Below are 72,089 nucleotides of genomic sequence, written 5' to 3'. Positions count from 1 at the left end.
ACACGGGGTAAAAGGCCCCACGGCCCACAAATACTTCAGCTAAAATAATGCGTTTTAAAATAATGTCTAAGTTAATACTCGTTCAAAACAATCATTTTAGCAAAGTTTGTACTATTTCCTGCTTATTTTGAAAAATAAAATATATATATATTTTTTTCCAATAAATATACTGTCATTAAAATGTTAATATATATAAAAAAAGTATTTTAAAATACAGAAACAAAATCACTTTAATAAGATTATGAAAGTATTGAAGGAGATCCAATAATAATTGAATATATATTTACAGTAGTAACAACAAATTATATTTTATTATATGAAATGATTAATATCATGTTTTTAAATGTGATGGTTTCATTCTAAACATGGTGATTATCTCTAATATGGACACCCAACATAATATATGATATTTACCATCCGAATCTAACCATGTCATGTCAACAAATGGAAAAGTCAGCTATCTATTAATTATCATTTTAATTACTGTGCGCCTTTAGCCCCAACAGCAGAGGCCCTTTTTACCCCAAATACCATACTTTTACATATTCTTCCATTATTTAAAAACTGTTGCTATCTTAAACAAAACTGAAAATCATAAAGAAGACCTTTGTCTCAAAATATATGCATTAATTTGAGCGATTCTCATTTGCTACTTAAATCTACAACATTTTTAAAAACATAAAATATTAGATCAAGTAAGCACAGAATCAACTTCGCGCTGCTGCGCGCGATCGCGTCAAAGATCAGACAAATATACAAGTGCATCTTGAAAAGCGAATGTTTTGGAAAGTGCTAAGCCACGTTTTTGTGCCATCTAGTGGTTTAGATGAAAATAATATCACAGGCGCCTTTTACCCCCGGCGCCTTTAGCCCCGTTGTACCCTATTCCTATAATAGGGTAATAACTAACGAATAGTCTTTAGTCATTAGGCTACTTACTGACCTATATCTGTTCAATTAGTCATCAGTACCTATGCGTTATATAGCCTACTAGTAATAGCATCAATAGTATCCCAACAAGTAACTATCCCATTGTTAGGTTAGCCTACTATTGGCAATGTAGGCTATTTCTGACTTGTGTGTATTTTCATTTGTCGCTGGTAGCTATTCAAGTTTTACCAGTGACTTTTCTTGAGGTAGGCTATTAGTACTTAGTTACTAGTCCATTTCCAGGAGATTTTCCAAATCTAGTTCCAAGTAGTAATCGAATCCTAAATAGTACATTGTTTCTACTAAAATGTAACTGGTAAGGTAGCTACACTCTTTAAAATAAAGGTTCCGAAAGTGTGTTTTTGCAGTGATGCCATAGATAGAAGAACAATTTTTGGTTCTTAAAAGAACCTTTCAGTGAATCGTTCCTAAAAGAACCATTTTGAAGAACATTTTAAAAATCCAAAGAACCTTTTTTGACTATAAAGAATCTTTTCTGCATTTGAAAGGTTTCATGTTCAAGGTTCTTCATAGAACCATTGATGCCAACAAAGAACCATGATTTTTAAAAGTTTAGTAACTAGTGAGATATGAAATGTTACTGCTGTGTCTGTGTCTCATAAATAGGTTCTTGTGTCTAGTAAATATGTATGCGTATTGAAATAAATACTAGTATATTTTGGAATAGTTACTAGAAACTTCAAATACCTTAATCGTAAAATTGGAATAGGAACAATTGGAATACATGGGTTGCTAGATGGAAGTGAATAGTTGATATTTGAACCATAGATCCCCAACTTGAAATGAAATGTACAGTTAATAGTGAAATTTTAAAATATACTTGTCGCTATTGGCGCACTGGATAAGTACCAACAAATAAAGTAGTAACAAATATATATATATAGTGTGTTTTAAGGAAATAAGTAATGTGTCCTGACTTAAGCTAAATCATATTTGAGATGTTTTATAGATTTATTGGTTTCATTTGTATGATTCACATGATGATGAAGCATGTGGCCTAAACAAGTTTGATTGTATAAGTTTATAAGGGCCTGTCATTGTGACATATTTTGAAGTTAAATGTCAGTCATGTGGTTGTGTACTTTCCACTGAGCATAAGATCATCTTTTAAAATAATTAACATTTAACTCTGACCTGACTCTTTTAAAAGCTACCATAAAGTTGTGGGAATATGGAAGAAGAAACGATTTAATAAAGTTAAGTACAAATATTAAGAATTAAGTTCAGCATATTTCGTTTGCTGAAGAAGATATTTCTTCAGAAACCGCTGAGGCCTAGTCCCTGGGGCTATTGGTATTTTGGTGGAGTGCTGTTGTTTATTTGTGAAATAGCTCTGAGCTCTTATTTGGAAATCACCCTGGTTAAACATTGATCTTTAGTCATACAAAATGATATGAAACAGAAACATTCATTTGAACTTTAAATGGAAAGACTAAATACATAAATAGATACTGCAAAAGGATAATTAACTTGATCTAATTTAATGATGGAATTTTTGTTAGCATAATACATTAATAACTATTAAAAAGAAAAGATATTCTCATAAAGACCAATTTCACCTAAAAACACAAAACAGAGGTCTCTAGCCATTGGTTAAATCAGGTAGTACGTATAGAAATGTCTCTAACCTTTTGTACAATATGATGTGTGAATGAGTTTCAGTAAAAAGAGTGAAGTAATAATCAGTCAGGAAATCACCCTCATGTATCCTTGGGTTTTGTCTGTCTTGTCAATCAAACTGCCAGAGGCGTCAAGTCATACCGCTTTGTTCCCGGGTTTACACACACAATGTGACCTCCTTAACAGTGGTAAGTAAGTTATAATGCCACACTTTAGGTACAAAGCATTTCAGCTGCCTTTACTCTATATCTCTCAATTAATACAAAAGCTGTAATAAACATTAATGAAAAGTGTCAACTCAAGAGCTACTACATTTCATTGTAACTTATAATTTAGTTATGTTTCCTCACAAATGCCTTGTAAATCTGTCGAACACATCCCGGACACAATGAGATAATTATACTCGACAGATCATTACAATCTTTGGACCTGATTTTAATGGGCCATTTCTGTTTGTAACAGCAAAATTAATATAGTATAATATATAGCTGGTTAATTTTATTGTAAATACACAAACATTTTACTTGTGTGTTCTGGTCGTCACACTGTCGTCACATCTCTTTGCACCATAAGTACACCCGTAAGACTTATTTGTTGGTGGGTTGTGGTGAAACTTATTCAAATGCACTTGACAAACTGAGTTAATGATGTTCCGGCAGGTGCTGCTCTTGTTTTGCACTGCTGTCGATTTACTTTTATACAGCAACTCAGACTGTTTTTATTTTTCTTAATAAACTGTGCTAATTTGTGATTTTTCAATTCATCTCCAAACACAACTTTTGTAATATTCTTGCCATAGTGTATTAGAGGACCAGACATTATATGCACATTTATGTCAATGTTATTTTATACTCTTCACATTCTAGGTACACTTATTACACTTATACTGTCCCGTAGTCTTTAGTTGGATGATATTTAGGTGTGCCTTAAAAAGTTCAGAGCAGATCGCCGACTAGAGTTTTGTTTTAGTTTCAGGAAATCAGGTGTCAGTGTTAGCATTAGACTATGTCTACAGGACGTTGTATTTAGATATTATCCAGGTCGATCCTGACGCTCATACATGTCTTTTAATGTCATGTGTGCATCTGAAGCAGATGGTGCCTCCTCTTGAGGAACTGATAGAAACATGCATGTCTGAAAATGTTAAAAATAGCATTTCCTTGTACTGTAACATGTGAAAGAAGCTTTAAAATTGTATTAGTTCCTTGTCGGAAGAACAGTTTACGATAAATAAAACAAGTAATTTTCAAATATTTTCAGCTTTAGCAAAAGAACAGAATCTGTGTGATCAAAAGTGATTCAACCTGTGACACTCCTGTTCAGCTGTTATATGTGTTTTCTCTTTAATGCAAATTGCTTCCTTCTTATTTACATAGCTTTGTGTGCAGTCAGTGAGGATGAAGAAGGGATTGAGGCCTAACCTTAATCTAAAACAAGCTTTGAATTGACCCAATAAATTTAAACTTGTTTTTCAACATCATTATGAGTTTTATGCTGACCTAGTTTGCATTTTATTTTTTAAAATGCTGTGGTGTGTGGTTTATATATAACACGTATGTGTCCTTTAACCCAGATTGACTGCTTTGTTTCGTAAATAGCTTGTGACATGTTGAGTTTGGACTTTTTCATTGCTAATGTGTCTGCTGGAGTGTTATCTGCTCTGTGTTCTGAATGTGATTTCACTCAAACTGAGACAAACTACACTAATAAAAAGAGCCATCAAAAATGCCCAATGTGGCTCATATTCGCCTCAAAACAGATGTAACGATAAGCTAAGTGAATTTGCTAAGCTTTAACCACGGTTTGGTTTCACTTGGTTTTCAGCTGGTTGCGGTGGTCATGGACCTGTTGACGGACCTGCTGATCCTGCAAGATCTGTTGGATGCTGCGAGTAAGAGAGGGGTGGCTGTGTACTTGCTGCTGGAGGAGCACGGCTTGCCGCACTTCCTGGACATGAGCAGCAGGCTGCAGATTTCTGCGCAGCACCTGAGGGTGAGTGAAAACCATTGATTGATACACAAGATATTGTGTTTTGCATAAAACAAAAATGAAGCCAATTTTAGGGCAATTATTTTTGATATTTAAGCACATTTCCCTGAAATTATTATTAAATGAATGCAAAAAAGATCTATTCTCATTACCAAAATAAAAGATAAATCTCATTACCATAATGAAATAAATGTAAAAAATGATTAAATGTTTATGTATCATGTAGTATTTGTGATACAGGTTTTATTTTATGATTTTAATAAAAAAAAAATAAATAAAAAAAAATGTCTGGTTCTTAGCAAAAAGGATCATCAATGAAAATAATGGGAATAGTAAAGGATGCATTGTGACAATGCAAATTGGAGATCAATATTTGCCCTTAATGTCACATTGCAAAATATTTTGGTAACAGACTTCATTTTCAACTTGATTAATTGAAATTGAAATTAATGATAATATATCACTCAATCTGACAATAATGTCAGAGTCATATTTCACACCAAATTACAAAACAATTAAATAAATTGTGTATATATAAAAAGTATATATTATTTTATTTAATAATAAAATTAATTGTACTGTATTATTTCTTAAAAAATTACAAGGAAATTCTGGTAAACGTGACCGTTGAGTCCATGGAGTTTAAAGACAAACAATTGTAATCTTAAAGGGATACTCCACCCCAAAATTAAAATTTTGTCATTAATCACTTACCCCCATGTCGATCCAAACCTGTAAAAGCTTCGTTCGTCCTCAGAACACAATTTAAGATATTTTGGATGAAAACCGAGATGTTTGTGACTGTCCCATTGACTGCCAAGTAAATTACACTGTCAAGGCACAGAAAAGTATAAAAAACATCGCCAAAATAGTCCATCTGCCATCAGTGGTTCAATCTGAATTTTATGAAGCGACGAGAATACTTTTTGTATGCAAATAAAATAAAAATAACAACATTTATTCAACAATTCGTCTCTTCTCTGTCTCTCTGTGTCAGCGTAGCGCCATTTTGTATGCTATTTTCGGTCATCAGTAACGCATGGACACGTATTGTATGTTTATTTATTTGAACGGAAACAGTGTATCCATGCGCTACTGATGACAGAGAATAGCGTACGCACTTTGCGTCCATCGGATGCTCTCCAAAATGGCGCAACGCTGACACAGAGAGACAGAGAGGAGACGAATCGTTGAATAAATGTAGTTATTTTTTATTTTCTTTGTGTACAAAAAGTATTCTCGTCGCTTCATAAAATTCAGATTGAACCACTGATGGCAGATGGACTATTTTGCCGATTGTTTTTTATACTTTTCTGTACCTTGACAGTGTAATTTACTTGGCAGTCAATGGGACAGTCACAAGCCTCCCGGTTTTCATCCAAAATATCTTAATAAATGTTCCGAGGACGAACAAAACTTTTACAGGTTTGGAACGACATGGGGGTAAGTGATTTAATGACAAAATTTTCATTTTGGGGTGGAGTATCCCTTTAACAACACTTATGTAAACTTTTAACTACTTCCATGTTGGTTCTTCAACCCTATTCGATTTTTATTCCTGAACACTAACCATTAGTAAACCAACATGTTGCCCTTTTATTCTTAACTCTCTGTGTGTGATCACACAATGCTAGTTAAAGTGAAGACGCATGTTATCATAATGTGTGTATGTTAGCAATAGTCAGACGTGCCTTATCAGGCTTTGCTGGAAAAGAAGTCAAAAAGAACACGTGACCTACCATATCACTCACAAATGCACATGTTAACATACTGTCAGCTGACCTTTAAGGTATCTGTGTGAACTTGAAACTCTGGCTGATTCTGGAGCTGTTGCCACAGGGTTCAGCTGACTTCCTGGTCTGCTGTGCACACACACAACCACGCTGTAGAATGAAACCCAGTGCTTTCCACAAGACTGCCCCAAATACTGCCGATCTCCCTAAGATTCACTGCCAATGAGCCTTATCTGTGTGGATTGTTTTTTATAGGACACTAGGGCTTTTCATCCGACACTTTACACTGAGCAATAGAGTTGGATAATTCAGCATTGTTATTTCCTGAAAGAGGATCTGCAGATTTCAACAGAACTAAGAAAAAAGGCAACTTGATCTTGTTTAGGAGAGTTGTGGAGTGCTCTCATCTCTCACGCTTCTGCTTTTTCCTCATCCATGCCAGCCTTGTACTCAAAGTCCTTTTGTCGCTACAGTATTCCTTTCTTTTGAGTTCTCGTTGTGCAAATGAAATAGCCACGCCTCTGTATGCAAGGAGTTTTTTCATTAACCTCTCACTACGGACGTCACCTTGGCTTTTTACCCATGTCAGTGTGTTGCTCTGACACCTCATGCCTTTTGTAAAATCCAGATTTCCCACTTTATACTGTTCATGCCAAGAACAATAACTATTAAGATAACAGTAGCTATATCATCCACACCAACAGGCACTAATATTAGATTTATTATAATAAGCATGACAGTTTTGTTGTCTGCTGCTTTTAATGTGCAAGCTCTCTTAATGTGTCAATGTTTTATTGTTCATTAACTGGACCAAAAAATAATTAGGATATACCAATTAAATCGTTCTACTGTGTTATTATCATTACAGCTTATAGTTTTATGGAAACTATTTTCATAGAACTAGAACAATTATTAAAACCTTTAGTTAAAGATATTGTCATGTTTAATGTAAATGGGCCTGAACTACGCTTTAATTACCTTTTTTTGTGGTACAAGCCAGATCTTGGTTAAAAGTTATAGCAGACTGTGCATCAGACAGTATGATATAGATCTTAGCTAAGACTTCGGTCATGAATGACTGGGTGTTTTAACCAGACCGTGTCTGTTTCGACATTCTCATTTACACGCATAATTGAAATGATACCGCGGGAAGCAAGCCCTTGAGCTAATGTTGGCAATTTTGTTCCATTAACAAAATCTTGTCTGGAGTCTGGAGTCAGTTGTGTCTGGATAAAGAGATCTTTCTTTATTCTTCAGAGCAGACCTGTGGTAATTTTGTTCATAACTTAAATGCAATGCTAAATTATAAGATTTTTTTCCTCTCACATGCCCCAGTGTCATCAGCTGCTGACCTCTTGGTTCCTCATACTGTAATTATTTTACTAGATGGACCCAAAATTTTCAGTTCCTGTGAAACTGTCACAAAGCATCATTGATAAAAAAGTTACTGCAACTAGGGAAGCCTGTAACTTTTTTTGCTACATAATACATTGCTTGCACCTCTGAGTGCACAGACGAAATGTTATCTTGCATTCGGATGCCTGATGTTATTGAACAAAATTGTGTGAGACCGTTCATTAGTAGTTATACAAAATCATTTTTGTACATTTTATTGTTGGTGTTTTTCGACTTTTTATTAGTATAGGACAGTGTAGAAGTGACAGGAAGCGAAGTGAGAGAGAGAGAGAAAGGGGGTGGGTTTGGGAAAGGTCCTCAAGCCGGGATTCGAACTCGGGACGCTCATAACGCAATGCTATCGGTGCCGACGTTATAAAAAATCATTTTGATGACAAGCTCAGGCATTTCAGAATGACTAAACCAGTATTTTACATGGTGTGCAATAGATTTACACTCCCAAAAATGTCTTGGACAGCAAAAAATGATGCAGTGTACACAGTTTTAAACATTGTTTTCTCTCTTTCTGCTCTTTCAGAACCTGCGTGTGCGAACTGTGAGAGGCTCCGGCATGCCACTGTCCTTTGGTCGTCTGCCAGGATCGCTGTGCTCCAAGTACATGTTGGTAGATGGAGAGAAAGTGATGTTTGGATCATACAGGTTTGTATACAGACCAAACATTACATCTTGCAGTTTTGTCCACCTTTGTGGTATGTTGATTCAATCTTTAATCATTACATTTACTGTACACTTCCCATCTTTATAGTTTTACATGGAGTTCCTCTAGGATGAACCGCAACACAATCACTGTGATGTCAGGACAAATTGTTGACTTCTTCGACAATGACTTTAGAGAGCTGTATGCAGTGTCTGATAAAGTGGACCTGTATCGTGAGTTTCACATCAGTAAGCCGGCTCTGCCAGTTCCTGTGCTGAAAACGCCAGTGGAACCCAACAAACTCACAGTTCCTGTATCCACGTCACGCTTCCAGATCTCTGTAGGGGACACCAAACAGGCCGACCTAAAGGTGCCTGCACATAAATACCATAATCCTAAGTACTCTTTAGTCGTTGGCAACAGTCTAGGTGTGACTGGCTCCCTGCAGGATCTTTCTCAGCTGAGAGACTATGTTGACCACGCCTTTGTGAATAACAAGGAAAAATTAATCTACACCAATGGGGACAGTGTACGTCCACAGTCCCCTACATCCCCAGATGGGACAGAGGATGGTAAGGGCGATGGGAAGAAGCCTTCACTGTTTGGTTCTAAAAAGCAGCGCTCTTCTTTCCGGCATTTCTTGAAAGGCAGAGCAAACAACCAGAGTCCAGACACTCTCTCTAAAACAACCCATCAAAGCACAGATGTGAAACAGATCAGTCACAAAGACACTAAGATTACCAGCAACTCCAAGGAAGCATCTTGGTTGGCCAATCATATTAATGAGCAAGAAGACGCATCCAAACACATTACTCCTGCTCCTCGCAAGATCTCAGAGACTGACAGCACTGGTGAAGTTGAAGACACGTTTGAGATAATAGAGAGTCCACCACAGGTGAAGTTTAAACTCAAGAAGAACAAAATGGGTCCAAGGAGTGTTTCTCTTCAGACTATTGCCACTGATGGTGAGGATGGTACGTATGCTGACTATTTTTTATTTATTTATTTATTTATTTTCTCGAGTAGTGCAATGTTTTCATGCACAGTTTGGGGGAAAATTTTGTTTTAATTTTCATGTAAAAATTGTGATGCAATTTAAAATGTGATATAAAAAAATTCTAGGTTTGCTTGTTTATAGGGCTACACAATTTGGCCCAAATTTTCAACATTGCTATTTTATTTTACATTACTCTAAATAAACTATATAATTATAAACTTTTGTTTATTTTCAGGCCTGAGAGGGCGGAGGCGTAACCAGAAGAAGGCCTGTATTCAGTCCTGAGGTATCTCTGCAAAAGGAATCAACAAGAATGTGTGCTTATAGATCAGGATTTTGGATATTAGGACATATTTCAAAGAGCTTATTAACAATTTATTCTGTAAAAAGAGGAGGTTTTTCTTTATTATGTTCAGTTTGGACAAGATGTGGATAGTGATTGTCCTTACAATAATATTGATTCAGCTGTCAGCTGAAAAACTAAGTATTGGTGCTGTGTTTTTAAAGGGAAGTGAGGTTGTTTGAACAACCTCTAAAATGCTGCTGACACTGCGAAGAGCTGGTGTCAGAAAAAAAAAAACGACTGAACTGTAGTGCGCTTTCTGTGATCATGTGACCTCCTGCCAGTTACAGAGCTCATGGGTGGACTGCAGAGCTTTGAATGTAAGAGTGAAGATGTAGCATGTTACACATATTTCCTGTTCAACAGATCTTTGCCCTGCATATTTACCCAGGCTTAATCAGTTGCACCTACCCAATCCTCAAGCCTGTGGCTCCCTCAGAGTCATAAAGGAAGGAGGGAAAAGCTCTATAGCAAAGCTGACAGATGACAGATGAAAACATGCCTGATCAGTTACCATTGAAGGTGCAGTCACATTTACTATTGCTCAGCAAAATTTCGCAGGCGAAATCCAATCATTTCAATTTTTGCTTGAGGCTGAAAAGGTTCCCCATGTAGATTTAATTTGGTCACATGAAATCGCTGCATTGGTTTGAAAGTGACTTTTAAATAATTTTGTTCAAAAAAAAAATAAAAAGCAGTCCAGCAATGTAAAATTAACGGCTTTATGTGTAAATGGAATGATTTGTACACTTTTATACTTTCTAAATATACGTTTCTGTGCTGTTTCTTTAAGAATTCCCACAAAATACATTCTTGATTTAAAGATGCATAACAAAACAGCAGAATGTATAAGAACGTCTTGAGGGGGGTTTATAAGGAAAAGCAGACACCTGTTTTGCATGTTTACATAAAAAAAAACAATTACAATGCAGCACAGTGAAAGGCAAAAACGTGTTCTGTGTGAACTAATGGCGCTTGGAAATAATAGATGTTATGCAACTGATTTTTAGATCAAGAGTGCCAATAAATAAAGTGCTGTGGCCATAAATATATTGTTGCTTCTTATTTATTTATTAATTTATTTTTTTTCATTTAACTCCAGAAGATGTGATCTTGCACTGCATGAAACTGCCTTGACGAAAAGACAAAAAGTCTAATTGTGAAGTGGCTAAAAGTTACTTTTACACAATTTATCAGGTTTATTATTACTATAAATGTCATTATGGGTTTTCGTATGCTTAGAAAATGACAACTATAGGAAAAACTAGTATCATACTGAATTCTTTGATGAATGCAGCAACTTCTTGGAAAAGAAAATATATAGAAAAACTAAAGTGCTTGATAATGTACTGAACATTAAGTCTTAAGTCGCTGGGGTATATTTGTAGCAATAGCCAACAATACATAGTATGGGTCAAAATTATAGATTTTTCTTTTATGGCAAAAATCATTAGGATATTAAGTAAAGATCATGTTCAATGAAGATATTTTGTAAATTTCCTATCGTAGATATATCAAAACTTAATATGCATTGCTAAGGACTTCATTTGGACAACTGTAAAGGCGATTTTCTCAATATTTAGATTTTTTTGCACCCTCAGATTCCAGATTTTCAAATAGTCGTATCTCGGCCAAATATTATCCGATCCTAACAAACCATACATCAATGGAAAGCTTATTCATTCAGCTTTCAAAAACATTGACCCTTATGACTGGTATATTTCTGCCAAACACAAAGGTTTGGGTTAAAGTCCTTTAAAAAATTATGAACTGTTTATTTTTAAAAAATGTATGGTAACTATAGGCCACATTTTGACAGTCATCTAAGTGTTGCCCAAGTAACCTAAATTCTACCTTAAGTGGCCCAGGTGACCTAAATCCACCCTACTGTTTGAGGATTATTATTTTTTTCTCCATTTAGTTCAAAAGACTGCTGAAAGCACTACCTGCATTATCTGAACACCTCTCAGGTGATTCGTGGACAGGCTGAATGGTCAGTATTGAGTTGATGGTTAATGCAAAATCGTATTGAATTGGAGCTATATAAGACAACATAAAACTGAGCTGTGCTTAAGGTGACATCCACAGTACCTGACCATGCTGACATCATCAGAGATATGTCAACAGATCTGTTAGGCTAACATGGGTGTGACATTTGCCTTCCCTTGTTTGTTAAGAGTAATACGATGTGTGTTGCTAAAACATGCACGTTAAACCAGTGACCTACATGACCTTGAGCCAGACTCTTCAGTCAACATTGACCACCAAATAGTGCACAAATTCTGAGTAAAGTGACGTACTTATGACCAGCTAGAAGAGTGTATTTTTAGTCTTGCAAGGGAAATGACAGAAATGGTTGAAGATATGGCGAACGAATTGGCAGAGATGAAGGAAATGATACACCGGAAGAGGGGAGTGTGCTTTTGTAGCCCACAAGTGCAGTAGATGTAGCAAAGGAAACAAATGTGCAACTTTTTTTCATTTCAAATGTTTCTCATGTTCCAGGCTCGAAAAGCTCATTTAAATATAGCTTAATTAATTCCGGTATAATTTCTGCCATTGAAAATTGAAATGACTGGGGGATATAACATATCCTAATTTATTTTATGTAATTAATATCATAGTCCATCTTCATAATCCCTGCAGCGTATGTATGTTTATACATACTGTATATAGGCTACATACACTGCAGGGATTATGAAGCTTGACCAACGGTGCCCTCTGCTGGACAAATGTGTGCATTACTTGGTGAAAACGAGGCTTGTTTGGCGAAGACCTTTAATTAGAGAATCCTAGTGCACAATCATTATATTTTAATAACGTGGTCTTAATGTATTCAAAAGTTTTAGGATTTATTTGAAATGACAAAAGCTTATAATCAAATAATGGTACATTCATTAAATAAGTCATTTATTATGTACAGAATATGGACAATTTCAACCTGATAAATTTTAATGCTAACTGACAACACACATATTTAGTTGATTATTTTTTAAAAATGCTATAATTATAAAACGATAAATGTGCGTTAGTCAAATGGAGTGATACAAAGAAAAAAAATCCAAATTGTGCGTCAAAACACAAATACCTTATTAAATGCTTTGAAATGTAGCTTAATTTAAATGTTTTTCATTGAAAATAAAGCAAAACTCTCACTTAAACAGGAGCAGAAAAATCCTACAGTTACCAGGAACACTATACAAACTGTTTAATGTTTAGATATGGATATTTCACAATATTTTACAAATAAAATCTTTCCAAGACATTTCTCGTAACCGTTAAATAAATAGGAAAATATTTTTTCACAGAAAGCCTGACCACAACACCACCACCGTGTAAGCGAACCCTGTGGCTACACACACAGCAGCAGTGACCTCTAAGTGCTGAGAGAGAGAGAGAGAGACAGACAGAGAATTAGCACCCTGAGAACCTCATTCATCATTTCAAGCTAATTCAGTCCTCTGTAACCATTAATGTCCTTTTCAGTCTGTGTGCAACTGTTTAAAACGATCAGATCCCCTCAGTTCTTCTGGCTGCTTCAGTCGTGTTGTTCAGTGTGGCCGATGATCTTCTTCTTGCGTGCAGATACCAGGTCATAGAAAGGGTCTTTTGTGATGCAAGCTCTAAGAACAAAAGAGGAAACAGTTAAACCTGGATGCAGTTTTTTTTTTTTTTACTCTCAGTTCCTCTGTCAATACTAACATATATATTTTAATTTGATTGTTAATGTACGACTAAGTGTGTGCACATTTCTAAACATACTTGACTTCCTCTTTCCCATGACCTACAAAAACACTTTGCTGAACTCAAGAAAAGTCACTTGTTATCTTGCCATCAATATCTTAGTGTCTGCATCATATCTATCTCTCATGTTTTCTTGAATTTTTATATTACTTTACATTTGATTTCTTTCTTGTTTTTAATCCTCATGTTGTATTCTGGTCGTTTTGACCCAATGAGGATTCTTGTTACTAAAACAATACAAGATATATTTGACTAAATTAGACTAAAACTTACTGACTTTGCTTACACAGGACATAACAACTTCCCAAATAATATTTTTTAGAGAATTTTTCAGATCAGTGAGGCATGCAGTCTACTGTATCACTTCCTAAAAGACATAAATAACCTGTGCCAACTGAAAGAAAACAAGTTTTCAAAAAGATTGGATTCAAGATTCAATGATAATATACAATTTTTAAAAGGCCAGTCATTTTTAACACCAAAATTAGGTTAAAGCACAGAGGAAGGTTTAAATCATTTGCGTTTAAAACAATTTACCATTATGTATGAAATGTTCTATATAAATAAACTTTTAATAACACGATTGCTATTGTAATAATGTAAGCATTAGCATAATGGAAAAACAGGGCAGAAAACTGGAAATTTTTCCTCTCCTCTTTTTAGTGAGGTTTAAAACAGATGACTAGTTCACTTATTCACTCTTCACTACAAAGTGAATGTAACAGTATGTTATATGAGGTCCCAAAAGACAAGAAAAATCATCACTTCAAATCATGGATTCCAAAAATATCTGGATTTCAAACCTCATTTTGATGTGGTTTGAATTTCATTTGTAAACACTGGATGAAACATTTTGTTTTCTGGTGTTCAAACTAGGGTTGTGTGCCATTCAGAAATTGCGAAAAATGTCAAAATCAAGCCTGTTTATTTTTAATTGCTCAACTGAATGAATCACGTATACTGTGCTGTCTGGTACCTGATGGCCTGGATCCAGTCAGCACACTCCTCATCAGAAGCAGCACTGAGTCTGTAGGAGTGATGTTTGCCCATCACAACTCTGCCATCTGTCTCTGTTTTACATGCCTTTATCGTCTCTCCTTTACGATAAGGGCTGAACAACTCCAAACAGAACTGAACGCGCATGTTTTAAAAGAGAAAATGCATATGCTGTCATTTACAAAAGGTTACATTCCACAGTTACAATGCCATGTTATATCACACACATTTAAATGTCACTCTGTATTACGAGATGCTGACTCAGAAAGAAAAAACAGAAATCAGGATCTGAGCATAGTTTCATCAAAGCAAATCTAGACGTTGCTGACAGAGGTACTGTTATCACTCAGCACTGACTAAAACAACCATAAAGAAGCAGGTGTACTAGAGTCTAGAGAAACACACTATCTTTTTGGATCAGTGATAATAAATGAAGTGGAATGGAAAAAACATGGGAAAAGTACCTGTTTGTGTGCATCCTCCACTTTTCTAACACTCAAGTTCTCTAGCGGAATGATTCCTTTTGGTTCTTGGTCCTAGAGAGGGGAAAGATTGACTTTGAATGCTTTCACTTTCAATATTCTTATTTAAATTAGAAAAACAATTGTTTTAAACTGATTTTAATGTGTTTTGTGTAAAGGTAGAATACTAACAGTGGTATATTGGAAATAGTAGAGACAGCCATCAGTCAAAATGAACCACCTCCGCTTCCAGGTTTTTATTCGGCCACCTATGGATTAACCAGAATTGTTAGTAACATTTAGATAAAAAAAAAAAAAAAAGATAACAGAAAAGAACAGATAAATAACAGTCAGTTCCGGTCCTCTATCCCGATTGGCTGAGCTGCACTGGGCTATTTCACTGTTTGGACCAATCAAATTGATTATAACAGGGATGAAGCTTCCAAGCTAACCGGGAACATTCTCAGAACTTTTGGTTAATGTTCTCACAAGTTCAGTCCAAGTTAAGAACTAACGTTTTTCTAGCAATGTTAATTGAACGTTCATTTAAAGTTGTCTGGTCTTTAATAATGTTCTTAAAACGTTAGCACAAAAACATTATTTGTGCATCTGACATGGGATTTTTCTGAAACATTTTTTAAATGATACTACTTGTTTAAGAATGTTCAGAAAAATTCAAAAGATTAATGTATGTAAAATTATGAAATGGAAAGTTTCCTTAGCGATCGCATAACCATGTAAAACAATATTTTAAAACTTTTCAAAAAGGATGTTTTGAAAAGGTGCCATAGAATGCATTGATACAATATTTTTAATTGTTCTCTGATATCTACATAGAAGATATGTGGCTTAGGTAAGGGCAAAAAATCTCCAGGAACGGTTTTACATGTGCATTTGCAACCCTAGGATTTCTCCCTAGAATGAAATGGTCTGTTATTGGCTTATTTGGAAGGGTCATGAATAATAATGTTGAGCTCTGCTCTGATTGGCTGTTTCTCAGTGCGGCTCATTTCAGTAGCTCACACAGCAGGAAGGAAACACAGGGAGGAAAATATATATTTCAATACTTTCTCTCTCAGTTATATTGTTGGGTAATTATTAGTGGTGGGCATAGATTAATTTTTTTAATCTAGATTAATCTCACTGTAATCTTGGAATTAATCTAGATTAAAATAGCTCATTTGAATTCTGCCAAGTAGATCAGAATAAGTTCACTACTAGTAGTAAACAACTAGCAGTCATCAAGAATTTAATATTGATAATAACATTGAAGACATTGTATGATTATTCCTTAAAGATAAGGTTTTAATAGTTTTAGTAGTAGTAGCCTATTACGTTCTGCCCAATGTCTTCAAGTGAAACCGAACTTTTATTTTGACAGGTTGCCGTGAGGATAGTTTTTCTCAAATGAAACGCTCGACTGCTCATGAAGTGACTCTCAGAGCAGCTCTGGAGATGTTGTTCATGTATTTATGTCCTCATTTAGTGAGACGACAGACGTTAATATCGCTGCAAGCTTCACGCAGTCTTCAGTATGAGTAGTGAACAAACCCGTGCGTCTGCGCCATACATTAACACAGAGACACACAGAAGTCATATTTAAATAGACGTTTTGCGGCTTAATATTTACAAATAGGAGTGGGAGTGTGTTCACTTGTGTGTGCGCTTACGTGTGTTTGTGTGTGTGTGTGTGTGTGTGTGTGCGCGAACCGGGGCGGAACTCCGCTGTGCGCGCGATACAGAGAGCGCGACCATGTAAGGTAGAGACAGAAATGACTTGCCAATTTCCATTGGGAAGCTTCTTAAAAATAAATTTTCCCTGAAGCAAACCCGGCGGCTTCATAGCTGCATCCATGTTAGCACGCATACACACAGGTTCGAAGACTCGTTCTCGCCCCCTACAGTGCAATTCGGCTAGGTATACATCCGCGCTAAAATATCAAGGTGAAAGTCATCATAGCTTGCGTAGTATAGACCCAGCTCCCAACCCAACTTTGAGAATAGATTAACGGCGATATTTTTTTTATCGCCCGATAAGAGTCTCGCGTTAACGCAGCACGTTAACGCTGATAACGGCCCACCACTAGTAATTATACTGTATATAAAATGCGGGCATCAGGGAGCCACTATTAATATGCGGGGCACTGAAACTGCTTTCAAATGCACGATCGCTTTTTACTTTCGCTTTCGAGATTCGCGATCGCACGAAATCTGTTTATATTATGGAGCGGCAGTACTTACAGGGCGTAACTATTAGTGATCCCGACTATTACGTCACAGTCAGTGTTATGTTCTGATTCGCCTATTTTTCATTGGTCTTTTTTATTCACGATATTTACATAAGAAGGAGGAAACAATGGTGTTTGAGGCTCACGGTATGTCATTTCCATGCACAGAACTCTTATTATTCAACTATTCCAAGATAAATACAGTTTTCCATTCTATGGCACCTTTAATAGGAACACATGAAAAATGTTGTGTACTGGTTCTTATGTTATCATTAATATGCACAACACTTAGTGAGTGTTAACAATACACAAGAGTAACAAACCTTCTTTTAGAAGCCAGCCCTCTCTGTCAGGATTAAAGAAGGTGTGAGTGAGATCATTGCCGTCATCTTCTGGGATCTTAAAGGGTTCGTTCTTAATGCTCTCATAAAGTTTCTACAGGATGTGTCAATAAAGAGATATTATTAACAGATGATCATTGTATAAGACAAAATCATGACTCCAGCAATGGATTATCAAGCCTTCAAATATTCAAATGTTCAATGAATGAAAAAAAAAAAAAAAGTAAAAAATAGCTATAAAATAATAGCTAAAAATAATAATATATTTATGTCTTCCATGAAAATGTGTGTGTGATGGCAAAGCTGGATTTTCAGCAGCCATTACTCCAGTCTTCAGTGTCATATGAAACTTCAGAAATCATTTTAATATGCTGATTTTATGCTTAAGAAACATTTCTTATTATTAACAATGTCAAAAACAAATGTGATGCCTTATATGTTTATGTAAACCATGATAGAACACTCAAAAGAACAGCATTTTAATAGAGAATGTAAAAAAATAATTTTTCTAGATGTGAGTATTTGGTTTAGTAAACTTGGAAAATGTGACCCTATGACCTCTCTCACCTCGAGTAGTTCATTGGGAAGATTTTCTCCATGGTTGATTCCTCTGTTCATGCTAATGAAACGTTCTAGTGTGGTCTTGTCTTTCACATTGGGGTTGTGCAAACTTGTGTTGAGCATGATGATAGCAAAGGAAAGGATGTAGCAGGTGTCTGCAACACACATAAATACACACGTTTTCAAATGTCTACATGTAAGTAGTCTACAGCAGTGGTTCTCAGCTACTTTTACTTCAGGACCTAGATATTAATGCCTTTAAAGTCAGACACTGAGATATATAGGCCAAACAACATTTTAACCCCAACGATTATTAACAAGACACAGGCTGGATAAGGAAAAACCACCATTTTGGTTTCTAATTGTCTGTTGAATTTGGATGTTTTCTTTCTTTTGGCAGTCAAACACAAAATCTATCCTCCAAATGCAAAGGTAATCTACCTGTGGACTGAAAAACCCCAGCGTTACAGGTGCAGTACCGCAGAGCAAAGGCCTCCATCATGCGGTCGATCTTCTGAGCCTCACCAGGTAGACGGAAACTCCACAAGAACTGCCTATGTCCACAATCAAACAATCACAGATTCACCCAAAATTGAAAAATAAATATGATCTGAATATGTTAGAATGACATATGAAACAGGTGAGATGAGGATCTCCACTCACCTCAAAGCCTGAACCAGATTAAGATTTGAGAACTCATGAAGGTCAACAAAGGCCTGCAGGATCTGAAGGTGGATCTCCTCCCTGTGGATACAGAAAGGAATCAACTCTTTTTCTATATCAAAGCAAGAAGGAGTATGAGCCACAAAAACATCCTCCTCCTCCTCCTCCTCATCATCATACCTTTCTCCTAAAAAGTTGCCAATAGCTGTTTTATTGAGGCCTTCTTCTTTATAGAGGAACTCTGCCACAGCCTCTGGTTTCCACACCAAAAGTTCATTGTCCACTAGGTACTGGATACCCTGGAAATAAACACACACAATTAACCTCAATGAAATTACCACATACCATTGGCACTACTGTTACCAAACATTCATTAACAAACAGGATTTAAGATAGAGATCATGATGTATGATTTGCTGTTGGTCTAATAACTACATCAACTGTAATTTTTATCAGTGAAATGCACATGCACTCTCTTTTATATGCAGGTTTCATATTGTCTGGGGGTGGGTTTACTGTTTTACTGTTTTTACTGACCATGTATACCAAGCTACTCGGAAAATGCAGTGCAGCTTCAGCTCACTTGTTCTACAGAAACACAGGATGTGGTTCTATCACTCTTTCACGGTCTCCTTCCACCCCCTCTTCCTTTAACCTAGTTTAGCTAAATCTCCTCGTAGTTGTGAAGCTGTTGCATTACGTTGTTTTATGCTGCATGCAGCTCAAATGATTCATAGTTCATACCTTTTCTGGGTCCATGTTAAACTTCTTTTTTCCACACTGGACTCTCTTGTTCTTCATAACATTTTTACTAGAGGAGAATTTAAAATATGACATTATTGTGACAAAAATGAAAACACTTCCAGCATGTTATGACAATATAGTGTTGATTCAGGTAAATCATAAAGTGAATGTGTAGTGGCTGATGCAAATAAACTAATCTCATCTTTTTTCTACCATGTCCATACATAAAATTAGCAACGTCACATCTAGAGCTAAAGCTCTTCTCGTAAAATTGATATCAAGAAACAGGAAATAGATACAAGCCCACGCTCAACGATGGTGTTTCATGATGTGAAAAAAAACCTGAACTTGCAAATGTTAACTGTGCATTCATGGCAGAATTCAATTCAAGGAAGATGCTGCAGCTTCTAATGCACATGCAAGCATGTACACATAGGCATGTATTGTTATGTAAAATATTAAAATACTCAAAGCACCTTTTACTGACCAGTGACTATAGAATGCACATTAAGTTTGAGACCATTAACTACTGTTAAATGCTTGGCTCTAAGAATTCACATTTTTTGTGTTCAGTTTTGGGAGACATGGATAGAGATTGCTATAAGTAAAGAAGCTATTTTATTAGACATTCTAACCTTAATCTAAACAACAAATGCTATAAACCCAAGTGAACATAATGAAAGTGGATATGAAAATGACCACAATGATTAAACCCTGTCATAAAGAACAGTGCAACACAGAAAGAAACTACACACAGCAAAAATATAATCTTATAGGAAATGTCCAAATGCTGGGTTTATCGATTCTTTTTGTAGTTGCTATGGTAACTCGGGGGTGAGTGATAGCGGTGAATACTCACTTCTCATCATCGGCCTCCATCGTTTGAATTTCTGTCATCATGTTTTCGATCTCCAGCCTGAGTTTCTGCAAGAGTGGAAAAACTGATTAGCCAAAGCTTTGTCTACATTTGATGACATATAGTTTACAAATACTGCATCATTTGCTTCACAAAGTTTTGCAAGACATTTTTTCTGGTATTTATTTGCTTAAAAGCCTTTATCGTTATGTATGATGCAATATGCAGAATGACACTATAAAGCCACATACCTGAATATCATCTAGAAGCACATGCTTATGGACATCAGTCTGCCTCTTGTCATTTAAATTGAAAGCTGAAGGTGCTGGAGATGACATATATATCAACAGTTAGCAACAGACTCACATCAGATGCCTGATCTCACTCTCATGCAGAAAAAGAATTGCAAAAAAGAGAAGGAGAACAACCTAAAGTGCAAACACAGCTCAAATTTCTCAGCTAAATATATCTCTGCTACCTTAGTTTCAGAGAACTTCCCCACATAAGATGTATTTTAGCATATTAGTGGTTGCATTTACACAACACTGAAATTTCTGTGGATGCAGTCACTCAAAATATTTATAACAGATATTTTCCACAGTGACAAGTGTGGAACAGCATATGATTTCATCGTAAAGTGTCATTAAGTCTCTGTTTGCATTTACAATTTAAAAGCTGTCCAAATTTGAAATAATATCTTAATTTCTGTTTCTTTAATATTGCACATATACTGTAGGCCTTTACAAAAAGTCCAATGTAGAAGTTTGGATGAAGGTGCTATCACAGGTGTCCCAGATGCAATGGTATATTTTGCCTATAAAGTCCATTATTCACAGTTCAGCTCAGAGACAGAACTTGCAGCAGTCTCAGACCTTAAGAAAATGGTTAAGGAGGAACATACCTTTCCCCCAGAGGAAGCTGTCCTTTCTTTGGGTTCCCATGCTGGCTGTGCTGCAGGGAGACTGCAGTAAAACAGGAAGATCAGACTCGGAGTCAGTGCACAGACACACATTAGTGCACACCAAGACAAATGTTAAATCTGGAAGTAGCCTACTAGGCTATATTAGATAACAGACTGTATTAAAATGACTAAAACCTTGTCTTCACTATGCCAGTTTTTCAGCATACAGATAAATAGGCTAATATTCTTAAAACAAATTTAACATGATAAAATATAACCCCAGCAACAACATAACAGACGCAAAACAAGATAAAAGTAACATAATAAACCTCCTAAAAGCGATTCCTACGACTGGTGAGAGGTTATAGATGTACAAGGGTGTAAAACTTCTCTCTTACACTAAGGAAATAAATTATAAAGTAATGGTACAAAGGCAATGCAAAGTTGTTGTTGTTTTTTTCAAAAGCCAGGTAAAGTGGTGAAAACGCATACCTTCATAAGTGTAACTCAGTGAGCAGGTACTCGGCGTCGTACAGTACGAATGTAAACGTGAACTGCGCTTTAATTGATGAAGAAACGCCGAGTTCTTGCGCGAGCCAGGGTGACGTCACGGCCATGAATGACAGCTGAGCTCCGAGAAATTACTTCCTCAGCGTTTCCTCAACATTTCACAGTTTTTTCTTTCTTTCACAAATGTCAATTAGATTTGATCAAATTTCAATTCAGAGAATCCACTGACTAATAAATGAGAATCCTCCTCCCCACTGTTAAAAATAGTCAATAAAAATAGTCCTAATAAATATTCAATTTGAACAAATTCTAAATGGTCAATTAACTCTTTCTTTCTTTCTTCATCCATCGTTTAGTAGTCATCCTGTACTTACCAGTGGACACAGAATCACACAAAAGCAAAGGTTTCAGTTACCAATGCCATTGCAGAAATGAAAAACAATATGAATTATAAGCTGGAAACTGGAATATATGACTGGAAACTTTATTAAATGTCAGTACCCATTATTTTGACTATATGTTTCAAGTAGGGTACAACGGGGGCTAAAGGCGCCTTTGATATTATTTTCATTTAAACCACTAGATGGCACAAAAACATTCGCTTTTCAGCATGCACGTGCAGATTTATCTGATCTTTGACGCGATTGCGCGCAGCAGCGCGAAGTTGATTCTGGGCTTACTTCTAATATTTTATGTTTTTTTTTAAGTGTTGTAGATTTAAGTAGCAAATGAGAATCGCTAAAATTAATGCATACATTTTGAGACAAAGGTCTTCTTTGTGAATTAATGCAACAGTTTTTAAATAACGTAAGAATATGTAAAAGTATGGTATTTGGGGTAAAAAGAGCACCTGCTGTTGGGGCTAAAGGCGCACAGTAATTAAAATGATAATTAATAGATCGCTGACGTTTCCATTTGTTGACATGACATGGTTAGATTCAGATGGTAAATATCATATATTATGTTTGGTGTTCATATTAGAGATAATCACCATGTTTAGAATGAAACCATCACATTTAAAAACATGATATTAATCATATCATATAATAAAATATCATTTGTTGTTACTACTGTAAATATATTTTCAGTTATTATTGGATCTCCTTCAATGCTTTCAGAATCTTTACTTATTAAAATGATTTTGTTTCAGTGTTTTAAAATATATTTTTTTTATATTAACATATTTTAATGACAGTATATTTATTAACAAAAATATTTTTATATATTTTTCAAATTAAGCAGAAAACAGTACAAACTTTGCTAAAGTGATTGTTTTGAACAAGTATTAACTTAGACATTATTAAACAAAACATTATTTTAGCTGAAATATTTGTATCAATACCCCCGTGTGTGGGGTAAAAGGCCCCCTTTGCCACCTCATAAATTTATAAGATTTTTAAACAAAATAAACAACTTGAATGATTTATTTTCGCACAAATTCTGTTGCTCCATTAATGTTCAATACAACGCATATATTGTTTCTGCAATTATACATTTTAGGCGCAGTGAATAGCACATTTTTTCTTAAGGTGGGCCTTTAGCCCCGTTGTACTCTATTACTAAGATCACTTTAGTTTTTTTAATTTTTAATTAAATTTTTTATTTTTTTTAGGTAAACATTACTAGTGCACTTTCAATTATGATTCGACATTGCCCCCTTGTGGGCTATAATGCATATAACGCACTGATATAAAGCGCGTTCATGTCTTCCACTTAAAAGTTAAATACTTCCTCATTTAGTTCGACGTCCAAAACTGTCACAACCACATGAGCGAGTGCGCAGATTAGAGAGAGAGAGAGAGAGAGAGAGAGAGACTCTGACACACTGAAGTAGCAAATCTGTTTCCTGTATTGCAACTTAGTTCCTTAACAGTTGTTTTACAGCGGCAGCCGGCAAAAGTTTGCCAAAAGTATCGGAAAATGCAAGCAATAAAGTGTGTGGTGGTCGGAGATGGGTGAGTGAAAAGTTTAATTTTTAAACTGATTTATTTGTTAATATCTGTTTTTCATCGTTTATATTTAAAAGTTGTTTGTAAACATTATAATGGTTTATATTTTCTTGTATTTTTAAGTATTTATTCATTTGAAATTTGACCGTTTTACCGTTTTCATGGGCACTGCAAATATCTTAAAAGCGCTTATTTTATCTACTTCGTCTGTTCTCTAGTTTTAATTTCCTCATTTGTCACGTGAGATACCTTGTATTTTAGTTTATATAGCCTCAGGGTAAGGTTGGTTGCTAAATACGGTCACGCCTGAATACACTTAATATATCTGAGATATCTTTCTCTTTTGGGTTGTAAGGGCATAAAATAACCTATCTACAGGTTCCGTGATTTAACTTCTACTACAGTTGTGTTTGGCTAAAAGAGATGTGCATTGTGCAGTACTGGGCTGACAGATTGGGGGTCACAGAGATATTTAAGGGCTTGACATTCACGGGCAAGTTAATACACCTTCTGGCTTTTGCCATTCCTCTGAGAGTGTGCAGGAAGTAATGCCACACATAATGCATGTCAACTGATTTTCATCAAAAAAGGAAACAGCAGTCGCAGATGGGTCACATTCTTTATAAGGTTTTATTCTGTGAGTGACAAGATCATGATGAGAATGTTATGAAATCATACCGCCTATACCAGTGTTTAAGACATAATTAAAAAGGTTCCAGGGAAGGATTTAGTTTTTGCCTTATTAATAGATTAAAATAATTACCTTGGCTTTTTAAAACCTCTTTGTTTAAGGAAAGAAATGTGTAATGTGTGCAAGTTTATAAGCTTGTGTGGGTGTCACTTGTTGCAGGATATAAGTCCTAACTTGTGTATCTTTTTTCCTAAGTTTTTCTTTTTTTTTTAAGTGACATTAAAAATAATAATTTTGTATAATAGGAGTTTGTATGAACCCATTTCTACGTCTGATGTTGATGAAGCCGCATTAAAATCTTACTGATGGGCCTGTTGTGGTACGAAATTCAAAAACATGTTTGGAAACATTGGCATAGGCAATTGGGCACTTCATCAGGGTGTAAACATTTGGGCTGTTACTGGTGAACCAAGCATGTTTCCATGAATGATGCAACGTAGCCGTGCAAGGAATACAACGAGTATCTTTCATTGTGAGAGTGCAGCCATACAAAGTCAAGTTAAGCAGTCAAAATGTCTTTTTTAAGATGACTGACAATGACAGAGAAGCAGATTCTCCTTTATTCCTTTAGACCCAAATATATCAAGCCTGTGTATTGCTTTCTGTTAAGATTCATAACCATAAACACAGACAAATGTGTTAGGTGTTTCTAGAGCATATGCTGACCTGCAGACAGTGATGATTCAAGGTGGAGGATGAGATTGCTCTGAAACATGTGAGTCTGAATCTGCTTTTGGAAAGGGGGAGGGAGAATTTGCGTAGGAACATATATAAGGTGATTTGCGACATCACTTTATCTCATCTGCTTTATATAACGCAGTGAGACAGAACTGGAGAATAAAGTGATGCTGATGAACTACAGATCTGGAAGCAGAGCGGGATGCTGATGCAGCGATTATTAGGGACTGAGGCTGACGGTTTAAAGTGTTGACATTGTAATTCATTGACACGACAAAATGCACCATTTATGGATTTTGGCCAAGTTAAGTGCATCATCTAACATGGCGAATGGTAGCAGGGGAGAGAGGTGCTTTCGCTTTGAGGATATCCTGTTTAAACCCTGTGCACAGTTCTCCATTTTGAAGCTGCTAACTTCCTCTTGCATTCGATGCCGTGACCCAGCTTCTTAAGTTCCTTATATTGCTCAAAGATTAACAGGGTGACATTCCTCCTTTTACACACTGACAGAGAAAAAAAAATGCCCCAAAAAGAAAATTATGTTATTATTATGCACTCATTAATGAATAAAAAAAAAACCTTCATATAGATATTTTATACAGTGATAGTTCAACGTGACCGCAACCTATCCAGCTGCAACACGGGCTAAAAAAAAAGCATCATTTAAAACCACAATGAATTAGTTCAAATTAATTGTGCGCTAGGTTTTCTCTCATTATGTTTAGCTATCACTGGAGAGCTAATGAAATAATGTTATTGATGACTGTATTATATTTTATATTTGATTTGAGATCTGCAGCAGAGAAAACAACTTCAGTCTGACAACACACGGTCACTGTGAGCTGTTATTGTATGGAAAATGTTTATGTGAAGATTCTTAAATTATTTTGTGTGTTCCACTTCTAGTCATGCTCAACTACTCTTAAATATTAAAACCTCTAGAACTCAGACTTACTAAATGGTTATGTATATCATGAATGGTCACACTTATACTTTTTATTCCATTGACTTCCATTCATGCATGCAAATGCGGTAATTAGTAATGCAACTGCTGCGGTCCAAATTGTTCCACTACCTAAACGTAAAACCTGCAGGTTCGCAGTGTTGCAGTAAAGTGGAGTAGATGGTATTTTTTTTAAACATTTTGTATTTAATATTATGTTGAATGCATGTCTTTAAGAAGGATGCCATGGAGTGTGACGTTATATCACAACCTTTGCAGTGTCCAAAGAAATTCCAGTGTGTCTACAGAATCAGTCCTGTTATATAAACGTTGTATAGCTGAGTGAACAAAGATAAACAAATCACATTACGTCAGGGCAATAATTCAACAATTTCTTTTCTAATTCAGTGATTTTATTTATTTATTTTTTCATATTGAAGGTACATACTTTAACTCTTGCATGTGTCCACACAAACCCTGTAGTGCTTTGATTCTTTTTTTCCCTCTTTTGTTTTGTTTTTAACCCTGATGCTATCACATGGTGAGTTCTCTGAATTGTCATGAATTCCAGGTGGACATTTTCTTCTGTTTCTGTCACATCTGATTATCACCTAAGTATCAGTTTCTGTATCAATTCTCTCTTGCTTTCTGCGGAAGCCAGCTCTGCTAAAACACGAGGCCTTGCCTCTATATCTTTATACGATCAGCTTAAGATCTGTAACCCACAAGAACAAGACATTTACACACGCATAGCTATCACACTGTTTTACATTTGTAGGAGTTACAGAAAATGCTCATGTTTAATCAAAGAGAGAGAAAGAGCATGAAGATGTTGAAGCAACTAAGGGCACATTTTCAAAGACACACTTCAAAAAGAGGCTCGCTGTCTCTCTTCCTGGCTGACACCGCCCAACTTCCTGTCATCCTGTCACGACGATGCCAGACCCCATACTGAGCTTTCTCTTGCTCTTTTTCTCTCTGAATCTATCTCTCTCCCTGTATCTCTCTATATCTGATTCACAACTTCAAAGAGCTTCAGAAAGCACCTCTTAACCGTTATCTCCCACTGTTTTCTAATTATGTTTTCAGCACACTGCCTCCAGTGTGTATTGAAATTTTTTTGTATTAAAATGTATTCAACTATGCTCAGTGGTGAAGGCATGTTTGATCTCCACAGTGGCGACACTCACAGACACAGTTCTGTTAATATTACTTTTTTCGTTGTTGTTGCTACTTGTCAAAATGGATTACGGAAATTTTATGTGGACGTTTTCTGTTTTTGCTGTTGAATCATGGCTTATAGTGCACAATACATCAGAGCCCAGCCCTACATTCAAGTGCACACAAGTCTGGATAACTACATGTGGTTATTATCATGTGTGTGTATGTATGTGTTGTTTGAATGCCAATGCAAGAGCGAGAGAGAAATCAAGCAGTGAGTGTAATAAAGATAGCAAATAGTTCTGATGTGACTGAACGTGTGTAGCCTGAGGTGTGTGGTTTTGGCCTTGCCCTTGAGTAGCTCCAGTGTTTCTTGATGTGAGGGAGATGTAGCCACAGGCTCCTGAATCCCAGCATTCCTCACTCTCGCTGCCTGCATGCATCAACATGCGCTCCACTGGAATTTGTACACTCGTAAGCTCTTCTTTCAGCCCATCTATGTATTTGCTGCTTCAGGTGACCTGTTTTCATACTGAATGTCATCTTCTCTTTTTGAGTTTATGTAAGCATGCCCAATTGTTTTGAGGTATTTTGTGTTGCTCTCCAGTCTGCTGTCACAGCACTGCATGTGGCGTCACTATCACTGAATCTTGAGTGTGACATCTGTTTTTTTTTTTCTTCTAGTTAAATGAAAGTATTTCTGAGTATGTGGAATTAAAAAAAAAAAACTGCTGTTGGTTATACAGTAATACCCGTAAAAGGGGATGCACAAAAAAAAAGAAAAGAAAAAAGGAACATATTTGTATTTCTACTCAAAAGAATATTAAGTTAATTACAGGAGTGAAATACACATGGGGCCATTTAAGGATTTTATGACACTCAGTAAAGATAAAACTGCATAAATTAAATAATTATCATCCTGTTAACAGCTAATTCCACCAATATGTTACTTCAGATTGCTGTTCTTTTCACAGCAATCGTGACTGTCGTCGCAGAAGTCAGTTCCAGTCAAAACATATTTCACACTTATACCGCAGCTTTAGATATTTAACCAGTTGTGGCACCCAGACACTGAAACATGGGTGCACAACTCGGACGGCATTTGCACGACACCATTTTCAACTAAAAACATTTTGAATTTTTTGGTCTATTAATTTTACATGACACTGACATGTGCCTAAAAATGCTAACTTTTGAAAACAGGTTTCAAAGCACAAGTTTTCAAAATGATACTGTGTTAATATACCTGTGTAAACTATGAAAATGTGAATTTGTGAAAACTGTGACATCACCAACTACTGGCCTGGCATGCATAATACAGCATTTTAAGTGTTTTTGCGGATCCATGTGAATAGGGATTGTTTAGGCAACGTTGTCATCTGTTTGCCAAAAAAAAAACACACAAAGAAAAATCTTTTGCGTTTTTAGTACATTGTTGTTGTGTAAACGTACACCCAGTTCTTGGAGGGCCACAGCCCTGCAGAGTTTAGGTTCAACCCTAATTCACGAGTTCTCCTGCCCATCCAGTCTTAATAGTTAATGATAAACGAACTTGGCTTGCTGTTGTCAACAGAGAGAAAGAATAACAGAAATAGAGGAGGAGATGGGCAGGTGGAGGGATGCCAGAAGTATTGTCACTGCAACAGTGTAATGACTGTTACTTAGACTCGTAATGCTGATGGACAGGACTGAATGATTAGGCTCATCCTGAACCTATGTTTGGAACTTCATTTAAACCAACCTGATCCAGCTCATAAAGTCCAGACTACATGGTATCTGTGTTGGACCAGGGTTGGAACTGATCTGCCTGGCTGTGGCCCTTTAGGAAGTGAATTTTGCACCCCTGCACTACACGATTTTTGCCCTTATTTTAATAGGCATTGTGACAAAATCAAAATCAGAATTACATCGACTGTATACATGAGTGAAGATCGCTATTTTTGAATTATCAATGAGGAGATCCGATGCTTGCCCCGTCCTCGCCTTTTTATGATTGGTCCAGTGTTTTGAAAATGACTGCCGGTGTTCGGCTAGTTACTCAAAAAATTTAATATATTACTCATTACTTGTTACTCCTTTAAAAAGTAGTATTATTACTTATTACCTTCTGGCAACAGTAATTAGTTACACTACTAGTTACATTACTTTTCTTTCATGCCACTCGTAAGTTGCATATCTTCCCCATACAATTCTTTTAAAATGTAACAATATATTTCTGCTTCATCATTTGACCACAATCCACATTGGATCGCAGTCAGAAATTATTACAAACACTCAGTGATGAATAATAGTAACATTTAAGTAAAAGTGTTGTAATGTGTTAATCTCATTAATTGTCAGATGTAGCTTGAAGCTAATTGTAGCTATAAGTTCTCTGTTTTACTTGTATATGATTATATTCCATGATGTATTTTATCAAAAGAAATCATATAAGTTCATAAGAAAATGTTTCATTCTCTAAAAAGATTTGGGTGGGCAAGTCATGTAATGCCACAACTTCCATAATCCCACAAATTTACATATCAGTATTCAGATCATCCTTTCTCCTGACAAAATCCATGTAATGGCAATATTTCCATCCGCTGAATGTCCTGCTGCACTGGTGACTTCATGTGCCTGTGCAAGTTGTGAAACTTATGAAAATAAATCTAGGAATTATTGGATTGTTGGACTTTAAATCACTAGGGGTTGAGGCATTGAAAGTAACTTAGTAACTAGCTGTTTTATGGATGGTAAATGTAATATTATTACTGAAATCTTATTAGTAATTAGTTACACGACTAGTTACTGCAAAAAGCAATATTATTACTGTAACTAGTCACTAGTGACTAGTGACTAGTAACTGGCCGACACTGCTGACAGCAGAGCTGGTGTCAAAAGTTTAAATTCTTCAACACCACTGTGCTTAACAAGCAAATGCCGCACATACTGTATGTAAAGAAGTTCCGCATGTTTATGTACAATTAAAAAGCCGTACAGTGGCATGCAAAAACTCGTTCTGTGTGAACCGGTCCTGAGGTAGTTTAGCTTTGAGCAATGAAAAACAATAGTACAGACGAAGTGAATACAGAATCCCTCCTTTCATGTATGGTATTGCTGTATGCGGTTAGGATTTAAATATTCTTGAAATTTGACCACATGCAATGTTCTTTGTATTTGAGGACAAATGTGTGAATTCACTATGGAAGTACAGTAGCCTACACCTGCTCTTCTTATTGGAAGATGGTTACAGATACCTAGCATTCTTTGAAGTAATTTTAGCAGCATGTGTTTTACTTGAAAGTACATTTATGTTGTTTGTTTTCCATCATTCTGACAGATAACTAAATGCCTGTTTTCTTCTTTGTTGTTTGTATTTTTCAGAGCTGTGGGAAAGACCTGTCTTCTCATCAGCTACACTACCAATGCTTTCCCTGGGGAGTACATTCCCACAGTGTGAGTACCACAACAATTTGAAATGTTTATAGTTTTATTTGAGAAATTTACTCGAAATATTGAGAGATTGTGTGGGTTGTGCGTTTTCACTCAGGTTTGATAACTACTCAGCAAATGTTATGGTGGATAGCAAACCAGTCAACCTGGGCCTATGGGATACAGCAGGACAGGAAGACTACGACAGACTGCGGCCACTGTCCTACCCTCAGACGGTACAATCCACCATAAACATTTAGTGGGACACGTCCCCTTAAAAATTTAAAACAGTGATCAATCTATGTTTTTGACAGATTTTAAACTTTGCAGTTGGTCAATTTTTAAAGAAGTCTCTTATGCTCACCAAGGTTAAATTTTTTAAAATCAAAAATAAAGTGAAATATTAATATTGTAAAGTATTAATACAATTTAAAATACCTGTTTTCTATTTTAATATAAATATAATGTAATTTATTCCTGTGATGATAAAGCTGAATTTTCAGCACCAATTACTCCAGTCCTCAAGAAACATTTCTGGTTGTGCATTTTCAAGTTTGCTGCTTAATATTTTTATTGAAATGCATTTATTTGAAATATATATTTTTGTAGCATTATACATTTCTTTACTGTCACATGTTATCTTACTGACCACAAACTTTTGAACAGTAACATTTATTAAGTTTATTTGTGAAAATGAATGTCCTCTGATGGTATTTTGCAGGATGTGTTTCTCATCTGTTTCTCTCTGGTGAGCCCAGCATCGTTTGAAAACGTCAGAGCCAAGGTGAGTCCTTATGGGTGGTTTAGTGTTGTTCTTAATAGAATACAAGCAGCATAAGCCTACAGACAAAATCCAGTAGCAATTCACATGCACAATAACCCGCTGCCATTCTGTGCATGCTTATAACATTCCCACATGTACACATACCTTCATGCATGCCCTTAAACAATTGCTTTGCATTGGACTGGACACTAGATGCCACTGTGCATTAATCCATGATGCATTTGCTGACCATAATTACAAACGTTCATATTCATATTGAGATAAATTGGGCATGATGTCAGCATCAGCCTCTATTAAAAAGAATTCAGTTCAGACATTCACAAATGAAGGCTGAGTTCCATCAGTGGTATTCAGCTGTTTTGAAAAGCAAAGTGGTTTGTGCTTAGGACGCATTTATCACACATAGCGTCAACTTTACCTGTATGTTTTCCAGCCTGCCAAAAGATACATTCAGTAGAGACTCTATTTAGTAAGTTATTTATCTACCTCACACTTACAACCCCCCCTAAGGGAGTATAATAACAGTGCTAGCAGCTCGGCTGACCTTGACGTGTTCTCCATTAATGCAACTGTACACACCCTGACAGAGAGCATTTTCAAGATTGATCCCAAAAGGGAAAATGACGGTTCTTTGCAGAGTGTCCTAGGGGCAAAAAGAGTGCCGTACAGTCCTCAAGGGTTCAGGTGATGTGGATAGGTTCAGGAAGGCTGGTTAGGTCACCTTTGACTCTGGATTGTGTTTCTGGGATGATATCTTGTATTACTAGGATACTTACTCTTTGCTCCCTTAAGCCATTAGGATTCTAACAAAGGAATGTAGTGTATCCTGCTGAAACAGACAGCTTAGACCAGCAGTCCTGGTTTAGCTAGTTAAGAAGCCTGGCATGCTATGGATCAGCATGTCTTTGAAGAGAAAATGTCCCTGACATTAAAATTCAACTACTTTGCGAGGGATATGTTCCCTTTAGAAAGCTAAAAGTTACCCCCCCCAGAACATCCTGTTCTCTCTATTCAAATCAATAGAGTATTGTTGAGATAAACATAGACATCTTTTCTTGTCGGAAAAGATTATTGATTCCAGGATCTGTGTTTACATCAAAATGCAGTTTGACTGGAGAAAATCAGCAATTATCTTAAACTTAAAGGCATAGATGAAAATTATGTTATGATTTTCACACCAGCATGACGTTCCAAATGCGTATGACTTTCTTCTGTGGAACATAAAAGAATATTTTGGAAAAAAAATGTCTTTTTATTTTTTCACTAAAATGAAAGTCAGTGGGGTCCTGTGTTGTTTGGACCCCAACAGCCTTCAAAAAATGTCCTTTTGTGTTTTGCAGGGGGAAAAAAGTTACTTATTTAAATGCATACTTATTAAAAATATAAAACTTTACAATAAGATTCAATTTAACATTAGTTAATGCATTATATAAACAATTTTGCTGCATTTTTAATTTATATTAATGTTAATTTATAAATACATTATTGTTCATTGTTAAATTATGTTTGTTTATGATACACAATAGATTAACTAATATGAATTTATACAACAAATTTATAAATGTAAAAATATATTAGTATATAGAAACTTACATGTAAGTGCGTTGTTTATTGTTGTTCATTTCTTTTGCATAAACTGACTGGTCTTTACAACAGTTTTAACAACCATTTTGCAAAGTGTTACCTGTACAGAGTGATAGCAAAACGTTGTATTGTGAATATTGGCTGAATTAAGCTTGGTAATATAAAGTTGCATTAGTGAGAGCGCAAGAACCTAACTGCAGCAGCGAACGTACAAAGAGAATTGACAAAAAACAAAAAGAGATTCACTTTGATGAAAGGAATCATGATGATCCAACACAAACAGAAAGATAGCTTTGTAATACTGTACCGTCCTAGATTTCTTTTCATTAATAAAGATGAAATGAACGAGCAACGAGAACGAGAGATTCTTTTCTGCTGAGTTGTTGTTATTATGCCAGACCTTATCAAGGCCTCCGCAGCATGTTTAAGGTGCCTGAGATGGAACGGAAAGCAAATTGTTTGTGATATCAATAATTCCAGAACCACTCGAGGCTTAATCCGGTCCAATTTACATTGCTTAAACCAGCACTTGCATAAACAAGTACGCAAACAGCCCTTTGAATTCTTATTAAGTTCAAACAATGGCAATCTCATCTCGCCGGTTCCTTAATGCTTTTTGCTTTCACTCCCAATCAAAGACCTTCAGAAGCTTCTTCCACTCTTTGCTTTTTCTACCCTCCCGGTCGTTCCCTTTATTATTTCTACAGTATATTCCTGAGAAGTAACCATGGTAACACTGGCCATATGCTAATGTAGTCTTGATAGATTGCGCAAGGTTGAGGAGACAAATTAAAATCTATTTAAAGTGGGGAGGAAAGCGCATACATGCACTGGGGGTTGTAAGACGTCTCATGGCCTGTGTTTACGCATCCATTCGGTAGCAATCACCTGCCATGGAGATGTTAAGTGCGAAGAGATAATTTCTCATTACTGGGCTGGTAGTACCTGAAAATGGGGTGCTGCAGTAATGCTTTGCTTTGACTAGATTAGTAAGCGAGGCTTAGGAAACTGAGTAGTGACCCCCCGCCCCGCCAATCATAAATGCCACTACAGATGCGCTGATTTATAACGAAGGCCACCGTTTTGTGTTTCTAAACCCTTTTGAAGTCTCTTATTAATAAGCTTGAAGAGAAAAAACAAAGACACCTTTAAGTTGCATGCAAATGCCTTAATAGATGAGCATCTGTAGATCAAATGCAGGACTGAAAGGGAATTGATGTAGGCTAGTGCCAGATTTAGACCCTGAGTCATAGAGGATATGTTTGTTTACTGCTTTCTTTAAAGCGATATTGTATGCAGTTTAGCTCATAGTGCAGTGTCTGTGTTTTGTTTGTCTGCAGATCTGTGCACGTCCTGATTTTGCTGAGTTAGATGTTTTCCTAGGTCAAGATATTTTGTTGACCCTGAAACAACATTTTAATCCAAAAATTTAGTCTTGACCATATCCCTACACCTAAACCTAAACTTAACCATGAGTAATCCCTAAAATCAGATGAAATGATAGATGAATGACACTGGTGTACAAGCACTAAACACTGATTGTAAGCCTAAACTTCACAAAAACTATAAACTGGTTCTTCAAATCTGATTGGTTAATCACAATGTTGTTCCAGGGTCAACAAAGATGTTGATCCAGGAACATGTCGCACTTGGTAAAATCAGGTTCTGCGCAGATCTGTAAATCTACAGTATAAGTGTAGTGCTAAATTGTTCTTTAGAGATCAAAACATCATTGACAGTTTTAACTTATAAATGGATATCTGTGTTGTTGTTTTAGACAGTGTTTGCTGATATAAAACTTGTGCATCTGTTGGGAGGGCAAGGACACTGTAGGCTTACTATATCAATGCTCTTTTGCCCATGCATTGTCCACTCAAGGTCTGCTCAACGTGACAGCATGGGTAGCTTTGTGCAAGAAAACAATGGTGTTTGTGATTGAGGCATTCTGAGGCCAGGCCTTGAGAAGCGCAGCAGTCCTTGTGCACCATACGTTTTCATAAAGCTTTTTTCATCTACTCTGCAGTGACTAAGTTAGAAACAGTTTTTGCTGCATTTTTCACATAGTCTGCACACTTTCTGAGATACCGCTGACATTGTTTTTGTGCTGAGCTTTAACCAATGATTCCGTCAGTGCTTTTCTGAGGAAAATCTTTTCAATAAAAAGGCCTTGGCACATTTAAAAATGACAGGCGTAAAGTGGAACAAACTGAACATGTCCATTAGTGTGAATTTGAAAAGAATGACAGACTTGCATAGACATTGGTTGTGGAAAGGAGCAAGCAGTAAGAGATCAACTGCATGAAGAAAAAAAGCTTTGAACAGCTTTGTAGCCTGTGTATTTGACAACAGACAGGCAAAGAAAAATACCACAGAGTCTAAAGATGGACTGATAAACAGATGTGAATGAACTGTTTTGATCTGCTCCTTTTCTCCCTCTAGTGGTACCCAGAGGTGAGGCACCACTGCCCTTCCACTCCAATTATTCTGGTCGGCACCAAGCTCGATTTGAGAGATGAGAAGGAGACCATTGAGAAGCTGAAGGAGAAAAAACTGGCACCAATCACTTACCCACAGGGTCTTGCATTGGCCAAAGAAATAGGTAAGGCAGCAGCTTTGGATTTGTTGTTTTTTACATCACTGGATGACAGTTTGGCGTCAAGATGTTTTTTTTTTTTTTTTGTCAGAAATTATTACTTTCATTCAGCAAGGGTGCATTTTTGATCAAAAGTGACAGTAAACACATTTGTAACATTATAAAATACTTCTCTTTCAAATAAATCCTGTCCTTTCGAACTTTATATTCATCATTTGCAATAAGAAATATTTCTTGAGCACCAAATCAATTAAAATTAAAATAATTTAATTATTTGCTGAAGGATGATGTGACACTGAAGACTGGACTAATGGCTGCTGAAAATTCAGTTTTAATTTTTTTTTACATTTTAAAATGTAAAATATATACTACACTTTAGTATAGGGACCAGTTCTCACTATTAACTAGTTGCTTATTATCATGCATATCACTAGCACATTGACTGTTTATTAGTACTTAAAAAGCACATATTCTGCATGACCATATTCTACATCCCTAATCTTACACAATACCTAAAATAGCAACTAGCTTACTAAATATTAATCAGCAGTAATTAGGAGTTTACTGAGGCAAAAGTCATAGTTAATGGTTTGATAATAGGAAGAAAGACCTTAAAATTAAGTGTGATATATATATATATATAAATACAGATAACAGTTATTTCACATTGCAATTATATTTAAGTGTTGTTGTTTTTACTGTATTTTTGATCAAATAAATACAGCCTTGGTGAGCATAAGAGACTTTGAAAAACATTCAACAATTCTTACTAACCTTTAAAATTTGAACAGTTCTCCATTTGAGTTATATATTTCTGAAATAAGGCATCAAAAACAAAAAAACTAAATATTTGTTTTCCACTTTTTTAACTCCAGACTGCAAAAGTTCTATTGGAAATCTGTTCATAGAAAAAAAGAGAGAGAAAAAATAAGGCTTAAGATACAAGACAAATGCAAACACTGTTTATTGTCTGGTTTCTTTGTAACATATAATTACCACATAGTCTCTAAATACACAAAATTACAAAGCGCTACATATCAGGCCACAGATTTGGATGCTAAATGCAATTTGTTCTCAGTGTGATTTGATCTAGCATTTGGGAGAACACATGGGCTAGTCCTCCTACACGCTCAGATATGACAGATTTGTGCACACCTAATACACCCAGACATCTGGTGCTAAATATCCCACTCAGAGTGGATCAGAGATGCTTCTGTATGCATACAAACTATGCTTATAATATATATAGATTGAAAAGAGGTGTTGTTAACAAACCTGATCTGTGTTTGTGTGCGAACAGATGCAGTAAAATACCTGGAGTGCTCTGCTCTCACTCAGAGAGGTCTGAAGACAGTGTTTGATGAGGCCATTCGTGCTGTGCTCTGCCCACAGCCCACCAAGGTCAAGAAGAAGGGCTGTGTGCTACTCTAAGGATGCACGGTACATTTTATGTGTGTGTGTGTGTTTTCTGTTGAAACAGAAGTCAGAGAGGGAGAAGTGCATGCATAAAATTTAAGATGCCATTTCAATTATAGTGAACAGCTTTTGTTCTATTGCTGCTTTGCAGTAGTCAACTTGCAAACACGCTTCCACGTGGAAGTTAACGACAGTAATTCTGATTCATGTCAAAGGCTATTTTTTAAAAAGAGGATGTGAGGAGATGCAAAAAGTAGAACATCCACTGACCTTTTGTTTTTTCTTTCTCCAGATACATCACTGTAAAACAGGTACCAGAGAAATCCACTGGTTTTCTCCCAGAAACCAACAAGGGACGCATTTACATTTCTTCTCTTTTTAGCAGAATATAACTCTTGAATATGTAACATGATGGCAATGAAATAATATTGTTGTTTAGAAAATATTTAATCATATTTGAACTGATGTATTGTGTTATATTGTGACTGGTTGTGTTGGAGTGTTTTTGTTGGGTACGCAGTCGTTCTCAAGACAGAATAATAGAGATGATCTTCATTTCTGGACCAAAAAAAGCACGAGTACTTGTTACACAGAGTTGAACTTGGAGGATTGTTTTGACCTATGAATCACATCCACATAATACTTATGTAGTTATTTTAGGCAACAATGGCAAAAATAAACTCTACAACTCTGTTTCCAGACAGTTGTGCTTTTTTCTCCATCCACCTGATGTCTTTTTTGCCACACTGAAAAATGTTGTAGAAACCATTTTCACTCAGAAATTGCTAGTAAATCTCTCTGTTAAGAACAGTAATGCATGGAATTAAAGGTAACACTTTAAAGTAGAAAGACTGACAGTATGTTTTTGTAAAACATACTCCAGTAATCTTCAAAAAATCATTTTTTACACTGCACTTGTCTAAAGAATTATAACACTCATAACAATTACAACACTCATCGCTTCCAGTGAATGTATTTTATAACACTTTGACAAAGCCCTTTGATTCAAGTCCTCTAAGGTACCAATTATAGTTCCCGATGTGATACAGATCAGCGTGTTTTCCCCATTGAGAGCAGAACTATGACTTGAATAGCTTCTCATTGCTTCCTGAATTGCTGAAATTGTAACAGCAGAAATGTGAGCTGTTATTATGATGGCACTCTCTCAGCTTACCTGCCCCTCCTCTACTATTAGCTGTGTGGACTTTGTGAGGAAACAACACGCCAAACATTGACTTCAATGGGACTGTCGTGAGCTCACATCAAAGTGTTGCCATTTACGGCAAGTCTTGATGTGGCACCCTCTTCATCTCATAGGTTTAGCAGTAAAACGGTGTCAGGCCTGTTTCACAACACAGAGTTTAGATGCTGAGCCTATTTTTGCTATGTCTGGCATGCTAAACTCGGCACAAAATATGTGGAGCGTGCACAATAAAACTATTTAACAACATGGTATTTTATGAGGCTTTTATGAAGCAACATAAAATAATAGAGTGAATGGTAAATCTACTGTTTGAAAAAAAGGAACACCTTTCAAGCTTGATACAAGTTCTTATGAAAGCCTGTTTCTGCTTCAGCGTAAAAAGCAGATGCATGCCACTTTATATCTCAAATTGTGACTTTATTCACCATATTTCAATGCAGAAGTAAGCTATTACCAAGACTTGGTTCATTAGTCACTAAAGGTAAATAAAAATAAAAATAACAAATTGTAGTAAATGGCAAACTATTCACGCTATAAACCACCAGTGGCTCTATGATTACAAAAATAAATTCAAATGATATGGTAACAATTACTAGTTTGCAACTTCAAGCAAACAAGAATAACAGAATCTTGTATAAGTTAAAAATGCCCATGCCTCCTCTTATATAAAAATAAGATACATTGTTTCCCATAATTTTTTTCTTTGTTTCACAACATTTTTTATTCGGTGTGATTGGTTATCAAGGCACACGTGATCCAAATTGATCAAGTTACGCTTTCTCCAGTAGTAAGTAATACAGACTCTCTCATCTCCCTATAGTAAAATAATCTCTGCTACAACATCACAAGCCAAAATCTCCGGCTTCACCGGCCACACGACGACACTGCAACCGGAGTTTCTGAAAATCTTCATCCAGGAGTTCAGTGACCTGATACTGCGTTTACGTGTGGATGAACGGTCAAACCGCATAGAAAAATCTGCGTTTTTGAAAATGCCCATGTTCATGTGGACAGGGCCTATAGCCCACTGCTCCAGGTGTGTGTTCACGGTGTGTGTGTGTTCACTGCTGTGTGTGTGCACATTGGATGGGTTAAATGCAGAGCACAAATTCCGAGTATGGGTCTCCATACTTGGCCGTATGTCACTTCACTTTTCACTTCACTCACTTTCACTTATTAAAAGAAATACTCAATGTAGCGATCCAGAAATAACTGTATTTTCTGCACAGAGCCACAGCTCTGAGCAGAAACACCATCAGTGTGAACACAAAACATGCAGTGTGAAACTGGGCTTAAGGTGTTTTCAAATTGTGTTAACAACCCCTGATAAACCAGCTGATAGTTAAGCACTAACTCAGAGTGGCTTACCATGACAGAAGGTTGCAGTTCCTTTGTAATTAGAGAAATAAACCAGGACACCATGAAGTGGAAAATTTTACTTAGAATTTTTTTTTCCCATGCGGCAAGGTATTTATTTCAGTGACTCGCAAAGAAATCGGTATGACTCACATATCACAGTGACTTACAAATAAAGCACTCTAAGAGGCAGCGATGGGGTCAGTCCAATGACCAAGGAATGGAATCAGAAAAAAAAACAGAGCTGAGAGAGAGAGAAACACAAACACAATCAAGTGGAGTCAAGAGAGTTCAGCTTCTCATCAGCCATCCAAGGGCTTCTAAATTATGTGCCGACGTGTGTGAACGTGAACAGGCTTCAGAGGCCGAGCTGCGCCCCGAGATCTCGTGAGGTATCGCCTGATCTTCAGAAACCTCCCGGTCATTCGCGATGTGATGAGACGAGAGAGCAATACCACGAAGATGCCACCAGAATATCAATCTGTGTGATTGTCTTCCACAGAAAGGAACAAATGAGAAAGCTTCTGGGCAGAAAGTTAGACGGATACATAGGCTACATAAATCGACGCGTGACTCATCTCTCATTTCTTGCTCCCACTCTTATTTGTCACCGCAGTGAATGAAAGAATCGGTTTTGATACAATGGTAATCCATCAGCATCAAATTGCATGTCAGTGCTTGAATGAAGCGTTGTTAAAATGTAATTTTTACTATTTAATTTAAAAGGAGACTTCTAAAGAATGTATTCATATAGGTGGTCTTTCAAAGGGTCCAAATGTCTGCTGCTGTGTCCATGGATTTGCTGATTATGAAAATCTTCTAAATTGTGAGTGTTGGAAAAAGTGTGGAGAACCTGCTGTTGAGTTACTGAGATCAGATTGGGTTAAATAAGTGCCAGTGACTGTGGCTCATGCTTCAGCGTGCTCACCGCTCTCTCTTTTTTTATTTTTAATCAACATGGTCCACACCAACACATTCTATCCAATACAACGTACAAAAAGACAATTTGTGTTTTCACAGTCTTAATCAGCTCATGTGCACATTACCTAATTATGTCTTCTTTTTTTTTAATACTGTATGTTCAAATAGAAAACAGTTATTTTAAATTGTAATAACATTTCACAATATTTCAGTTTTTACTGTATTTTTGATCAAATAAAATGCAGCCTCAAATACATTTAAAGAATCTTAGCAAAGGCAGTGTATAATAACAGTATAAAAAGGACTATTTATTAAACATTGATCAAACTTTGTGTACATACATATAATATCATACATAAGCCTTGCAAGTGACACAGCGAAGACCCCATGAAATAGAAGTTTTTAGTTTCTTGGCCTATTTTTTCAAGTGTTTGTGTTGACTCTAAATGACCTTTTAGCAGATAGTATTGAAAATGTCCAGTTTTTCTCTTCTGGGGAAAGATATTGATGATTAACGTTACACTACACAATTAAGTGCTCTCTAAAATTAGAAAGTCAATCCACCTGCAATCAACCAGCAAGCTGCCAATGAAACAAAGTATATATTTTATGTTTATGTAATAGTACTTCCTGTCACATGACAAGGGGGCTTCCTGCCATGTGACGATTTTCAGTTTACAACCAAACTACAATGTAAACAAAAGGTAATATACTCAGTGAGCTTGTCTTCAATGCATTTCGCCTGAAGCATCCAACAGTATCCTCATGTGTGGAGTTTGGATTATCAAAGGAGTCTATGTGGGAATTTTTGTTACTTCTACAATTGGATTTCCTTCACTCTGGACATAAACAACACTGGTGAGATCAATCCATTGCTTTTGTGTATATAGCTATATGTGAACCCAGATTGAGATTGTGAACATTCAGAGATATTGATTGATGGACATGCGGCATTGTATATGTGACCCTGGATGACAAAACTAGTCTTAAAGGTCCCATGACATGCTGCTTTTTGGATGCTTTTATATAGGCCTAAGTGGTCCCTAGTACTGTATCTGATGTCTCTTTCCCAAAATTCAGCCTTGGTGCAGAATTTCAGCCACTACGAGCCAGTCCCACAATGAGCTTTCCTCAGGACGTGCCATTTCTGTGTCTGTAGCTTTAAATGCTAATGAGGATGAGAGAGGCGGGGCAAGGTGGAGGGTGGCTGTGTGGCCTTAACCAGTTTGCGCTACCATGCGCTAATGTTGACAGTGGATGTATCGCAATGGCTCGTAGACACGCAGTCGTTCAAGCTTTTCAGTTTGACCCTGAATCTGATCCGGATGGAGAAGCACCGGATGAAGAAGTACAGCAGGACGTCTCCGAATGGTTAGTTTAAAATATTGTGTCTGGATACGGTACTTTAGTTGGTTTGTTTATGTATGCTGTTACAGTTATTATCATGTAGCTAATGCTAGCCATAGGCTCGGATGAAGGAACTAAAAAAATACTTCGGTGTTCATTTGTACATCCAAACACTGAGCAACTGTCATGCTTCGCTCGTTTGCAAGCCATATTGTCTCTCGAGGAAAAAAAAAATATTGCGCTCGCCTCGCACGGTAGTAGCTCATTTTCTCATGGGCGGGCAAAGCAGAGAAAGGGGAGGTAACCTTTCCCCGTATGAAGACATAAAGGGAAGATTCCAGATTGGGCCATCTGAGCTTTCATTTTCTCAAAGACGAAGCAGGATACCCAGGGCTCGGTTTACACCTATCGCCATTTCTAGCCACTGGGGGACCATAGGCAGGCTAGGGGAACTCATATTAATGTTAAAAAACCTCATAAAGTGAAATTTTCATGCCATGGGACCTTTAAAGGTGCTGTATGTATGATTGACACCTAGCGGTTGAACTAGGTATTGCAGTCCAAATTCAAAATATTGGAGACGTTTTTTTTTTCACCTGGCCTCTCCTCCTCAGACTTGACACACAGGCAGGTTGCCAGATTAACGACACCAACAGGAATGCCCACCAGATTCCTTCCAGAGAGTAAAGATCCCTAATTTCACCCTTAAAATTTTGGGGGGGGGCTATACCCCAGAGATTCCTGCTCCGTCTTGGGCGCCCAAGCTCCATACTCCGCCACGGTCACTCAAGCTCTCTGCTCCACCATGGCCGCCAGAGTCCCCGGATCCGCCATGGTCACTCAAGCTCCCTGCTCCGCCATGGCTTCCCAAGCTCCCTGCTCTGCCATGGCCTCCCGAGTCCCTGGATCCGCCATGGCCTTCCAAGCCTCCTGACCCGCCATGGCCGCCGGAGTCCCCAGATCCGCCATGGTCTCTAAGTGTCTCCTGTTCCACCCTGGATGCCTCCTCAGTATCCCTGTCCTGCAACGGCTTCCAGGGCGCCCACCCCCCCTCCCAGATGGTACTGTTACGGCGGGGGACGCGCCTTCCGGGAGGGGGAGGTACTGTCAAATGTCTACCTGTCTGAAGTCCCCGTTTTCCTTATTTGGTCTGGTTCCGTTTCTCATTTGTTAATTATCATTCATTGTCCCCACCTGAGTTGAATTACGTTGTTTGCTCTTTTGTTCCCGTTCTTATAAAAGTCCTCAGTTCTCCCTTTTGCATTGGTCCGATCTTGAGTTAATAAATGGGAAAGTGAGTTGACGCCGTTTCGTTCTCCTGCCTTTCATTTATATTTAAACTACAACCACGCACCCGTGACACACCTTTAAGTGTCAATTTTTCAAAATTGAGATTTATACATCATCTGAAAGCTGAATAAATAAGCTTTCCATTGATGTATGATTTGTTAGGATCGGACAATATTCGGCTGAGATACAACTATTTGAAAATCTGAAATCTGAGGGTGCAAAAAAATCAAAATACTGAGAAAATCACCTTTAAAGTTGTCTAAATAAAGTTCTTAGTAATGCATATTACTAATCAGTTTTGATACATTTACGGTAAGAAATTTACAAAATATCTTCATGGAACATGATCTTTACTTAATATCCTAATGATTTTTGGCATAAAAGAAAAATCGATAATTTTGACCCATACAATGTATTTTTGGCTATTGCTACAAATATACCGCAGCGACTTAAGACTGGTTTTGTGCTCCAGGGTCACATATATCGTTTGTGTTAAGGAAGCAATATTTTGTCATATACAATTGTCTGCAGGCAAACTGGAACTGTTGCTGTATTTTAATATTACTTTAACACACACACACACACACACACACCTGGTACAGAAAATATGAAGTCCTTACTTTCATAGCTAAGTCTTATTTGCAATTTCAGCAGGAAGTACATCAAAACAGGACAGAAAACTGCACTTGTCAAATAATTTCATGTTGTTTTGTCCATACTAAAATTGCTTACATTTTACAGCATACTGTCAGTGAAATAGTGTATTTAATTGGCAAATAAAATTACTTAACAACTTCTTATGATTGTTCATGTTAATGTTTTTGTTTTCTATTTTAATTAATTACATCAATGTGTAACATTAGCAGCATGTGTAGCATGTTGCCAAAAACTAAAAATCACCACAGCAACAGTTCTGTGTTGTCATCTCCTATTAATTTAATATAAAATAGATTTCACATAAAATGTTAATGATGCATGTTTTTGTACATCTAGTTGAATTATACGCAATGATTTGGAAGTTCTTTGAACTGCATTTTCTCAGACTCTGTTTCTCGGTGAATTATATGAGCTGACCAAACCTACTAAACAAGTGAAAAAGAAAAAAAATCCTCCTTGAAATCTGATTATTTTTATCAACCTCACTTTTCTCCTTCACAGTTTCATGACCACTTTCTTTTCTCTGTGTGTGTGTAATGTGTGTGAAAAAATAAATTGCCTGCCACCAAAGACTTTCATAACATGAAAGGAAATTAATGTTTCACGTTAGATTATGGCTTTATCTTATCACATTTCTAGGCGTGCTTGTTTCTAAAGGTTTATTCTGAATTCTGAGCAAGAAGTAATAAATCCAAATCAGGGTTAATAAATAATCGATGCTGAAACCACAAGGAATGTCTCAATAATGGGCATGACCCCAACAGTCATGTGTAGCTAGAATAATTCAATAGCTGTCTGGCAGCCTCTATAACACCATTAAAAATAGCTGAAAGTGATTATTTCTCTCCAAAAGCAATAAGTACTTTCCAGTTTTGTGCACAGTATACATCATACTGTTGCTGTGGGCGGTTTAGACTGTTACCCCAATGACAATCATTTGTGGGAAACGCTAGTCTGGCCATTAAGTGTGAGAACTGACATAGACAGGAGACATTCAACAGTCATATCTGCTGGAATATATCAGAAATCATCACATAGCCTGAAGGCAGGCTGACGCTATGATATAACGGAGGCATATGTTACACTAACAAGCAGTTACCTAAAGAGGATTTCTGTTTTTTGATCGCCTTGACCTGTCAATCAATTTAATATGCAATGAGTTGCACAAATTAATAGTCCGTCCTGGTTCAGCTGGAAATCAGCCAATCTTCAGTGTTTGCAGGCCAGCAGACCCACTCAGTGAAGACAGTAGGAGAGGTTTGACACAAATGAAGATGCTCTGAAGCATAACAGAGCGCTTGGGGGTTTATACTTGTTGACATTTACAAGCCTCATGCTGGCTTAATGATGCAGGAACAGAAGCAGCCAGTGCACCTTAGCAATGACCTTTAGCACACTGTGGGAGTGGACCCACAAACCCGGCCGGTCAGATGCACAAGACGGTCAGACTACCTCTGAATTAGCACTTGGACAAGCCACTAATGGAGCTCATTTTTTATGGCAGAGAGGGCATAGTTAAATTGGCATGGTTGGTTTAAGGTCTGAGCGGTTGTTTATGGTGGCCCAGGGTTTGATGGATTTTCAGAGAACACCTCTGGGTTTTGCTGTTAAGACATCAACAGTTTTGAAATGCCATAGATACAGCGAATAAACAAGGCAGGGATCCCCAAGTCAAGTGCAAGTAATGAGCTATTGATTTCCTACCTCCTGTGACATAATCTTGACAGCACAACATCAGATTCGGACCAGTTTTAACTTGCTTATGAAAAAAAAAAGAAAAGAAGCAATCTTCTCATGCATTCACTAGAGTTGCTAAACAACACATCTAAATTTTTAACCCTCATGTTGTGTTCTGGCCATTTTGACCTGGAAAGAGTATTACAAAAATGACCGGCATACAAAAAATGCTAATAAATCTCTCATGCTATATTATTTAAAACTGATTGATCATAGGCCTCGCTGATTTTATAAGCTTATGAGATTATACTCAGATTTATGAGTGACTACTGCCAAAATTATCCACAATTTATTAATTTTTTTTTCACTTAAAAACAGAGGTCCACACGTTCAGATCAATAAAGCCTATGATCTCAATCAGTTCTAAAGAAAAAAGAAAAAAATACAAAACCTGTGCTAAATAAAACATGTTGACGAATAATTGATGATTGGATCCAATATTTGGTCTTAATATAGCATAATGAGAGATTTACAATCAGTTTTTTTAAAGGCCAGTCTCTTTTTGACCGGGAACACAAAATTAGGTAAAGAATTTTCAGCACAGCACTTAATTGAGCAATCTTCTTTTTTTTTTTTTTTTTGAGTTTAAAACGTAACCTTACCATTAGTTCTTGTAATGAAAACAAAATTCTAAAGGTGAAATAATTATTTAAAGAGCTGTTAACTCTAGCAACCTTTCCGTTTTTACCTGGTAACGTGCTTTTAAAGTTTCCAACCATCTATGCACTCAGTGAGAGTGTTTTCTTGTGCATGCATTAAATGGTATGACTCTTCAGTGAAAATCCTTTTATCTTTAACCTCTTGAGCGGATCATTCATTCCATTAACTGTCTGATGGCTCTCTTATACTCATGTGTCTGACAGCTGATCTAGGTATCACGGATTCATCTTTTTTGACATTTTTGATCCCAGATAGCTGATATAGGATCCATATCAGACATTACCGCTGCATTACACCTGGTGTATTCAAGAAGAAATTCAAAGTTATAAGGGAGTTATAAGGGATTTCATATGGTTCTTTTAAAGTGATTGTATTATGCAAGAAAAATTTAATATCTTCTTATTTTCTTAACTAAAATACCCTTATACCTCTTAGACAAGTACACAAAACTACTTGTTTTAAGGGGCAGTTATGGGCTAATGGTTAGAGAGTCAGCCTTGCAACCCGAAGGTCACGGGTTTGAGTCTCAGGTCTGGCATGGATTGTAGGTGGGGGGAGTGAATGTCCAGCACTCTCTCCACCCTCAATACCACAACTGAGGTGAGACCCTTGAGCAAGGCACCGAACCCCCAACTGCTCCCCGGGTGCTACAGCAATATGGCTGCCCACTGCTCCGGGTGTGTGTTTGTGTGTGAAGTTGCTTTGACACTATTTGTATTGTTAAAAGCGCTATATAAATAAAGGTGACTTGACTTGACCTTTTATGTTCCGTCAATATTTAAATGCGAACCAATACAAATATGTTCCCTGAGGTTTTTCAATGACCACATTTTGCAAATCATTTTCCAATTAAGATCCATATTCTGCTAAGTAAATATAATCTAAACCAGGGGTCACCAGACTCGGTCCTAGAGGTCCGGTGTCCGACAGAGTTTAGCTCCAACCCTAATTAAACACACCTGAACTTGCAAGCAGGTGTGTTGAGGCTGGTGTGTTGAACTCTGCAGGACACCGGCCCTCCAGGATCAAGTTTGGTGACCCCTGATCTAAACTACTATCACTCAAAATTATGTTTGTTTAGAAATGCACAAATGAAATTGTTATTCAAATATAATGTAGTCTCTATTGGGCATATTGTTTTCATGTTCAAAAATTTGACATAGATAACAAAGACAAATACATCTGGCATTTCCTCCCCTTAATTTGGTAATAGCAATCTGTTTAAAGGGTTAGTTCACCCCAAAATGAAAATTCTGTCTTTAATTACTCACCCTCATGTCGTTCCAAACCCGTAAGATCTTTGTTCATCTTCGGAACACAAATTAAGATATTTTTGATGAAATCGGAGAGCTATCTGACCCTCCATAGACAGCAACCCAACTGAAATGTTCCCAGGTCCAGAAACGTAGTAAATACATCGGTAAAACAGTCCATGTGACATCAGTGGCTCAACTTCAGTTTTGCGACGCTACGAGAATACTTTTTTTGCACAAAGAAAGCAAAAATAACAATTTACTCAACCATTCTTCTCCCTCGAGTTACGTCGTCCGCCATTTTAGAGAGTATCACAATGCATACACATGCTTTCCCCTAAGCGTAAACAATGCTGATTACATCAAATATCTTCTTAGGAACTCTCCAAAATGGTGGAAGACGTAACTCAGGGGAGAAGAATGGTTGAGTAAATTGTTATTTTTGTTTTCTTTGCATAAAACTGAAGTTGAGCCACTGATGTCACATGGACTGTTTTACCATTTTCTACATTTCTGGACCTGGGAACATTGCTGTCTATGGAGGGTCCGATAGCTCTCCGATTTCATCAAAAATATCTTAATTTGTGTTCCGAAGATGAAAGAAGGTCTCACGGGTTTGGAACGACATGAGGGTGAGTAATTAATGACAACATTTTCAATTTGGGGTGAACTAACCCTTTAATGCTTAGGCCTATATGATGCAATTATGGCATGACAATCATGGTTAATATTGTAATTTATGCATTTAATAAGTCATTGAAAACATTGAAAATATTGTGCATGTCAGAATTTAAATTTCAAAAGCTGTAACAAAGTTTACTTAAGGGTTTCTCATATAAACAAAATATGAGCTGTATAATAACCTAAGTGTTTTACCTGAGTGAAAAATATGGCGCTTCTCATTTGGGATCATTAACAGTCAGAAATCACCTGCCCAGTAGTCTTGTGCCCTAAAGAACACGTCGTGCATTTACGGCTTATAATCAACAACACACCGCTAAAACACACGCGTGTGCGCGCGCACACACACACAGGCTGACGGTACTAGAGTGATTTATATTACGCCTACCTTCCATTGGCGTGTGCTTGCGGAAGAGCCGTTACCTGGTTACAGGGAAGTGATGGAGCACTGAGTAATGTAATCTTCAGGACTCCTCAGATATGAGAGTTTCTCTCGCGCTCGCAGAGTCAAAGCACCACGCGCTGTTCCTGCAGCATCTCCGGAGAGCGCGAGCAACGGCTCGTCCAGGAAAACCGCTTTGACCTCTGAATTAAGTTGCAAATATCACCACGGACAGTCTCCAGTTTGTCATATTCCCAGTTGTGAGGAGCAAGTTTGCCGACAAATATTGGTTTAAGGTAAGAAACTTTCCAAAGCGTAATTTTTGGGGGTCTCTGTCGGCAGCACATTGTTAACCTTGTGGTTTATTAATAGTCTTTGGTCAGTGTATAAAGAGTTATGGATATTCATTCTGTTTAAACTGTTCGAAATATTATCTAATAATAAATATTAGGATAAGGCTCATGTATGTAAGCGCTGTGTGTGATGACAGATTCCAGGCTATTTCAGAGCTCATTCGTGACTGCAGTAAACACCTTTGCTTCTCATGTAAATGGAATATTAGCAAGACAGGTGAGGCGCAGGTGCTATTTACACTAATTACTTAGTGTTATTAGAGCGTAATTGTTACTTGGTAACATCCTAGTAAAGTCTTCAATCCATATTGTAGCAACCGTCTTGTAGACAAAGGTGGTTATAATGTAAATATACTTAGGCTACTGTTTTTAAATATACTTACTGGTTTATCAATGCAGTTTTGCGTATCCAGATTTATACATTGGATATACAATTTAGTTGTTAGTAGTATGTTTAGAAACACATGCATTTGTACCTTTTCCGAGAATATTGTACAAAATAAGTTTGAAACTCTTAATATATATCATGTAGTCTAATGTAATAATGCAAAAAAAAAAAAGAGTAACAGTCATGCAAATTTGGCATAAATTAAGCTAAATTAAACATTTGACTTGTAGTCACTGATAAACTTGTATTTGCTGTTTGATTTTTTTTTTTTTAATCTAAATAAAATATAATTTCATTTACTTTCCTTATTTCATGCTGCAGAAAATAAATAACATTTCTTAAATTTGGTTCCACCAATCCTGAGGTTATAGACTTGCATTGAACTGCAAAACTAATACTAATACAGTAACAGAAGCCCTAACTCAAAAACCCACTGAGTGTGAGCAGAGATCGCACCTTGCTCTTGGAGAAAATTGAACACATGACTTTGAGAAAAGCCTGTGCTGTCCACAGAGAAGAAGCAGCCTGCCAAGAAGGCAGACATACAGTGATCCAGAAGACCCGGCCTGTTCAACTCTCAAGCGAGATGTGTCAGTTTTGACAGCCTACATAGTGTAACTGGTGAACTGGCTCTGCTATGAAGCCATTTAACAAAATCTTGTCCAGTATCTTTCACAGACCGATAATTCCAACCCTTAGCATTGCAATTATTTGTTGCTGCTTATACGAATGTGTCATTTGTATAATCTTTCTATGTTAAGTAGTTTGTTATGGATAAAAGTTGGGGTTTAGCCTGACCGTTCTAGCAGGTATATATCCAAAGTCTATCTTCTACCATGAATTAAACAGAGAGAGACTGATTGAAATAGGAATAAAGAGAGACAGAATGAGAGTGGGAGGGCAGGAGTGATAAATATGTGTCCCCCCTCCCCCCCTCCACCTCCACTGTCTAATTAACAGCTCTTCGCTAGTCCTGTTCCCCCTTAGCTGACAGTCCTGACAACCTGTCCCTTCAAATCAAACCCTAATGGTCTCCGAATATACCTGTTCAAAAAACAAGTCTGGTGGAGCATAATATTTTGTATTAATACCTGGACATTTTCACATTCTTGCACTGTTGTATGTTGCATGTGGTCTGATCATGCGATGTAATTCATATTGTGATCTGACACGTCACACCTGCTGTGTTTGCAAGACTCCCACAAACATGTCTGGGTGCTTCGAGTGTGTTCATTTATTATGTTTTATTTTTACCCACAGAACATGTCAGCGCCTCTGTCAGTAGCCTTTCGACTTTTCTCCAAGAGAGTGTGACTGTGCGAGTAACAGTGGGGCTGCATTGTCTCATCACATGCCTCTCTCCATCACAACACTGCTCCAACTGTTCCACCCACATGCAGCACACACTTTACTGTCTATCATATAGAAAGTTAGGACAACACACTAAACATCTACCACTCATTTTTCTGCTGGCAGAGATTTTTTTTAAAGAAGTTGCTTCCAAAATGTGAAGAGTAGGGCTTTCAATTTAACATGTTGATTTAGTTCAATCAATAGAGTAAATTACTTACAAATTGTAATCCATTACTGATTCCAAATTACATTTATCAATTGTAGTTAATAACGTAATCCATTATATTACACATTTTAGGTAATATAATCAGACTACTTTTGGATTACTTTTGACCTAACTTGTTTATCACATTGATGTAAATAGGATAATCTTAAATTGTACCATACTGATACAAAAGTACAAAGAGAAAGAAAATATATTCCATTCATTATTAACTACATGAAATGCATTAAACATTACATTATGTCAAGGTTTCCCAAACTTGGGTTCATGAAAGAACAAACGGCAGGGGGTTTGTGAGTTTAATAAAAAGCTAATTATTTATACCAGAAATGTAAAAATTTAAATTATTTTAAAATGACATCAATCAAAATAAAAAAAATATTTGTTTACCTGCATGTCATATTTTAGATAACATTGAAAAGTTTAAAAAGAGGAATCAGGGAGCATTATTGAATTATGTGACTAATATGTAACCATGTAGTCAATGAAAATAACTGAATACAAGTACTTTAAAATGTAATCTAATATAATTACAAGTACTTATTTTGGAATCTGATTATATAATCCAAATTACATGTAATCAGTTACTACCCAGATCTGTCAATCAATTATATTAAAATTATATTTATATCTAGTTATATTTAACTCTATCTATCTATCTATCTATCTATCTATCTATCTATCTATCTATCTATCTATCTATCTATCACTATTACTGAATCATATTTTAAATTTGATGAATCAAATATACCAGGGGTGCCCAATCCTGCTCCTGGCGATCGACTGTCCTGCAAAGTTCAGCTCCAACTCTAATCAAACACACCTGCCTTTAATTTTCAAGCGATCCCGAAGACCTTAATTAGTTGCTTCAGGTGTGTTTGATTAGAGTTGGAGCTGAACTTTGCAGGACAGTTGATCGCCAGGAGCAGGATTGGGCACCCCTGATATATATATATATATTTGATGAACATTCAGATCAATGCAGTAGTGATGCACAGATCAAATAGCTGCTGTCATATATAATGAATTTGTCTTTCTTTTTCTTTCTTTCTCTAGCTCACTCATATATAACCTCAATCTCCTATTTTCTGAAAGAAGGCAAAGTTCATAATTCCTTTTGAATCGTGAGAGGCTGATTTAATGGAGGGCTGCTATTTAAAGACTTGCTTATTCTCCGAGAGGTAGAAATAATGGCAAGGACGTCAGCTTTTGACGTTGAAAGAGCGTAACTGTGCCCAGGTGATTGAATGTCTCTCTATGTCTTCAAGGCAAAGCTTGAATGTAGGCTGGGATTGTTTCAGACAGGTCTGAGATATTTGATGTTATCAAGGCAGGAACTAAGCAGATCAGCTTAAGGTGGCAAAGTAAACTGGTGAATTTGATCTGGTGATAGAGGGATTTTTGTTTGAGAAGGTCTCCTGCTGTGTGACTTCTGCAGTCTTTAGTGTTTTAAGTCTGCAGCATTTCAGGGGTAATAAGTGTGTTGTTTGTTGGTTGCTGCTAAGCTCTGAGTGGAGATTGCAAGTCTTTGAGAGATCAGAGGCCCCTCAGTTTAGAAACAGTCTGACAGGCATGAACAGCAACTGTGTGGCTCGTAAGACCTAACCCATTTCACAAGCGCTGATTCTGAACCAGCCTGCGGGGAGTGACATAATCTCTCTCAGGACTGGCAACAATCAGTTACCACAGCTTTGGGGTAGTAATTTCAAAAAACAATTATAACAGTGCTTCTCAAAAACCAACCAATGTTGAACTCAAAACATTCAAGTACAAAAGCAAGTACTTTGAGCACAAACCTGGACTTTTGGCAACATACACCATCTATCTATCTATCTACTATCTAAAAGCATAAATATGATAAATTATATTAACTACATACATACGTACATATACAGTATGTACTGTATGCCTGTGTAGTTAATATCATTTTTATCATTTTTATGCTCTGCTCTAAAATATTTTATTTGCTAAAAACTGCTCTGTGTATTTATAGCCATATAACTATTTTTTAAATCCATATCTAGATACAGTATTTTGAATGCCTGGAAAAGTTGCAGAAATTCATTGTCCACAATGTGTGAGAAGAGTGCATTTTCACTTATAGTCGTCTCCACAAAAATGTCAATTCTCTGATCATGTTGTTCCAAACCTAAATGCTGTGAAACACAACAGGTGAATTTTTTTAAATATTAAAAAATATAAATATCAGTGAATAACAGCCTTAAGTTTGGACTGTTTGGTCACACAAAAATTGTTTAAGAATACTTAATTCACTATATGGTTCTCTACTTTTATAATACTTTCATTTTTACATTTTCAACAGTCCCAGAAAGAAATCAAGGCGTGGAGTTACATGAAGATGATTAAATGACAGAATTTTTATCTTAGGGTAAACTATCCTTTAAGGACATTCTGGATCATGAATTTATGAGCAATTCAAGGCCTTCTGTTTGGTTAGAGTTGCAAAGGATGACAGGATAGCTCCCAGATGGAAGGTCCTTGCTGCTCATCAGCACAAATATAGGCTTTAACAGTAAATGTGTGGCAAACCTTCAGCAAGTGTTATGTGATCTACTTTAATATGAATGTATTCATGCCTGTGGCTGGCAGTGACACACACATTGTAGATTTACTTGCATCTGTTAGTGCAAGTACAACAATGCCAGTACCCAGTGCCACTGATTATTTTAACAGATCATGTCATCAGCAGTCTGAATGACATGAGAACGGTTTCTTTAAAGTGAGCAAATATTTTATTAAGTAATGCAGACAAGACTGAATGAAAATACTTATTACCAATGCATTAACCTCGATACAGAGAAAGAAACAGTGTGCCTTTTGAAGTAAAATCATCATCTTGGGTGTATAATTGCAGTTTTGGGGATCAAACATCTTGAGTTGTTTCATGTGATATGTATGAGACTGATGTGTACAACTAAATGTGATTGAATCTGGTAAACCTCACCAGAGAGCAGATTTGCTGCTGATATGAGCAGCAAGGGCCAATGATCTGATTAGCTGATGGGGACACTATGGACATGGAGAAGAATGTTTAAAACAGAATGCATTGCAAAGGGACGCAAAGGTGACACCACATAGCAGATGTTTATAAAATATTCATAGGCAAGCTTGAGTAATATTCATCAGATGTTTCTCAACAGTTTTGTTTTTCAGAGTAGAGAGATCGCTTGTCTGTAACTGGGTCCATTTCCCATTATTATTATTATTATTATTTTATTTTTATTTGTTGTTGTTGTTGTTGTTGTTGCCATCAAATTAATTTTAATCTCTAGAAGTCAGCACTGAAGTCAGAGGGATTTTAAATGAAAAATTTTAAATTAAATTAACATTTTAGTCATTATTTCTTTTTTCAGTTGGTGTTGCATACATAGCACAAAGGCTCCAACCATATTTAAAATAATGTTTAAATAAAATTAAAACTCTATAGAAAAACCCCTGTGTGCTGTACTTTCGCATATTTCAGTGTTGATCAGTGCAATGTTGTAATATTTATGAATAATGTGACACAATGACACCAAAAATAAGTGATTTACAAACTGATTTCAAGCTTTTCAAAGCTCATTTGTATCCTACAACACAAGATGCTGTGTTAGACTCTCACTGTCTGTATAATGCATGTGCATCTGTTCTGGAACTGAAATATTCTTTATTAATGAGGCAATATCAAGCAGGGCTTTCGCTTCTTGGAAAAATGCAAATAGAAATATTTGTAAATATTGTAATTATGTCACATTGTGCATCCATGCATAACTAGGAAACATTAATGCAAACTGATCATTTTTAGATTGATGCAGCATGATTCCATGTCAAAGTTTCCATTATCAGATCAGTTCTCCTTTTTGACAGTGTCACTTCTTTACAAGAAGAAAAACATATTGGCCCTATCCTGAAAACATCCCTTGCAGTCCTTTTATGACACTTTGCTGAGCTAATGCCAGAGAGACTGTGGGTTTGTAGTCTGCTGTGGAGTGCATAACACTGCAGGGTCAGCAAAAGTGCACACTGAGGACATATTGTGGCCACAACAGGCTGGGGGGGCCTCGTGAGCTCACGAATGATTCATAACATGACAAATGGGACACCCTACGGTGTGGTGAACTTCACAGACATGGAAAGGCCACATTAACTTATTCCCATGATGAAGAAGTGATTCTCTACTTAAAGTATATTACAAGATTATCATAATCTCCATATCTGACATTTTACTTAATCAGACAGTTATATTCACTGCAGACGTGCAAATGTATGTATGTCCTTAACAAAATGATAAAGGGGACCATTTCCTCTAGTAGGGAAAGACAGAAAACCAACCTCACACAAAAAAAGGATGATTTAATATGTCCATGTAGATATTTTGTTTTTGCGGTTGATTAGGTCACGGTTGTTATGGTTGTAAAACATTAGTTCTGCTTTTCAGCTGATAAATTTCTGCTAATTCATTTGAGATCAATTCAGACCCACATAAATGAGTCATATCTGTTGTTCTCTGTCTATAGGTGAATTAATCTCCATTTATTTGGGTAATGCAATCAAATTCTCACAAATGGGAGTGCAATGAACTGAAAAAATTATTATTTGTGATACAGAGGTTAGGTAATTCTACAGCATTTTTCTTTTGCTAAGTTATGTTGGCTGTAATTTTGTATCTTGCATACCTGCTTTAAGTTACTTAGAGCATCTCTAATCATAGAAGTGATTATGAAGATGGCAAAAGAAAAGTTCTCAAAAGAAATGATTGCTTTCACCTTCTGATTCACATAGTAATAAATTATTTATTTTTCTATTTTTAAATGCCACTTATAGAACCTTTTTTAGTCATTTATCCCCAAAATATTTGTTTAAATTAGTCAATGATTGATGCAAAATACACAGTAACACTGTACATGGTGAATTTATGGAGCAGACATCCTACTTACAAAAACAAACAGACAAAGGAACCACAGAATAATGACCTCTGAGAAGAAGAATCTGTCAGCGCAAATACTGGCAAAACTCTGTGTTAAAGACCTGACATCAGAGAGGCTAAGACCCCCTCATGCTATACCCCCCACAGAATCAGGTGGCAAAAAAGTCATGAGTGATTGCATTTCCTCACAATGAGGAGCATGCTGTTATCACATACAATTAGAGCATATAAAGAGCGTCCATTTGAAGTCAGGCTAATAAAGATCATTCGGATCATGGAAGCTGCATGATTAAGACAAATATTTTCCCTTGTAATTGCAAGTGTTAATTTCAATTAATAAAACATACATTAAATACTTATTTTAGGTGGTAATGGCATTTTGATGATCCCATCCCATTATTACAATCTCTGAACAAAAGGTACAAAAGCTGTTACTGGGGCAGTGCCCCCTTAACAGATGTACTTTTATAAATTATGCACACTAAAGGGGCATATTGGTCCCCTAGGGACATATTTTTCAACAGCCTTCCCTGTTGAAAAAAACAGCATATACTGGTTAGGCATGTTTTGAAGCATGGCTGCTTGTTTTAGCTGGTTCTAAGCTGGTCCTGAGCAGGAGCTAGTTGCTTAGGACCAGCTTAAACCAGTAGCCAACAGTAGCAAAACATACCTAACCAGGGTTTTGAAAAGGTACCACCCCAGTGACAGCTTTCGTTTTTTATGAGAGTGTGATCAGTAAAGCTGCATGTGACCATTTGAGGCCACAGTATATGCAGCACGTTCTGCAGTCTCAGGAACATTTGCAGTTTGATCGGGTGTTACATCATCTACTTTGCAAGCGAGCGGTACAACATGTATCAAATCAGATTACTGCCAGTGCTTTTCACTTTAGTTCTAAAGTGTCAGGCAATGGTATTGCTAGACCCCATCTTTCATCTCAGCCCATCTAAAAATCTGCAATTAACTGAGCTGTCTGCACCCTTGAAATCTGTGATTAGATGATCTCTCTTCACCTTTGCTAAAAACAGCAGATGCAGTAAACTGTCAGAGGTTATTTCGCTCCGAATCAATGCTTTAAAAGTCATTAAAATGATTTTAAGTTTGTTAGATGACGTAATCTCCTTCTCTAATCAGAGAAGGAACTAGAATATTTTCTGGGCTTCTCTGATAATGTTTGTCTCTAAATTCATGAAAAGGAAACATTAAACATGCTTCTATGGAGCAGACTGCTTAAAGCTCACTCATTAGGACCGGTTGTCATTATTGATAGGCTTAAAGACTCATGTGAAAGCCTTTTGATTGGCCATCGCATTCATCCATGTACAACAAAGATGTCTGTAATTGGTTACTGCTACAAGAAAACATGCTGTAAACATTTTGGAATGATGAGAATAGATGTAAATGGAATGCTGTAATTGACAATTTTAGCAATTAGCTAATTATATTAATTGTCCAGCCCTAGTGCATTGTGTCAAGCATCTCTCAAAACAAATAAATTAAATGAAATTGTGGCTTTCACTAATTGATGGTTTTGTTGGCTGAAGCATACAAACGTCATTGTTCTTATCTAGCACTTGTCCCAGGAGCAAATTCCATATAATCAGATGAACCACTGAATGGATGAATGGCTCCCATGGCTCCATGGGTGAGAGAAGATAGATTAAAGTGAGCATCCGTTCAAACAATGCTGACCTCCCGGAGCAGAGCAGGCCTCTGTCTACAAAGCAATGAGATGGAAGGAGAGGAGAAAAGGACAGGGAGACACAGTGCACAGTGTTGAATGATGAATTATGCATTGCTCTCACTATTTTACAAAGCCTTTCAAAAAACGTATTTTCCTCAGTTTAGAAAGAAATATCTGATTATATATTAAGCTTATGTTAAGTGATTTTAAAATGACTTCTGAGTCTAAAGCCAGGCGACTTCCCAAGTACAAGTTTGGAAACCTGGGTGGTCATGAGCACTTGCACACATTACAAGTCAGTTAGTTAACCTGATAATTGCGTCAAAGCAGTTGGTACACTGTATGATTTTACTGCAAGGTGGCAGTCGTGTCAGCTGTTGTGCTAAACACGGAGGTCAGAGATTTCAATGTTGCTGTTATTGCTTGACAGAAAAAGAAAATAAACACTTGACTGTGCAAATGTTTTGGTGAAGAGCAGAGAACAAAACTAGAGTCTATTTGTGAGTGTGTGTGTGTGCCTGGTATTCTCTACGTTACGGGGGACCATTTTTTTTGGTGGAAAACAGCTTAGAAATCATACTACATGACGTTTTTTTTTAAAATCTAAAAATGCAGAAAGTTTTGTGTGAGAGGTAGGGTTACGGGATAGAAAATACACCGTTACGTGTGTGTGTGTGTGTGTGTGTGTACACTATATGGTTGCTAGTAGGGTTGTTCCGATTCCGATACTATCGGAAATTCCACCGATACCACAAAAAATTCTGGCATCGGTATCGGCGAGTACTTGAACCCATGTACCGATCCCATACCATTTTTAAACAAGATTTATGCCCGCTAGCTTCGCTTAACGCTGCAAATCGGACATCAATTCTTCTTCGCTGCTCAGAATGCAAACACAGGAAGTTGTGCACAAGCAACCACTATTTAGAGCAGCAAGGAATAAATACAAACGTGGTAGCACATTGCCAGTAATCACTCGCATATGCGACTAAATCTTCACCCTGGGCGACTAAATAGTGTATAATATTAGCCACTGGCTAATAAATGCTCAGATTATACTCGCCAGTGTGTGAGTTGGAGGCTATGTATAAGTTTAGCACAGATATTGTCACTCGCCGAACTCTGACCAAGCGCTTCAGAGTTTCACTCTCCGTCAAGCGATCTGTGCTATGTTTCAGTTCATCTGAATGAATGCGCAGCGCACCTGTATTTGACGCACCGTAAGCTCTAGTGTGAAGTGCACGACTCGACGTCGCTTTGCTTTTTTCCTCATACGCAAAGAGAGAGAGAGAGAGAGAGTCTTGCATGTAGCGCCTCAATTCTGCTTGGTATGTAAACGATATTCTTTGTTGTATTTTCCTGTCAGTATAACAGAGTTCCTTTGGAATTCTTGAGCTTTTAAGAACTGCCGGGTTCTCCGGTAGTAGGCGGAGTTAATGCGCAAGCGACAATCTCATTGGCTGGCGCTCACCTATTATCATCCCTGTTTTGATTTCAGCAAATCAGTTCAAGCGAACGCAGACAACGTGATTAATATTCATGAATCCAGCAGCTCGTTAATCCTTAGAGCGTTTTATGTTGTTCTTAGTAGAATTCATAGTATGATTATTATCTTATCAGTATTATTGATAGTTTCCCCCCCATTTTTTAGAGAAACACTGAATGACCAAAAAAAGCACCACCACCAGTTCAGTTAAAATGACTGTATTCATGGTTACCAAGTTTTAATTCTAATTGCTAAAGTTATATCATTAAATAATACTTGATTATCATAATACATTTATAATGCTTGACTGACTGATGTTAAGAGTGTACTTTTAGATATTTAAATAGATGTGCCATTTTCCAAACATTATATATTATATTTTTTTGTTTACTCGCCAGACTATCTATCTATCTATCTATCTATCTATCTATCTATCTATCTATCTATCTATCTATCTATCTATCTATCTATCTATCTATCTATCTATCTATCTATCTATCTATCTGTGGTGAAGCACACCATAAAATAATTGTATCAATTCATACAGGGCTAGTAGTACATACAGCTGTATAACTAGATACACACCCAGGTATCGGATCAGTACTCGGTATCGGCCGATACCCTGAGCCTAGGTATCGGAATCGGTATTGGGAAGGGAAAAAGGGTATCGGAACATCTCTAGTTGCTAGCAGCCAATGTGATGGGTCTGTGTCTGGTTTGTAAATGATCAAATTCAGGTCAGCTTCCCAAGTTTTGTCTAAAAACTGTCGGGAGCCCAGTGCTCATAAGGTACTCGGCTTGGATCATAATCAGAGGCAGTTAGTAGTGAAGTATTTTTACTTTTAAAAAGTATCTGTAAATTTAAAAAGTATCTGTAGTTTATCAGTGTTTTTCTTTGGAAAACTTTACTTCACTACATTCCAAAGCATAACGTCATACTTTTTACTGCACTACATTTCGTAAATAAAAGTTGTTGCTTGTTTTACCTTTAATACTTAAGAACATTAAAAATGTAGTACTTTAATAGATAGTACTATTAATAGTAGTATTAATAGTAATAGGTTTCTAATGTAATTAAGTATTAAATGATATTTAATATGAAATGTAGTGCAGTAAAAATTACAATATTATGCTTTGGAATGCTGTGAAGTTTTCTAAAGAAAAACACTCTGATACAGACACTTGAAAAGTACTTTTAAAGCAGAGTAAAAAAAATACTTCACTACTGTCTGCTTCTGCTCATAATTCCTCTCACACAATGCAAGTCATAACCATATGAGCATCAACATTTGACATGCAATCTCTACTGATGGAAAAAAAAATTGCTTGCCAGCTCATATAACAGCAAAAATCACATATTGTATGGCATAATGGGCTGTCAGACTCCATTTCAATAATATAGTACATAGATAATGTAAATGGTGGGCATTAAAGCATTAAAATATAAAAAATTAGCCTGTGGTGCAATCATTATAAAGCTTATAAAAACGTATAAAGGTTTTTTCCTTTCCGCATGGTTGATTCATGTTACTTTAAAAGAACCAATTAGCAATAAAATACTGCAAAAAGCATTGCTTGCACACTTTGTCTTAATGAAATCAATCATTTGATCATCTGAGAAGTTTTTTAAGCAAAACCAGAGCCAGAAAAAAGGTTTTGTTGGTTTGGATAGCTATTTAATCATGAAGGTTACGAGTGTGGAGCCATATGAATGTCATAAGATCATAGCCTTTCTTCTCTTGCTTTTATCTCTTTTCACTTATTATTCTCTTTGTTCAACTTGCACTTTTATTCTATTCTGCATTATTTTTTTTTCCCCCATTTCAACATTGCACTGACACTGAATACTACTTTCATCTGTTTTTAGGGAACAAATCTTTGCAACTCTATAGATATTTTTTATAATGAATTAGCATTCATTCATGTAGCATCATTAGCTGCCTTCATTCTGAAATGTTCCAAAACATTGTCTTCTATGTTCAATAGCAGGGAGCTTCAAAGAATGAAGCACAGTAAAAGTCAATGGCATTACATCTTTCAACAAACAGGTTGTTCTTTAATCAAAAAGTTTGCTGGTATCCAGTGTCTCCCATTCTATCTACAGCCTTAATTAAACGTAATTAATTTACGATCATATCTCAGCCTAGATTACATTAAACCTATATAGAGCATGATGATGAGAGTTCTTCTCTGCATGTTTTCCCCTGTCTCTCTGTGTGAGTGCCACAGTGGTCTACAGTCAATTTATCTTCCATATTCTTTGCTTCTGGATGTATTTGGGAAGGAGAGAGAAAAGAAATTCAATAGAAATGGAGAGAGGCAGGTGTGAATATCTTACATACAAAACTTTTCCATTTCAACAAAGACATATGGAACATTCTTACACTCTCAAACAGCATTATATATCGCTATAGAATTATTCAATATAATATTATATAGATTATATATAAGAGTTCATTCAGCCAAACATAAATAGCCAATCTGTAGTTTATGTGCCCTTGTCTTGTTCCAAACCTTTCTTAATTATATGACAAAATTTTCATTGTCCATCTCTTGAAGATTACCAAGGACAATATAAATCCTCAGAATAAACATCATGCATGTGCGCACACACACACACCATGAATGGGCTTTTAATCATCTGCTCAGTCAGTTCTGAATCCCAATGTGCATGATTGCTAATAAAATGTCAGTTATTAGCCACATGTGGGAAAGCGCTGTATTTGAACTGTCTGTCTGAACCAAGCCAAACACAAGCATCCCTATGGAGTCTGTCTCATTGCTGTTGCCATCACTGCAATTATTTCTTATCTGACACAACATAACAGCTCTCACCCTTTATTCCTTCATTCTATTTTAATTATGTATTTTAAATGACTATTCCCAGTATAGCAAGCCTTTCTTCTGTTCTATTATGCTTTGCTTTACAATTTAATTGTCATTGTCCATATTTGTTTTTCCATAGTTCAGATATATGCAGTGCTAATGTTTTGAAACGCTGCCATTCTAATGATTCAGCAAGGTACTCTGAGCATCTCTCACATACGCTGGATAATTGGCATGCCTGATTGCCTAAGGGACAAAAATAACACCATCCAAATCCCTGTGAGCCATGTGAGTGTTTTTACGATGAACTGTTCTCTGCAATCCCTTTTTATATCATTTGACCAGTGTTCAGTCCAGTGGTTCTCAATCAGGGTGGTTCTGGAAAGTAAATTTCAAAAGAGGCCTCAATAATATAACATTACATATATACATACTGAACATATTTCTCATTCTGATGAGAAATTTCTCATTTCTGTTACGACCTCTAGGGGTTCGACGTAACAGAAATAGAAAACAGTATCCACACCAGAGAGATGCCGAAAAAAAACGAATTTTATTTTTCACATAAGGGAATATCTTCAGGGGCAGACAAAGCCAAAACAATAAACAAAACGAACTTCTTTTTAATAACTAAATAACCTCAAAGAAAAATAAAGAAAACAAACTACAAACCAACTTCCCTACCTCCCTCAACCATAAACAAAGTGAAATATATACACAAAATAAAACGGCGTCTAGCCCCCTACATCCCTTAATTCGGCAAACGTGTAATAAAGTATTTACAAAGTTCCAGGGCGTACACAAAGCAGAATCAGAATCCAGGTCATAGTCACAACGAGCAATGTTCAGATAAACAGGAGATATAAAATTTGATCTCAGAATAACTAACACTCAACAGATTTACTATAGGTCTACTCAGAATATCTCTCTCTGGCACAACAATCCACGGAACAATAATTAATCGGAATTCTAGTAAAGACACGACGGTACGAAGTCGGCGAGTTTCGAAGGCAGAAGACGAGTGTTTGAGGTGGTCCTTATCTCTGGGAAAGGTGCATAGTGGGACCAATCACCACCTCCAGCTGGTTAACAGAGGCCACACCCACCTAGAACACAAACATGTCTACACATACAAAAACAATTCAGATACATAGAATATCTCAAGATCATAACAATGCACCATGCACTGAGCTTTCACACATTTTTGTCCACAGCAGCACAGAGGTCTGTGTAGACCAATTTTCCCACTACTCCAAGTTTCATTCAACACCTGCCCCCTCCTGCGGAGCAATACACACATTCTCTGCTTACAGTAAATTTAATCCTGTCTTGTCCGGCTTTTTTAGGTCTTGATACAGCAATCGTGCATGTACTTGCATGTACTTTTATTGTTTTGGTTTATTGTTTTTAATTTATTTGACTTTAATTATTATTATTTTTTAATTATAATGTCAAAAGGACATATAATAATATTTAGGCTACATTTTGTTTAAAAAGACAAAACACGGATTTCATGTTTTATGTATAAATTTATGAAATGTAAAAAGGCGTCTTTGGCATGTCTGGCATTAAATAAATTTGGGCTGTTGAATATTGTCTTGGCTGTTGAACTCAGAAAGGTTGAGAACCACTGGTCTAGTCTATTCGTTTTCACTTAGTAAGCTAGTTTCAGATTTGCAAAAAAAACTGTGTGAAACAAACTTCCTAACAATGGTGCTTTTGTCTGTAGATTATGCATTTATTGAATGTGAGAGTGCATTGAGAGAGAAATGATAGTTTGTGGTTGTTCTCTGTGCAGGACAATGGCCCCCAGCTGAAGGCAGTGACGGCAAGAGACTGAGATGGAGTTGACCTCAGTAGACGCCTCTGCTGTGCTGGGCTTATGGGGCAACGGCTCCATTCCTGGTTTCCTCCTTAACGATAGTGTTCTCAATGACACTTGCTTCCTCAATGCATCGAACTGCACGAATGGGACAGATGCGGGGAACCGATCAGGAACAAGCATGGCAGGAATCCTCATCCCTCTCATTTATATCATTGTCTGCATCGTCGGCCTGGGAGGAAACTCACTGGTCATCCACATCGTCCTGCACTACTCCAAGACAGAGTCAGTGACCAACATCTACATCCTGAATCTAGCTATAGCCGATGAGCTCTTCATGCTGGGCCTTCCGTTTCTCGCTGTGCAGAACGCCATGCACTCCTGGCCCTTTGGCTCATTCACGTGCAGGTTGGTCATGACCGTTGACGGCATTAACCAGTTCACCAGCATCTTCTGCCTCACCGTGATGAGCATCGATCGCTACCTGGCTGTGGTTCATCCTATACGGTCCTCCAAATGGAGGCGACCGCAAGTGGCCAAGGCGGTGAATGGAACAATCTGGGCGGTCTCGTTTTTGGTAGTCTTGCCTGTGGTGATTTTTGCAAACGTGCAACGGGAAGGAGGCATCTGCAACATCATTTGGCCGGAGCCAGCCAACATCTGGGGAGCAGCATTTATCATCTACACCTCCACGGTTGGATTTTTCTTTCCCTTGCTAGTCATCTGCATGTGCTATCTCCTCATTGTGATTAAAGTTCGTAGCTCAGGAAAGAAGGTTCACGCCACTTCGACCAAACGCCGCAAGTCGGAGCGAAAAGTCACGCGAATGGTGGTGATAGTGGTGGCTGTGTTTGTTTTCTGCTGGATGCCGTTTTATGCCCTCAACATCATAAACCTGGTGGAATCGCTGCGGGATGAGCCACAAGGTCTGCATCTTTTTGTGGTGGTATTGTCTTACGCTAACAGCTGCGCTAACCCTATTGTTTACGGATTCCTTTCGGACAACTTCAAGCGGGGATTTCGAAAGGCTCTGTGCCGCTCATCTCGAAGGGTCGAGAACCACGAGCCCACCGAGCAGCAGAATCAAGAGGAACGAAGAAGAGTGCTGATGCCCAGGGAAAGCCTTAGAAGAGCAGTGAGACATGAAGAGAATGAGGAAGAAGAAGAAGAGTACAGGGAGGAAGTGACGGAGATGACGGAAATTTGCAGGATTACTCAGAATGGAAACGGAAGCAGACAACCTGAAAGTACCCGAGCGCTTTTCTTAGAGAGACCCTCGGGTACAGGGGTTTCTGAGACAAGTTCCCCAGACAGGAGAGGCATGGGCGGGGATGTTGTTGGCAAAGGACCAGGCTTTGGACCTGCTGCAACCCTACTGAACGGGGCTAAAAACGGGAATGTGAAAACACTGCCAGAGGAACCGGTGGAAAAGAACAACTCACTGGAGATCAGCTACTTGTAAACTTGTGATTTGTGTCAGCTGTAAAAACAGTATTATTGTACATGCCTCCCTCAGCTCTATTCAGTTTGTAGTTACAGTACTGCCTCTCCTGAAGTCTATCAACTCGTCTTCATGTCTGAATTTACTATGATATTTCCTCCTAGTAATTAGACTTTGTAGTATGGAAGTGTACAATCTGGCAACACAATTTGAAAAGTCACAATGAATTTTGCCTTATTTATCAAAGCAAGGGTCATCAGCAGCATTCCATGGTATCAATACCTATGGGACCAGCACCACAATATGTGAAGCATCTCTGTGCCTTTTTCTAAATTTGTTTAGGAGATTTAATCAATGCAATGAATCTATGAATCTATGACTGGGCACTGGACCACTGAGTACATTTACATGCACTTTTGCTCTAGCTGTGCATGTGAACATACTTAGTGAGACTTGTAGCATACTACTAAATGATCAAATTTGGAAAAGATTTTGTACATGTAAACTGGTCAATAATTATACATCGGCTTGTGGTTTTCTCTAAATGTATTTGTATGTGCTTTTTGCCTTACTTGTAAAAGTATTGTACACTAATTGAAATCTGTTGCAAACAGGTCTTCAAACTCTACATGTGCATTGTTATACTATACAGTTTTGTGCTGCGTATCAGTTGTGGTGTTGTTTATTGTTTTTTTTTTTTTTTTTAATATTACACAAATATTTAACATGATACGATTGCCAGTTTTAAAACAGAATGTTTATTATCTAGATTATCATCTATTTATGGGGGGCTCTTTAAAAAAAAATTATGCACCACTGTTGTAATGAATGTCCTAAAGAATTTCAGTTTTGCATTATTTCTTGAAATTGTTTGTGCAGGGGGGATAACACCCAGATTTAACCAATGATAAATTCCATTCAAACTCCCCCTTTACCACCCCAAAAAAACAAACATACACACTCAGGTATTGAACTTAAAAGGATAGTTTATCTAAAACTGACTTGTTTATTCACTCTTATGTCATTCCAAAAATGTATGGCTTTCTTTTTTTTAAGAAACACAAAAGGAGAATTTTAAAGAATCTTCATGTAATTTTTCAATACAGTGACAATATATAGTGGCTATAAAAACTATAGTGACTATAGTGATGAAAAAAACAAAACAAAAAAAACATCATAAGAGCACCATAAAGTACAGTAGTCCATATGACTAATTTCTGAATCCATTCAACAAGTTTGTGTGAGGTACAGACCAAAATTTAAGTAGTTATTTATTGATAAATGCTCTTCGCCCAAAGTTATTGTATGCCTTTTCTTTGACATGGAATATAGAGCATGTCATATAGATAACTTCATGGAATTATTTTAGTGTATTTAGAAATTTTTGGAACTTGAAGAACATTATAACTTCCATAACTTGCATTGCATGGGAAAGAGCCATGTGATGATTCATCTAAAAATCTCCTTTTGTGTTCTAATGAAGTTTACAACGGCACGTGAGTTTGGAACAACATGAGGGTGAATAAATAATGAAAAGAAGTTTATTTTGCATAATTAAAGAGCATGGTCTTTGAGCCTGACCTTAGGACCACTGAGTTTATCTGACACCTGCTAAAGAGGTTTAAGTGCCTCCAATTATAATGTAATTTATGCTCTAATTCCACAGACAGACAGCATAAGCTACACATACATTAAAATTCCACAGTGTCTCTTCCCAGCACTGTAATATGCTTATGTGACATTCAGATACCCTTTTCTGAGTGTTATAAATAAACGTTAACTATTGAGATCATAGCAAGCACTAACGTATCAACTACACTCCCCACCGGCCTACGCCACCTCCTCCTACGCACGGGCTCACACTCAGATTGGTTTGGAGGCGTATAGAAAGCCATTGCAGACGCATTATGGAGAGAAAGAGAGAGAGAGCTACCACCATTTCCATAATGACTCTGTGGATTTCACAGCTTTCGTTTAGAACTGATTGTTTAAATATTAAAAAAGAATGTGTAAAAAGCTGTGCGAAAATGTTATTCTGCCGTTTACTAGGGATATTTTTAATTGTTGTGCTATAGCTATGTGACTTTTATTGCACACTGTGTTTACTATCGACCCGCTCAGAGAAGCTGCCGTTTGTGGCTGTGGGCAGAGAGGCGCCCATCCTGTGACCTTATGATTGGACAGCTCTCCGTATCTAAATGAATCTCTGTGATTCACTGGACGCTTGACACCCACCGGGGCCCACCCACACGCGGTATGGATGCACAAAGAGGCAAATAGTGCTGAAGGCTACTTGTGAACGCTGTGATATTATTCATTTCTTGGCGCAGACTTATATAGGCCTCTTGTGCAAACAAAGCCATTTGCTCAAGGATAAAAATGTATAGCTGCCCATGTGTCCTTAGTCAGTACTATAGCATTTTTATAAAGAAAGTTTTTTTTTTTCTCTAACACCAAATGTATATAATCTTCAGTTAGTTTCAGCTCCTTAAATTGTATAAAACATTCTGAAGCGTATTTATTTTCAACCGTGTACGTTTGAACCATGTAAGTACCTGAATGCAGATGAAGCTTGCTACAAAAGCTTAATTTTCACACACAAGTAAAGACTGCATTCTCAGCATTGCCACAAGAGCTGCTATAGCTGGAATTATAGTGCGTTTAGGTCCTCCTGGGAAGATATATTTATGGCTTGTGTTGACGTTCAATTCGTAAATACGATTTTTACAACAAGACTTGAATGCACCACTAGTATATAGGTTAAATGTCTCCTTTAAGCTTAGTTTTCTCTTTTAGGTCAGCTGTTAAAGTCGGTATGTTTCAAGCAGTTTACCAGAATAATAAAACATCTTGTTTAATGTCAGAGACAACCAAATTTTGTATTCTGTCAGAAAAGTCTATCAGTTGTAGTGTAGCAACATAAGAAGCACGGCTCACTCAGAAGCCACTGTCAAACCAAGCAGATTTCTGCTAGTAAACGCTGTGAAGTTGCATGACTAATTTGAGCCTGTTGCATGAGGAAATATTTTGCATGGATCCCCAAAAATTTGCCAGACAGTAAATGTGACTGCAACTTTACTCTCTTACCACCCCAGAATCTGTGCAGGCAAAGTGATTTTGTCTGCATTCACGTACTTGCATACTAGCTAAATTGTTAACGCTGAAGGGTGCATTTTGTGTTAGATTAAATGAGTTCTTTCATTTCAAAAATCACTGTGTGTGTAGTCTGATATTTACCAAATTCTAGATTTATAAATAAATATTTTGTCTCTGTGAATGTGCTTTTCATGCCTCTTTCATGCTATTTTTTTATTTATGTGTTTTTTTATTTCTTCAAACTAGAATTATCGCTGGCTTAGAGGCCCAGATAAACTATTTAATAAGATTTTTTTTCTTTATCTTTTTTTTCCCCCTTTTAAATCATAGCTGCTGGATATTTTGGTTGTTTGCATTTGATTGAATTTGTTAAATTAATTAAGACAGTGATCAGAAAAGAGGAGAACTTTAACAAATAGAATGCCATTGCTTACTACAAACAAATTTGCTAACAAAAAACAACACTGCAGGCATTGAAAATTGGCACAATTACAGGGAACTTGTTCTCGAAATGACCAGAAAGTAAATTTGGCTTGACATAACAGAATGCATATTTCTGAGCACCAGAGTGGAACATCATGTAGCCTTGCCCTTTTTTTTTTTAATGGTTGAGCTTGAACAAGCCAGTGATTGCACATGCCAGCCAGGGTCTATTTTGAAGAAAATTCAGACCTTAAGGCTGAAATGACGATGTGAGAGGAAAGTGAGATCAATAGTGGTTTCCGCCATAGGCTTAAGGCTACAAAAGCGGTCAATCACTGCCGAAGTCTTGCTGTTTTCTTTTAAACCTAATAATAAATATACCAAAGTGTGGCAGCACCCCAAAGCAAATCTGTGACTATAGGTTGACATTAAGTCCTTGATGTCTTGACAAGCTGTTCTACGAATCTGTTAGGTGTATATGTGCTAGTGATATGGTCAGAGTGCTGGAAGCCCATTTTGGATGCCTTCCTTATTTGATACAGCCATTTAAGGATATTAGTGCTCTAAATGAACTCTAAATGAACTGATTAGTTGAATGTAGTGTCAGACCAAAAAAATTAAAATAAAATAAATAAATTAAAAAAAATCACATCCAGTCTTATAGTAAAAACATTGATTTGCCCCTGTCTCAAGGAGCCAGTATTTTGAAATAATTTCTGTTGTCAATACTCAATTAGGGTTGTTCAGATCACATTGTTCCTAATTAATCTATCTAGGCATTTTTCAGCAGAGTGACTCATTGGCCAATTATAGCGAGGATGTTGTTAAAATGGAGAATGTGGGCTGCTTCATCAGCCAGCAGGAAAGGTCTAGTAATTTCTCTTTCAATTAAATGCTCACAAACTCCCTGAATCCCTTCTCTTTAATTTTCTCTTTTGTGTAACAGTGTTCATTATGCTGGTGTTTGGGACACAGGCATCACAGATGAAAAGAGGGGGGCATTTTGCAGGATTCTTGGAAACCACAAACTTGTACACGTGTACACAAACTTCCTGAAGCTGTATTATGACATGAAAGATCGACAAGGACGGAAAGCGGAGGAGTGAAGAGGAAAACGGCAGAGCTGGAGGTCAAGCGCTTACTGTAAGTGCAGAAGTGTATTATGTGGATCTGAATGGGTTTAAATACAAGCTTGACGGTTGACATCTGACTGCATCTCTCAGCAGGATCAGCAATGCAACCGAAACATGACACAAATGGCCCACACTTAACATGTGCCCCTTCAAATATTTTTTTCTTTTATGTAACATTTGATATTTTTATTTGATTTGTGTTATTTGTATAAAAATATTCGGTATCTCTCTAGTAAAGGACTCCATAGACTCCACATTGAGCTATAGCAAACAATCTAAATGCATTCAAATCTGATTTAAAGGTGCTGCCACATTTACTGTTGTTCGGACAAATTTTGCTGCTGAAATCCAGTCATTTTAATAGAAATCCAAGCAAAAGGGAATTTTGGTAAGGGCAAAAGATTTTCCCACATAGATTTTGACACTGATTTAAGTAATGCAAATTTGGTCATGCAAATTCGCTTTATTGACCAACAGAAAGCTTGGTTTGAAAGCAATCTCTGTGTAAGCTCTGCTTTATCACACTATTGACAATGACAATATTGCTTTTTTTATCTAATATGTCCGCACCATAACTGAGCCAAGCTATATAATAGCTTTTTTAATAAAGCTATATAATAGGACCTGACCAATCATGTCAAATTATTGTATATACATTTACGTTAATTGCAGCTACTTTGATTTGAATTTAGATGTAACAGTCATAATTGTTTCTATTAAGAATTTATTTCAGTTAACTGATTCAACTAAAGCATTTGACACAAATGGGTGACAAACTGTGGTTTTAATTAAAGGGATAGCTCACCTAAAAATCTAAATTCTGTCATTAATTACTCACCCTCGTGTCGTTTCACACCTGTTAAGAACAAAATTGTTGAATAAAGTTATTTTTGTTTTCTTTGTGCACAAAAAGTATTCTCGTAGCTTCATACCATTAAGGTTGAACCACTGCCACATGGACTATTTTAACAACGCCCTTACTACCTTTCTGGGCCTTAAACGTGCCTAGTTGTGTTGTCTAGAGGGTCAGAAAGCTCTTAGATTTCATCAAACATGAGTGTAATTAATGACAGAATTTTCATTTTTGGGTGAGATATCACTTTAAATAAAAAATAAAAAAACATACAAACAAACAAACAAATAAGTAAATAATAATAAAAAATGCCATAAAAATGCCCTTAGAAATAAAATTTCATAAAATATTTCATAAAATATATTAAATAAAAATAAATTAAAACTGACCAGGTTTGTTTGTTTGTTTGTTTTCCCCTGTTCAGACTGCAGTGACTTTTGCTAGAACACTCTCAATGGTTGTCATTGTCATTCCAAAGAAATGCAGCACATTGGTGAATTGGACACTATAAATTGCCCGTAGGTGTGTGTGAGCCCTGTGATGGACCTCCCATCTGTTTAGGATGGCTCGAGGTGCTGGGAGAGGATAAAGTGGTATGGAAAATGGATGGATGTTTTTCATGAGGGAAATATTGAAACATGATGGTTTGGAGAGGGCTTGTGAAAATCTGAAATTGAAAAAAAAAAATCAGATTTTTGCTGCCGGTCTTAAAGGGGACATCAGAAGCAAAATTCATTTCTACATGGTGTTTTCATATAAATGTGAATACAGGTGAGTTGTAGGTGGATGTAAAAGTGTACATCAAAGTCTTCATTTTCTCCTGACATCAGAGCCACTGAGGACACAGTGGGTTAGTTTTTTTTTTATGGTAATGCGCAACCGAATACACAAGAAAACAGAAGAGAGGGGCAGGGTGAGCAGCAGCTCATTATCATTTAAAGGAACATGCACCGAAACGGCTTGCTGTGAACAGAGCTGTTTAAAAAGGTGTTGTTTTTCACAACCATTGAAGAATTTTATCCAAAGTATGTTGCAGACATTTGTGACCCTGGACCACAAAACCAGTCTTAAGTCGCTGGGGTATATAGCAATAGCCAAAAATACAATGTATGTGTCAAAATTATTGATTATTTCTTTTATGCCAAAAATCATTAGGATATTAAGTAAAGATCATGTTACATGAAGATATTTTGTAAACTTCCTACTGTAAATATATCAAAACTTAGTAATATGCATTGCTAAGAACATTTGGACAACTTTAAAGGCAATTTTCTCAATATTTTTTATTTTTTTGCACCCTCAGATTACAGATTTTAAAATAGTTGTATCTCGGCCAAATATTGTCCTATCCTAACAAACCAGCTTTATTCATGTATATAAATCTCAATTTAGAAAAATTAACCCTTATGACTGGTTTTGTGGTCCAGGGTCACATTTCATGAAGACCCTAAAGACCATACCAACTCTGAATGGGCATCCGATGTCCCCTTTAACAAGGCCTCAGTCATTGGTCTAGAGATCATCACACTTCCTCACTTCTCCAGAATAATGCACAAAAACATTTATTCTGTTCTAAATAAACACTCCATGAAAAAGAAAGAGCAGGTATGCTTGAGGAAAAAAGGCTTCATGGAGGCCTTTACAGTTTTTTTACAATCATTTTTGCACCAATGACAGAAGCTTCATGTCGTT

At 36.8% G+C, this 72,089-nt stretch overlaps 4 protein-coding genes across 7 annotated transcripts in view; 3 read left to right on the top strand and 1 right to left on the bottom strand.

Annotated features, from left to right (window-relative positions):
- fam83fa (family with sequence similarity 83 member Fa) overlaps window positions 1–10,380 on the top strand; it is an 11,574-nt gene extending 1,194 nt beyond the window's left edge. The window contains exons 2-5 of the mRNA XM_058770408.1: window positions 4,396–4,563; window positions 8,227–8,348; window positions 8,455–9,320; window positions 9,579–10,380. Of these exons, the coding sequence (XP_058626391.1) occupies window positions 4,396–4,563; window positions 8,227–8,348; window positions 8,455–9,320; window positions 9,579–9,628 (1,206 nt within the window). The 3' untranslated portion in view covers window positions 9,629–10,380. The remainder of the gene's footprint in view (window positions 1–4,395; window positions 4,564–8,226; window positions 8,349–8,454; window positions 9,321–9,578) is intronic.
- Window positions 10,381–12,575: 2,195 nt separating this feature from the next.
- cyth4a (cytohesin 4a) lies at window positions 12,576–21,762 on the bottom strand. Its single transcript, XM_058771938.1, has 14 exons — window positions 21,674–21,762; window positions 21,182–21,242; window positions 20,532–20,605; window positions 20,284–20,348; window positions 19,425–19,491; window positions 18,861–18,979; window positions 18,681–18,761; window positions 18,459–18,571; window positions 18,024–18,172; window positions 17,439–17,550; window positions 15,080–15,156; window positions 14,891–14,962; window positions 14,407–14,561; window positions 12,576–13,309 (listed from the first exon to the last, which is right to left on the bottom strand). Exons 1-14 carry the CDS (start codon window positions 21,677–21,679, stop codon window positions 13,225–13,227), a joined length of 1,236 nt encoding a protein of 411 aa, XP_058627921.1. The 5' UTR covers window positions 21,680–21,762; the 3' UTR covers window positions 12,576–13,224.
- A 1,675-nt stretch (window positions 21,763–23,437) lies between these two features.
- rac2 (Rac family small GTPase 2) lies at window positions 23,438–37,600 on the top strand. Its single transcript, XM_058770143.1, has 7 exons — window positions 23,438–23,646; window positions 30,477–30,548; window positions 30,643–30,760; window positions 31,246–31,308; window positions 35,332–35,491; window positions 36,786–36,925; window positions 37,194–37,600. Exons 1-6 carry the CDS (start codon window positions 23,612–23,614, stop codon window positions 36,914–36,916), a joined length of 579 nt encoding a protein of 192 aa, XP_058626126.1. The 5' UTR covers window positions 23,438–23,611; the 3' UTR covers window positions 36,917–36,925; window positions 37,194–37,600.
- A 10,812-nt stretch (window positions 37,601–48,412) lies between these two features.
- On the top strand, window positions 48,413–68,027 carry sstr3 (somatostatin receptor 3). Of its 4 annotated transcripts, none has more exons than XM_058766844.1 (3): window positions 48,413–48,685; window positions 61,769–61,917; window positions 63,428–68,027. In XM_058766844.1, exon 3 carries the CDS (start codon window positions 63,471–63,473, stop codon window positions 64,911–64,913), a length of 1,443 nt encoding a protein of 480 aa, XP_058622827.1. In that variant the 5' UTR covers window positions 48,413–48,685; window positions 61,769–61,917; window positions 63,428–63,470; the 3' UTR covers window positions 64,914–68,027. The 4 variants fall into 4 exon arrangements, with proteins under 4 accessions (XP_058622827.1, XP_058622852.1, XP_058622845.1 ...); XM_058766862.1 differs by lacking the exon at window positions 48,413–48,685 and adding an exon at window positions 56,375–57,278 and having other exon boundaries at window positions 61,822–61,917; XM_058766853.1 differs by lacking the exon at window positions 48,413–48,685 and adding an exon at window positions 58,271–58,645 and having other exon boundaries at window positions 61,822–61,917.
- Window positions 68,028–72,089: the final 4,062 nt, after the last annotated feature.

Source organism: Onychostoma macrolepis, chromosome 03 (assembly GCF_012432095.1).
Source record: "Onychostoma macrolepis isolate SWU-2019 chromosome 03, ASM1243209v1, whole genome shotgun sequence".
NCBI classification, from domain to species: domain Eukaryota; kingdom Metazoa; phylum Chordata; class Actinopteri; order Cypriniformes; family Cyprinidae; genus Onychostoma; species Onychostoma macrolepis.
This window is presented reverse-complemented; position numbering and strand designations above follow the sequence as displayed.

What these genes read in the sequence shown, in the direction of transcription:
- cyth4a (XM_058771938.1), bottom strand. An exon ending in AATCTGGTTCAGGCTTTGAG is followed by an intron (nt 18,572 to 18,680) that starts GTGAGTGGAGAT and finishes TTGTGGACATAG; the next exon opens with GCAGTTCTTGTGGAGTTTCC. An exon ending in TGGAGGATGCACACAAACAG is followed by an intron (nt 14,562 to 14,890) that starts GTACTTTTCCCA and finishes ATGCGCGTTCAG; the next exon opens with TTCTGTTTGGAGTTGTTCAG.
- rac2 (XM_058770143.1), top strand. Translation starts at nt 23,612, where the DNA reads ATGCAAGCAATAAAGTGTGTGGTGGTCGGAGATGG. An exon ending in GGGGAGTACATTCCCACAGT is followed by an intron (nt 30,549 to 30,642) that starts GTGAGTACCACA and finishes GTTTTCACTCAG; the next exon opens with GTTTGATAACTACTCAGCAA. An exon ending in TTGAAAACGTCAGAGCCAAG is followed by an intron (nt 31,309 to 35,331) that starts GTGAGTCCTTAT and finishes TTCTCCCTCTAG; the next exon opens with TGGTACCCAGAGGTGAGGCA.
- sstr3 (XM_058766869.1), top strand. Translation starts at nt 63,471, where the DNA reads ATGGAGTTGACCTCAGTAGACGCCTCTGCTGTGCTGGGCTTATGGGGC.